Raw genomic sequence first — 51,322 nt, forward strand, 5'->3', positions numbered from 1 at the left:
GCGTGTGGCTGGGGATCCTGTTATAGCAAGAGCAGCGGAGTTACCTCCACTTCTACTTAGTTGTGGGGCTCTGCCTTTTTGACTAAAGTTAACCTTGCCCGTGTCAGTCCTTTTCACAAGCCGCTCTCCTGGTCAGCCACTGCCCATCTGCTCCTTCTCTCCTCTGCTGTCTGCACGTAATTCCTTCGTTCCAAGGTCAGGGGCAGGGACTCGTCTTTGCCCTGTTTGCCATTAACCTTCTGTTCTGCTTTCTGTCACTGCTCTGCGCCTTCGTGGTTATAATCCCCACCTTGCACATCTCTCATGCTGGGTTCCCGGAGCATCTGCAGTGGACCCAAGTGAATCTGGAGAATATTGCTGTTCCTAAGGACTCTTGTGAGTGTTTTGTTTCAGCTGTCTGTGGAATTTCCATCTGCTCCGCTGCTCTGTCTCACTTTTCAGGTTGACGTTCAGAAGAACCCGTAAGAGAAAGGAAAAAAGTCAAAGACTGGACAGCGCAGCAAGTGGCTCCAGAAATGGAGTCTGTACAGAGCAAGGAATAAGTTTATTTTACATGATATTTGGCCCGTTGCATGAAGGGGGCAGTCTGCTTGTAGCCAAAGCCTGAGCTGTTCCGCAACCACATCTGCTGAAATAGTTTGAGTGTCGGCTGGCAATGCCTGCACTTCGTCAAAGAGAACATTTAAGGAAGTTCAGTTGCGGAAGCGCTACGAACCGTGCGCTTCACCAGTACGACTCGGAGGAGCGGGTCCCTCCTGGAGAGACGGTGCGGGCGCATGACTGCCCAGCGGGCATCTCAGCCCAGCGCAGCCTTTCCTCCCGGTGACCTTGGGCTGAGCTGCTGGTGCCTGCTTGGAGAGCTGTTGATTTGCAATGCAGATTCATCGGTCCTCGCCTGCCTGTCCCTGCCCCTCCTAAATTTGGCTGGGATATAAGAGGCTGTTCGCTTGCTGATGCCAACAGTGGCAATGGCAGAGCGCCCTGCCATGTGAGAGGCAGAGATAGAGGAGAGGGGGCCGAGGAGGAGCAAACTGTGTGGCTGCTATTGCTTCTGGTGGCTGAGGAGAACATCTGCGGGACAGAATGTCAATGCTTACCCCTGTCCTGCAGCCCCCGGAGGTGAAGGAGTATCTGTCCAAGGGCGAGCGCTTCATCAAATGGGATGATGTGAGTACCGGGGTTTCTGCTTTGCTAGGTCGTATGTGTGGTGGCAGGGCAGATACCGTGTGTTGGTCAGGGTTTGTGGGGAGGCTGGGAGCACAGGTTCAGTGGGGGAGATGGGACATTGTGTGTCATACCTGAAAGCAGCAATGTCTGGATTGGGAGAGTGAACTGAGAGCTACAGGAGAGCCGAGGGCTAAAAAGAAAGGGCATATTGCTAGGGCATATTGCTAGGGGTTGGTGATGTGACTTCTGCACCTCGTTATTGTGGAGGATGGAGGTAAATGGAGTGTGTCACTGGGTCTGGGTCACAGCTTCTCTGGTGTAGGACCCCAGGCCCCATGGAAGGCAGTCACTGCTGGCAGCCTCCCTGGGGCAAGAGGCACACGCTGCATTGGGACACGTCCAGAGGAGCCTGAGGGATAGGATTTACTCCAGAGCTGAACAGATAGAGATCAGGCTCCAAGTTGCTTCCTCTAACGGCCCTGTTGCTGGAGTGGATGAGAGAGTGAGCCATGTCCCCCCACGCCTGCCTGCTTGTGGGTCTGCGCAGCAGCCGAGCACTGCGGGGCCTGTGCTTTAACAGTGCCAGAGCCCCGCAGGGTGCTGCAAAAACCTGCTGCTCTCCAACTCAGAGTCCTCTTGTATCTTCAAAACCCCTGGTTTGCAGTCTCTGCCTTTCGTTGCAAGGGGAAGAAAGTGTGGAACAGCAGAAGAGGAGAGGTTAATTTGAATGCAGTTGTCCCCCTCTTCAGCTTCTAAAAAGACAAAAGAGTATTTCCCCAAATACCCACATACCTGAGCAGGAGGGCAGCAGCTGCCCATCCATTTTGGCTGGAGTATGAATTGCCTGCTGTTGAGCAGGAATGTTGATAAAAGAGGGGTAGGCCAGGTGGTGCTTATTCCCCAAGATCCGGGGGAAATGTTGGATGTGGTATCGCCAATGAGCCGCACGAGAAGGAGCCTCCAGCAGCAGTGCAGGAGGGATCAGTGCTGGCTTTTGTGGGCGTAAAGCTGGAATGGAGTTTACGTCCCAAGGCAGCGTGTGCGGGGGAGGTAGATCACTGGTGCGCAGCAAAAGCAGGGGAGGTCCAGCGGCACTGAGAAAAGAGAAAGCAATGTGAATTACAGCTGACAGAGAGGATGGATGCTGAGGAAAACAGGTCAGAACATCCCCGGGCAGCTACTCCATTTGCTGTGTGGGAACAGGAGGATGGCACCAGGGCATGGTGGAAAGCGCAGCCTTCCCTTTCTTTCCACTGGGGGCCACTGCTTGCAGAATGCTCCTGTGGCTTCTTTGAATTTGAACAGGGATTTGGTTTCTGAGAATAACAGTAGCCAAACTTGTCTAAAATTGCTGCTGACTTTCTATGCTCAGTCCTTAGGGACCATTTTCTCCCAAAACTTGAAGCTGTTAAGTGCTTCACTGGGAATTCCTGGGATAGTTAGTTCCCTTCAAACCCAAGCTGAGTCAAGCTGGGCTTCCAGACCCACCAAGTGTTTATTTGCTGCTGCAACCATAGGAGTGGGGGAGCTCAAGTCTTGTGTGGATTTTTCGCGGTCCCTAAGGTTTACAGATTTGTAAACATCCCTGAAAGGTTGCCTCTAACTACTAAGTAGTTTACAGACTTGACCTCCAACAGTAATGAAAGCCTTCTCTATAAGTGGGCTGTTCTGGTCACGTTGCCCCATCTCATGGTGCCTTCCCACTCCATGGTTACAGCCGGCTGCAGGGGACCATGGCAAGAGCTCCGGGCTGCAGCATGGCTAGTGGAGGGTCAGGGTAAAGGCCGCTCTTCAGAGGTCATGGTCCTGTGTTTTTTGTCTCACTCTTTGAATTGACCTGGCTGTGCTGTTGGCAATAGTTTTGAACTTCTTCCGCAATTTTTGAGGCAAAGGAATGAAGGTAGAACAGATCGGCTCCTTACATCACTGTGCAGTTTGGGGCTGGACTGCACCCAACAGTTTCTTAAGTAAACCAAACCCACGTTTTTTTCTGTAGTGCCTACACCTTGTCCAGGATCTGTAGTGTATTCTCCGGAGGGGAGTGCAGTGGGGTCTCTGACAGGCTGGACTGTCACGTCTTGGCGCCAGGAGCAACCCTCTGCTGAGCTTTGTGGAGCACGCAGCGAGCTGGGGCTGCCGGCCAGACGAAGGAGGTTAACTCCTACCGCCGGGAGGAGAGTTTATTTCAAGAACTGGCTTGGGAACCCTTTCGAAACCTCCGGCAGGGCCTGATGTAGCAGCTGACCTCGTAAGCCAAGCAGGCGCCTGTGTATTTGGCTTTATGCTGACTCTTAGTCCTCTAAGTACAAGCAAAAATGTTTTCTATCCTTGAAAGATGATGTAGTACAGGATTTTACCAGAGAACACTTGCTTTCTGCCCTGGAGTTGACCTCCACAGTGTGAGCAGCAGCCAGTTTGGCCACCGGACCATCTTTTGTGGAATTCACCATCGCATTTGTTGCAAGGAGCAACAGGAAAGTACCTGCACCCCAGGCCGTCCACGTCCCTGATGAGGAGGCCAGTGTCAGCGGTCCTCATTGCAGCCTGAGCCAGCTTTCAAGAAAGCTGCTTCGGCGGAGATAAAGTTAATCTAGAAACATGGCACAATACTCGGTAGCCGTACTGCAGCGCCTGCTTTGCTCTTCAGGGCTTGTGTTCAGGGAGCCAACCAAGAGCTCTGGGAACACGGGCACGGTGCTGTGCACATCAGCATTGTCCCTAGTGCGGAGTGAGAAAGGCAGTGGTGAGGAACAGGGGAACATCCAATGCACTGTGGCCCGGGCAGCTTGCTGTAATGAAGAATACTGACTCTGGAAGTGGAGGTCCCTGGAAATACAGATACACTCTGGAGTGAAGTATGAGTTCAGCAACAGACCGAAGAACTCAAGTGACAAATAACAACTTCCAGATTCCGGTACTGGTTTCATCTCAGTAGCTGGGTATTTCAACTTCCTGAATTGAATTTGAAGCCTTCCTGGAAATGGCTGATAGGCCTTACGATCCTATCTTCTGTGGCAGCCGAGGTCAAACGCGGCGAGGAGTCAGCTAGGCTGAATGAGCAAATGGGCTGGGGCCCAAGCGGAGGCACCAAGTGCCCTTTATCTCTGGCTCCAAAGAGCTCACGCTAATTCATCTCTTAGTGCAGGCTTGCATGTGAGATGGGAATGGATGTCGTTCTTGAAAATGCCTGTGAAGTTGTCCTTAACAGACAATGCAGAAGCAGAGTAATTACTCGGAGGCAAAGGACACAACCCCCCAGCAGCCTGTGTCTGCTTTGCAGTACGTGCCTTGGCTCTGATCTGGAGGGTCCCTCTGTTGTGTGGAGTTCAGGATTGGCCCCAAATTATTTCATCTAACTGTGCCTGTAGTGCGGGTGTTTAAATAGCTGCTCTGTTTTATAGTCTGTGTAGAGCTAGTCCATGGAATTTAAGAATCACCACCTAAAGCAGACTCATCTGTATTCAATGGATCCCTCCTTGAACTCTTCCTGACTTGGCCTCATTCTCTGTGAAGAGAGCCCAGATAACTGGTGTGGTTATAGACACCTAGACGGTACGTGCCATGGATGAATGCTGCCTATGCTCAGCCTGGGCTCACTCTGCAGCTCGTAGAACAAAGTAGGTGCCTTGGAGGGAAGGCAGTTCAAATGAAACAAACAATTGCATCTACAGGTACTTCCTTCTCTTAATTCATTGTATAGAAGGTCCAATAGAGTTGTTCAGTGTCAGGTGAGAGCCAGGCTCCAGCAGAGATCAGCTTCTGTAGCCTCACACTGTTACTCTGGAGATGTTCTAAAATCATCTGGTTCATTTCCGTAAATCAGAAGATGATTCACCCGTCTGGGTCTATATTTGAACTGGGAACCTTACGTCCCATGATGGATTCTCCAAGTCATGTACGGTGCTGACCTTTCTTCTGTTGGTTTTTTTTGTCAGGAAACAGCAAATGCCTCTCCCGTGATTCTTCGAGTGGATCCAAAGGGCTTTTACTTATACTGGACCTATCAGAATAAGGTAAGTGCTGAGCCTTCACAGCTTGGTCTCCGAATAGCCTGTTCAAGTTTGTGTGAGATTAAAGCACCATAGATGCTGGAGTTCTGCACTCAGGAGCACTACCACACTCATTCCACTCGCCAAGAAACCGCCCAAAAAGGACCTGGGAGTCTCATGCTTATCCAGCGGCAGATTCGTCTCCGAGTTCCAGAAAAAGAGCAGGAAATTAAGCTGCAAACGTGCCAGAGAGATGAGCATGGTCTTTTTGTACTTGTCACGCTGACAGTCTTACACCTGCAAAGTTCCTTAGATGTGCTTCAGAGGGCTTCACAGAGAACAGCAGTGGTGGTAGCCCTGTACCCAGCACGCTAAAGATCAGCCCAGCCAGTGCGATGGTGCAGCTGGAAGGAAACTGGTTGGATGTATGTAATTAAATGTATGCAGCTTCTGCTAACGTGTACCTGATATGCAGCCTGTGTTGTAATTAACTGACCTCTTGGTGTTTTAGAGATTTTAATAATAAAAAAAAACCAAGTAGTGACCATAGTGATGTAGAGACAGCATTGAGTCTGGAGAGTAAGTTGTCCCCTGGAGGTAAACCACAGGCTACGGGGGGAGAGAGAGGGGCAACAAATTTAGGTAAGAGAATTCAGTTCCTCACTGATGAGTAGCAAGAAGGGGTGGAGAGATCTGGCTGAGTGGAGGTGGAAGGCTGGGCTTACTTCTGCTTTCCAGAGCAGAGCTGTGGTTCAGCTCTACTTCCTCCTCATGACCTACATGCCGAAGAGGCATGGCAGATAGAGAGACATACGGTCCTGCACCGCGCCTGGCCAAGAGACCTGAGGGGTTTGGTGAGCTCGGCCTCCTCAGAAGACTGTGCCCCAGTGGAGGAAAGGCACTGCCACACAGCCATATCCTCTGAGAACACAGTGTCATGAGGCTGCGGACTGTCACATTCCTCTAGAAGATGTGCTCCCCTTTCAGCCATCTCCCTCGCTCTCATCCCCCTCTCAAGGTCCGCTCCCGGTGGTAGAATTTTAGGGTTCCAGTCAGGCAGTGGGAAGAAGTGGTAGCAGTGGAGGAGGTGCACAGAACGAGGCAAGGGGAGCTGTTGTCACCCATCAAAAGTGAGATATTTCACTGGGTTAGAGGCATGAGGGGTTTAATGACCTGGGAAAGGGGCTGGGGAAGGGAAGCAGAGCTGACAGAGGAAACCCGGACCGGGGGGATGTCTCATATTCCTGGAAAATGCCATTGATTAGCACCTAAAATAAACTGTATATAAATCTGAGAGCTGCAGTGGAGCAACAGCCTGTTTTACATCCTTGGGGAAGCGCTTGTCTGGCATCTTTCCTATTCTCTGAGGGAAGCTGCAGACAGTGTGAGCTGGCGAGAAGGCTGTTGGGCCAATGCCGGCTGTCAGAGGGAGCCAGGGCAGGCCAGTGAAGGTCACGTGCGGGCTGGCATCAGCCCAGCCACTGGGGACATGAGATGAGCTGATGTGGAGCATGGTGGGGCACGGGCAGTAGTTTGTCTGTTGAATTCGTGCAGTTTATTAATCTTTGGTTGACTCCTCTTAAGATCTGCTTGTCATGAACAGCAAGGAATTAAAACTGCACCACTTTTGCAGTAGGGATTCAGAAAGCAGTGGGATTAGGAGCAAAATTTCCATCCCACTTGACTATAAAATGAGGATACAGCCAGAAGACATGGTATCCACATTGCTCCTTATTGTGGTCTTGGAAAATAATATTATCTGCTGCAACAAATATAATTGGTTCTCCAGATCCATGGTGAGAAGACAAATTAGTAACAGAGGAAGGAAATTCAGGTTGGATATTAAAAGAACAAACAAAATAAACATGACAACAAGGCAGTGGTGAGGAGGTGGAGGGGGCTGCCCGGGGAAGGCTGTGGAATGTCCTCCATGGGAATTGCTTCAGAATAGGTGACATTCTGCTGGGAGTGATCCGGGGAGCGCCGGGCCTGCCCTGCCTTCCCACTCAGCTGCTCCCTGCTGGATGTGTGAGGGCAAAGGCAGGCTGAGAACTGAGCGGGTTCCATTAGCACGTGGGCTGTAACTGGGGAGGTTTCCCCATAGAACCCTGGCGGATCAGCAGCCCGTGTTTCCCTGCCTGCGTCCTTCCTGGTGGGAGAGCTCTGCCCCGGGGAAGGGCACGGCCAGAGCCCTGCTTTGCAGCTTCTGGGGGCTCTGCAGTGGATCATTTTCCTTACTCCTTTGTCTTTCCTTCACCTTCCTTGTCCTTATTCTGTTGTAGGAAATGGAAATTTTGGATATAACCAGCATCCGAGATACCCGAGTGGGGCGATTTGCCAAAATCCCCAAGGTGAGTGCATGGCTTCATTGCTGCCAGTGTTTCTGTGGGAAAGGCAAGGCTGCCCAGGGCTTGGCATAAGCTGAGGCAGTTTACCTTGGCTTTCTCTTACAAGAAGGTGGAGAGGACCCTGTCTCCTTACATCACAACTTCATAAATATAGAAAAGCTGTCTTTACTCTTGTCCCCGAGTTCCCCCAGGGGCCCTCTGTGTGCCCAAAAGACAGGCACGTCCAGACTATGGAATATGAGCTTGTTGGAAAGAATATGCCAGAAATCTAGGAAACAATTCCCCTTCTAGGTGCCCTCCAGAAGGCCCGTTATCCGCTATGCACAGCGGCTGGGTTCCCACCCTGCCATGCATCTCCCTAGCTTTGGTCTTGGCCTGGCCTCTGCGTTCTCTGGGCTACAACGGGAGGTCCTGCAGGAGACTGGTGATGCTTCTGTGTTGAGTCACCAGAGCTTCTCCCTTGTGCAGAGATGTCAAGGCAGCTACAAACCTGTAGTTACAGTGAGATTCCAGCGCAGTAGAGTTTTTTCCCTTTAAAGGGAAGAAAATTTACTTTCAGAAAAACTAGTGTTTCTTTTTCTTTTGTTTTCCCAAATAGTTTAAAATTGTCTCCTTGCAGGGTGGCAGACCAAGGGAAGCATACGATTACGGCTTTGTTCTTGGTTTCGGTTATAACTTAAGCTTCCTGCAGCAAAGTTGTCCTTGTTAGGACTTTTTTCCTGGGTCTGTTTTGTGTTTGTTTTTAACTTTTCCATGTATGGAGAAGGCAAGAAGAAAATTGAAGTAAAGCTAGAATGTGAAACGGAAACAAAGGAATAAAGATAATGGCTCCATGTGGTAACAGGTGATTCTCAGACTAACGCAAAGGGGGAAGGTTTTGCAATATATGCTGAGAGACTGAGCAGCCTCTTTGCGTAAGTAGAACAGCTGTTTTCTTAATACTGCTCTGAAAGCCTCTGTTCAGAGCTCCCCAAGGCTGATGAGTCTCAAAAGAACATGATGAGGTGTGATGATAAAGGCACAGCAGAGCTCAAGGACAGTACCCATCACACACAATTCTTAAAAATCGTAATTACTTCTGAGAAAACTGTGTTTCTTCTTGAAAATTCACTGGAACAAAACATATTTGAGTTTTCAACAAGACTAAAACTTTGTCTGCGACTTTTTTTATGGGAATAATGTTTGGAAAAGAGCTCTCAGAAATTTTTTTTCATTTGAGAGAATGAAGTATTTGGAGGTGGTAGAGCTGGGTGCTACACTCCAACAGACTGCACCAAGGAAAAGGCCAACTTAAAGGAGAGGTGTGAGATACTGTTTTCTAGGGCATTAAACTTCAGGAATAACCTGTTTACAAAATGAATTCAGCTTTCATAGATTATAAATTGATGGTGTAAAGTACTGAGGCCATAGGTGGATGTCCTTCTAGTGGCAGCAGGCAGGAGACAACGTCCTAGATTTTAGCAATTAGTTAAGGAAAATTAATTGGAGACTACCGGGAGAAACATCCCGGCACGAGTGCAGTGTCAGAGTTCCTTCTAGAGGGAAGGAATTTCTACTGAAACAGCATCTTTCTGTAATGAGCCCCTGCTCATGAACCAGGAATTGCTCTGGAAACAAGGCCAACCCTAGTTTTTTGAAGAGTAATTCACAGTACAGTTTTGGGATGACCACATTCAGACAAACTAAAATGGCATTTAAAAAGAGATTTTTAATGAAAGCACAAAGAAGTTTGTGGAAAGAATAAGGAAAATGATGAGTGGTACCAGGGCAGCAAAAAGCAGAAGAGGAGAGGGAACCAGTGGCTCCGTTGCAATAATTAGCTCTAAATCTTTTCAATACAATTGGAAAGCGACCCCTGTGATTCCCGTCATAAGGAAAGGCTCTTAAAGAACAGAATAAGAGAGGACATCTATGCGTGGAAAAATTACTGCTAGAGGACAAGAAAAACGTCTCTTGAGAGAAGAGAGAGAACCAGTGGACTCCCAGAAAGATCAGTGCTTGGGGCTCTGACGAACTGGGTGGTCACTTGTGGTCTGCAGGGGAGGCGCACAGAGACAAGACAAAGTTTGCCAACGGTACCAAGTTATTTGGGGTAATAAAGTGAGGGCTGATTTGTAGAAAAACCTTGAATTGAAAAAAAAAAAAACAAAACAAACCTAACTTTCCGAGTTGACTATTGCTAGTCAGAAACAAGGTCATGAGGATAAAATATCAATGCAGCGATCAGTAGGATTTGCTCCAAAAAGTTAGTTGTGTGTTAGGAATTGTAAGGAAAGAATTAAGAGATCATCCCACTGCGTACACCCTGAATACACCCATATTCCTGGGCATTTCTAGTGTCCTCATCTCCAGTGAGACAAAGAACTGGAAAAGGCAGAGGAGAGAAGCAATATTAATAAAAGAATGAAATGGCTGCTGTGCGAGGAACATCTGAGTGGGCAGGGACTGTAGTCTGGCCAAAAAAAAAAGTTGAGGGGGACGCGGAGGAGTGTTGTGGGGTGCGGTGACACTGGGAGCTGGATGGAGAAGGTGAGCACGAAGCGGTTGCTCAGGGTTTCTTCCAGCATGAGCCCTCCACATGCAGTGGAATTTTCCAAAGGCAGGTTCAGCACAAGCAGAAGGAGGTGCTGCTGGTTTACGTGTCGTGTCGCTGCGCTGGGGGATGCCTTCCCCCATTTGAAAAGTCAGGACAAGAAGGAAATGCCCTTTGAGGGTTATTAAATGCCAGATAAAGCCTCTGGTTTAGGAAGTTGCTGAATCATAAATCACTGGGAGCTGCAGAAATGGGTCAGGGAAGTACCATTGCGTGTGCCCTGTTCTTCTCCCCAGTTATCTGGAGGGATCTCTGCTCTGACCTGGCGTAGCTGCTCTATTCCAGCCATTGTCATGGGACAGAAACAGAATTTTAGTATCCTGGGAATTGGCTACAGCTCATTTTTTACCAACAAAGGAACAAAGGTCAAGCACCAAGTGATTTATTAAGTATTCTCAACAGGCAGATGTGATGCGCCTGATGACAACCTCTGCTGTGCCCTTTGAATTCTGCATTTCACAGAGACCTATTTAATAGAAGTCCCCTTTTTATTTCGGGGAATTTTCTGGCATTTCTATGCCAATATGTACTAAAAAGCACTAGGCTGGCTCCTTGTCCACCTTTCTCTTATGGGATGATGGGAGGTCTTGTGTAGGCACTGAAACGGCCGTTGAACCAAAACAGTGGGAGAGATGTTGTCCAGACCTGGGAATTTCTTATTTACGCATGGCTGTACTATCCCTGATGCTTCTGCAGCGCTCGCTGAAAGCCCTGCGTTGTGTACTCAGTTGGCTTTCCCGAGAACAGAATTTGCTCAAAGGAATGCAGAAAGCAGCGAGAAATTCTTAACACGAATCCCTAAACCCTCCCCACAGGGCAGCTACGTCTGGTGCATCGAAGGTATAAATATGAAAAACTGGTGTGACAAAGCGAAGATCTGTTTGAGGTGAGGGGCAGAAGAATGACAAAGGCGGCTGCCTCCCCTCTTAAAAATCTAACGGCTTGGAATGGTTGAGAGTGGAACTTGCCCTGAGCTGTTCAGAGCGATGCAGGGGAAAGGAGTCTCGCCGCCGGCGGGTGGTTGTGCTGTGGGTATCGGGAGTTACCTGCTCTCGGTAACACTTTCCCTTGGCTGTTAGGCAAGAGGTTTGGGGTTTTTCTTTGTAACCGCTCTACGCACGGCGAGAAGAATAACCCCAAAGTGCCCATGCAGATAAACCGCTTCTGGAAAGCCCTGCTGTCCTACGCACTCCCTCGCCAGTACAGGTCACGGCATTGTCCCTGCAAACTGGGGGGCAGGGGCTGGTGGGACCCCCTTCCTGACACCGCGGGGTGTTTAGGGAGTAGATAGTGAGCCTGTAGTGCCCAGTGCAGTGGGGGTGGCATTGAGAAAGGGACGAGTCACTAAGGGTTCAATAGGAGCCACCTCCAAATGAGAAGGGTGCTATTTGCCCCAGAAGGAGGGGATTCCTGGAGTGAAGCTGGCTGAAGGCGAGGGACGGCCCTGCTCTCTCTGAGAAATACTCTCCTCTCTCTTCTGCCCCGCTCGGAGCCCTGCACGCAGCCCCCGGGTCCTCCCGTGACTGCTCCCATGCGCGTGCAGGTTTCCCCTTCTCTCCCCCCCTTTGCTGTATTTTCTTTGAGAGCTACTCAGTGTTCTGCAGTGGTTTTTTTTCTCGATGGAAATTTTTTTTGAGAGACGGGGCAGAATGAACTTTGGCAGCTGTTCAAGAGTAATAAAGATAAGAATTAGCAGGGACTTTGACCATAAAGGAGACAAGATAAAAAGCTATTGAATGTAGTTGAGCAGCATGCCGAAGCAGATCAAGATGTTATTTACAATGCAATTCTGTATTTTCCTTTGAGTAACAAGGAACAACAACGACTGCTCCATTTTATATTTTTTCTGATGCCCCAGGACCCCAGAACGCCGACAGAGGATGTGATAATTAGGACCAAAATACACGGTGTTTTAGGCCAGACTGCTGGGCTGTTGGCTTCATCTTGCATTTTGTTTAGACATTTCAGCAGACATTGGCTTTGAAACAAGCATCATTTTTCATAAAAACAGAAGTATTTTCTGACTGTTGCGATTATAAAACGGTTTCATCCTCCGTACTCATTTTGGTGTTATTGATCCTGGAGATGCAGACTCTGAACTGAACGTGTGCAAGGGAGAAAACCATACCACGGTATTTCACAGGTCATATTTTGAGCTGATAAAGTGGGAATGAGGACCCGCCAGTGCAGGGAGCACTCGCCCCGCGCTCCGGGCTGAGCAGAGGCTGAGCCAGGGGCTATGAACGCGCTGCGGGGGGTCATCGTTTGCTGCATGGCGGGGGGAGGCAGCTCGGGGGGGTTCAGCATTCTCCTGGTGCTGCGCTGATTTGGGAACGGGCGCCAGCACAGGCTGGGACTCACCGAGGTCTGATGTTCAGGCCTCCAAATAAAAGAGCGCTCACAAGAGGCCGTGTGGAGACAACCTGGGGGTGTGTGTGAGAGGAAAGCGGGTAGAAGTCTGTGGCTTGTGAAGCATTTATAAATAGTGGAGTGGGGGCCAAACAAGGAAACAGTCCCATCTCAATAATGGCTTTTTGCCGTGCTGGGCCCTTTTTCTGCCTCTTCCGTCTTTCTGCAGTGTGAGCTCTTAGGCCACAGGGACAGAAGTTACCGGGGGTGCACAGTCTGCACCTCTCCCTCCTGGTCTGTTCCTGCTCCGTTCCAGAATGCCTCGGGTTATTTTGTGCCACGAGAATCTGTGTGCTGCTGCATGTTCCGCTTCCTTTAGATAAGACAGCAATGAGAGCTGAGAGTGCTTCATCTGCGTATTTTTTTCTGCTTTGTCTCGCTGAGACGCCGGGAGCAGAGACAGGCTGGCCCCGCAGTGCAGCCGGCGACGGGACAGACCTCCCCGCTTCACTGCCACCGCTCTCCTTCCCCATCCCACGCTGGAGCGGTGCTGCCAACGAGGACAGGAGTGAGCCAAAGGCATTTGAATCATCTCTGGTGCTCCCTTTCCCTTCTGACGACCGAACGAGACCGTTCTTCTCCAAGAGAGAAGACTTGCTGTCGAGTCCTGCCTTCTAATACCACAAGCATCACGTTCCGTGTTTCAGGAAGGTCCGGAGTTGTCGGTGTTGAGTGTGTGGAGCTGTGGGGAATCCTGGCTGTCACTGGGCCGTGTCCCGTTCCAAGTGGAGAAGGGACTGTCTCTGTCTCCTGCCTTAGGCCTGGCTCTTTGGTTATATTTGCATGAGAATTTGCTTTTCTCTGGACTATGAATCTGGTTTGCACGGAGGAGGATTTTAGGGAAACGGGAGGGTGGGAAGTGAAATGCAAGTCGAATCTGTATTTCAGCCACTCTGCCAGTGGGTTGTTTTCTGTTTGTTTGGGGTTCTTTAAGTGGATTTCCTAAGCATGTTTCCCTTCTCTGATTTGCATGGCTAACGTGGTTGTCCTGCTTTTCATGTAGCAAGTCCTATTTTTCCTCTATGGCCACCTGGAACGTGGCACTAAGTAATTACGTAGTGAAGCCGCGGCACGAGGTGCTAAAGGAGAACAGGTTAGAAAGGAGCCGTGGCATCGTGTTCTGTGCCCTTGGATGCAGTCTCTGGTCTTCTCTCATCATCTTCATTCAGTGCTGTTGCCAACACCACCGCGTTTATCCTGTGTGGGAGATAATCCCCGTGTACAGGCAGCAGAGAGTAAGCGAGTGACTCACGGCCAGGCAGGAAGTCAGTCGCTGGGAAGTTATGACCCAGTTTAGACCCCTGACAAGATCATCCTTTCCTCTCCCGCTGCAGTTTGCGTCTCATAAAATGAAGTTATCAGCTTCACCGAGGTGTCGGGAGGTGCCGTGAGTTAAGGCAGAGAAAGGGCATGGCACGTAAAGAGCTGCGCAGGGTAAGGCTGACTCTGAACGACTTCTGAGACGAGCAGAGAGCGGGCCATTGCCACCCGCTGCGTGGGCCAGGTTTGCCCCGAGGAGCCCTGCGGGGTGGAGGCAGAAGCTCTGGTGGAGCATGGAGCTTGCTGGGGACACAGCGAGAAGAGAAACAGCTGCTGGAGAGCCAAGAGACACCAGTTTGTAGAGAAGGAAGGGCTGGGAGGAGCCGCTCTGTAACAAATACAGGAAATGAGTTCAGCATAAACCACAAGTTCTCTATTGTCTTAGCTTCATACAATTTACAACACCAGAGGTAAGAAGCTGAACGAACGCCAGTGGGTTTGCAAGATGAAGTTAAATTTGAAGTTAAAATCCTAACACTTTGCCACTTGTAATGAACAGTTAAACTCCATCAAGGAGTCTCTATGAGCAGGGAAAGGAGGTGTGGGTAGGGGGGTGCCGCTCACCTCAGCGGAAGAAAACTGCTCACAAAGCAAAAATGAGGCATTTTAGAAATTCCCTCTTAGAAAATAGGCAAATCTCACGGGTGGCTGACTGCTTTCCCCCTTCTTTCCCTCCAAATGCTCTTGGATTGTACAGGTCCCAGAGCTACCCCTGCAGAGAGTTGCCTTTCTGGAGTGAGAGCCAGCAGTCAGATGATCCTGAGTTATAATCCAGCCCATCCTGTTTTTCCTAAAGGTGCCTGTTTGCTACAGATGAGGTAAAATTAATAATGCTCCAGAAATTTGGAAAAATGCAGTGGGAAAAAGTCTGCAGAGCTCCTTATAAAATCTGTGCACAGCTCGGTGTGCGACGTGGTGCAGGCACACGAGTGCCCGAGCCTGAGCTGCTCCGGAGTTTCTGCTCTTACAGCCCAAATGTAAAGAGACAATTGTGCGGCAGAAATGGAGTTGCTTCCATTTGAATCACGATGGGATGCAAACAGATGGTTGCATGGAGGAGTTTTTAGTTGGTTTGGGCTAAATTGAAGTCCATGGAAGTCTAAGATCAGGGAGTTTGGTTCCCTCAGCAGGTAGTAGGAGCTGAACGAGTCACTAAACATGAGCTGACCCGCAGTGAGTGACTCTCGATGTGCTCCAAGTTTATAGCAAACACAATAACTTAGTTAAAACCTTTTTTGCTAAAGTCAATGTGATTTCTAATGTGTTAAGGTGTTACCCATGTTTTAGCTTGTTGAAACGCAGTAACTGAGCCATGTCTCAAACTGCAGGTTTGTGCCTACAGTGAGAGCTCAGATTCCGGCTCCGGTTAAATTCCGAGTCTGAGCTGCTCCGCTAACGATCCCAGATCATGAATTTTGCCCTTGGTTTCTGAAGGAGCAGGTACTCTGACAGCCTCTCTGTTTGCTTTGGTAGGAATTTATCCTGCGCTTTGGATAATGAATTGCTGCGCTTTATTCTAGGACGTGGGGATTTTATCCTTTCATTATAAATAGCGACCGTCAGTACAACTCCGGGATACCTTGGCTTCGTGACGCCTTACGTGGGAATGCAGAAAATGCTAAATAATTTAAAGAGACTCTATAAATACTTTCATATGGTGATGAAATCCAAGCATGAGTAATCAGATGAGCTTTGTACTTAACAAAACAAATCTCTGGTGAGCCATCGCTGTAGGATACTGCAATTGCTGTGGAAAAAACCACTTCTAGAAACTGACAACTGGCAGAAAATGGGACTTGGATGGAGAGAGCCCATCTCTCCAGTAATGGGGTCTGAACCTGGGAGACCTCCTGGGTCCTAAACGCCTTGTGGAGGAGGCTGGTTACAGCAAAAGGTATCACACTAATCTAAAAGACCTTCTTAGCGTGTGGTTTGACAACTGATGGCTGCAACAACCTGGTCACGCACCTCTGGTATGAGCAGGGCAAATCCTCACCTGCTTGTCTGCAACTTCAGGCTGGAGGTTCAGAAGGAATTTCTTTACAAGCAGTCTCCAACTTTTACTTTTTTAGACCAAACCAGCATGTTTGTGCAGTGACGTTAGTCACAATGTTTTGTTCCATGGAGGATCCAGGTAATGCAGGCTCCAGAATAAAGATGAAAAATAAGGAAAGCCAAGGAAAGGAGGATCACATTAAACGATTTTGGAACCCTTGAAAAGCTTGCTGTGAATTTGGGTCAATGTTTGGATTGGGTTCTGGTTTTTTTCCAGGTGCAATTTGCCTCATTCTCCCTTCATCCCCATCTGTTGTGTTTCTTTTGCAGTGCCAGAAGCTCCGAGAGGTTTTTAACTTGGATTATCCTCACAGCACCTTCCTGCTGAAGACTCTGACAATTGTGTCTGGCCCTGACATGGTGGACCTCACTTTCCATAACTTTGTGTCCTACAAGGAGAATGTTGGCAAGGTACTGAGTCCTGAGGGCACAGTTGTTGGGATTTGGAGACCAGAAGTATTGGGACAGGCCTTTTCACCACGGCCTGTAGTGACAGGACAAGGGGTGACACTTTTAAACTGAAAAGGGGTAGAATTACAGTGGATGTAAGGAAGAAATTCTTTGCTGTGAGGGTGGTGAGAGCCTGGCCCAGGTTGCCCAGAGAAGCTGTGGCTGCCCCGTCCCTGGAGGGGTTCAAGGGCAGGTTGGAGGGGGCTTGGAGCAACCTGCTCTGGTGGGAGGTGTCCCTGCCCAGGGCAGGGGGTGGCACTGGATGGGCTTTAAGGTCCCTTCCAACCCAAACCATTCCATGGTTCTATGCCCTTTCCGTGTCTGTTGCTGTACACTTCTTGGTGCAGTTCCATAAATCCCAACCGCCTCTGCCTTGTGTGTGCATTTGTTCCCAGAGCTGGGCCGAGGATATCATGGCCATCGTTCGGAATCCTCTCACGTACAACGCTTCTCGGTACACCTTCCTAGAGAAAATGTAAGTCATTTCTGACAAAAGTTGTTCTCTGAACCATTCCTGTGCTGCCCTTTCTGTCTATATTACAACAAAAAGGCTTCTTAGCATTCAGGTCCTTTGGCAGCCTCCAAAGAAGTCCTGTGTCAGCTCGGGAGCCCCAGGGCACAGGCAGGGGGTCAGTGGTCAGGCCATATGTTGCGTGACAACCGACTGGCACAGAAGTGCTTGAGCTGGTCAGACACACACGTGGGATTGCACAAACTGAAATTCTGAGCCTCCGCTGTCCCCCCCACTGCGGTCAAAGAACTCACCCCAACAAAGTCCTGCCTCTTTCTCTCTGCTCTGTAATATTGTCTGGTTGGCAGCTTGGGATCGCTCAGGAGCGCTAAATAATAGGAGATAACGTTATCTCATATCTGGATCTTATGTTTCAGTGGAATCTTTCTGATATTTAAGCTCTTATAACTTGCCTGCTTCTTCCAAAGAAACAGGAACAGGTTCTGCCTGAGGTTAAGCTGATGGTCTGTAGGACACTGATTTTCAGTTAACTGTTAGATTGTTTTCCCAATTGCATATTTTTTTCTTTTCCCTTACTTAATAGGACCTCTAAGATTGTACAAGTGCATTTTTATAATCTTGTGTGGTTTTTTTCACAGCCTGGTGAAGCTGAAGATGCAGCTTAACGCAGAGGGAAAGATTCCTGTCAGGAAGTGAGTACGGGGCTTTGGTTTATCGGCTGCTCGGTCAGATAAAGGCAGAGCAGCTGGTAAGAGGATGGTTGCCCAGTGGCTACATCCTGCTCTTTCTGCACCTCAGAGGCAGAGATCATTCCCTCTGGATCCAGGCCATGAGAGGACTCCTGCTGCACATAGTGCCTCCCGAGGAAGGGCTGGGGACATAATTTGTGTCTGGAAAGACCTTTTGTGGCCTTCATCTACATCAAGAAATTGCCTTAAGCAGCCGTGGATTTCATATGGTCACAAAACCAAGCAACTTTGGTAAAATTCTGATCACAGATTGTTTTGCAAACCTGAGTTGAAAGGTGGATGAGGCGTAGGACACCTTTTACCTTTCTTGTAAGGAGCTCTGTATTTGGAGAACTCTTTACTTGACTCCCCAGCCAGACAGAAGGTGGGGTCCATGGCCTTCTCTTGGCTCCTCTCTTCACGTGTGACACTGCAGCCATTCCCCACTGGTGTAATTCTGCTGCCCTCTCTCTTTGCTCTGGATGTGCCTGAGAGGGAAAAGCCCTTGAGAGCCAACCTCTGGGCCAAGGTTAAAGCTGGTTCAACACAGAACGATGGAGACTGGCCCTTCGCTGTCCCCAGGGCTGGCTTTGTGCATTGGGGTAGCGCTGCCACTAGAATAAGCCAAGACGGCTTTCCCGCTCCCCTGCACTGCATGGCATGAATCTAGAATTGATTTTGTGCCACTCAGTGGCTTCCCCAGTAAAATCCCTCCATGGCTGATCCTCTGGCTCCTCCATTCAACTCACAGGGTGCCAAAAGCCTGCACTGCCACGTTGAATTCCCTTTTGGGTGCATAATTTGTGTTGAGGATAAGGACCTGCAGATAGTTCATTTGTGGGTGTTCCCTGGGAGGTTTTGAACTGCTCTGCTTCTGGGTTTGTGCTGTGTTACAGCAGCGCGAGAGGCAAGCGCTAATCACCTGTAATAAATACGCTGCCTACTGCGTGTTATATTGCGTAACGATTCTAGATTAAGTCTGTGCTGGCTAAATGGGCTCCCGGATGGTTGATCATTATTCCACAATAAACATTTTTTGTTGTTTGTTTTCTAAACCACCAACCAGCAGAATTTCATTCTGTTAGAAACCAGTGTATTCATCAAAGGGCTTTTAAAAATGTATAGGTCTTTAATGAATAACTCACGCTAGGAAAGAGTGCTTTAAATTGATCTTTAAAATGCAAGCAAGGTAGCATTAGTGCAGAGACAAAACAGCTTATTCTTCTGAAATAAGCTAGAAAAAATATCTGGTACAGGCTGTACCTCTTCTCAATGCCCTGGCCTGTCTTGTGGAGTGCTAAAAATGCTTTCCTGTGTAAAGCATTACACCATTAAATAGTCCAGATTAAGAGCCAGATTTGTAAAATTATTCATTGTCTCCAGGTGCAGGCATATGTAAGGCTTTAAAAACTCCATGTCTGAATTCTTCTGAAAATTCCACTGAGCATCTGCTCTCTCTTTAGACATTTAAATCCCCTTTGAATCAACCCGAGGGCGCTGCAGTTTTTGCCTTGCAAAGGGCAGCCCGGGAGCCAGCGCGCAGGGAGTTTGCATATAGTGCTGCTGCAGCTCCCCCCCAGCGCTTCCCCACCTGCCAGCCCATCGGGCACTCCTTCCCCTTTCTGGCCGTGAGCACCTGCGGTGCCAGGAGCTCAATAGAGCTGCCATCTAAATTTATGCAGGGAGGAGACCTCGCTGCTGCTGGCTGGGGTGTTCCGAAAGTAGGGGGAATTCTGTTCTCGTTACTATTCCGTAGTGCGGCAAAGAGGCTGGTGTAAGCTGAAGCCTTGACCCAGTGAGTTCTGCCCTGCAGACCAGTACCCAGGTTCCTAAACTGGAGCTTTGGTTTCAGTAGCAGCAGACTTCTGTGCTTCCACCGTGTAGTCTACCAGCTGCTTTGCTGTGTAATGAGTTTGTTCCTTGAATTCGTGGAAAGCCTTTGGTTCCAGAAAACTCTTACAAAGCAGCAAATGTGCACAATGTTTGTTTGCTTTTTTTGAATGTTGTCTTGACTACAAAGTTATTCCTTGCTAATGCCAGCTTCCACAGGGGATAGGGTCCTGGGGGGGTGAGTGTCCTGGGGAATTCGTGGCACGAGGCTGCTACCGCAAGCGGGGCAGGGGAAGGACAGTGAAGAGGAATTTCAAGTTAGGGGCAGGGCTTTTAGAGTCCATAGCAGAAATACAGAAATTCTGTAGTGAGGCAGCAAAACCAGCCGCAAAATCCACTGTAGGTTAGTAAGACTCAGTACATGAGTTATTCCCTTGGAGAAACACTGTCTTTCTTCTCTGGTTCATGTTTACAGTCTTGTCGGGCTCCTTCGCTGTGTGTTTTGAGCCTCCTGCACTCTGGCTGCAGGTCCCAGCCTCCCAAACCCAGGCTGATGGACTTCACTCCTGCTGCATCGTGGTGATTCCTTCTTTCCCTGTCTGCTCAGTATTTTTCAGATGTTTCCTGCGGACAGGAAGAGGGTGGAAGCAGCACTAAGCGCTTGTCATCTTCCAAAGGGCAAGGTAAGGGTTTCGCTACGTAGCCAAAGGTCTCTCTAGTTTGAGAATAATTTTTTTATTGCTGATGCTCTTGGCTATGAAAAGATCATCAGCCCAGTTGCTTCTAGTTGCTGTGGAACCTTTTCCTCACCGCTCACTGCCGTGCCTTAACTGCAGCCTGCTCGGATCAGTTCTTACTGTTTGTGTTGCAAAGGCTTGTGAGTCCATCACTTGCACTGGGTGGCACAGGAAGCAGCACGTTCCCTTCCGCCTGTTTCACTGTCTGCTCCTTGAAACAACAGATCTGATGGTCGATCTTGGTGCTTCTGCCAGCCCAGAGAGTACAATCCAGGCCTCTGACAGGTCCTACCGCTGTGTCAACCTCTAGCTTTATGCCATCATCACAGAAGCAGCACCGAGGGACAGTTTAAATAACTGTCTGGTCTGAAATAGGGAATTGTGGTGCTTCTCCTTCATCTGTTCTTCCCTGAGCGCCTTGCCAGTGCTCCAGTCGCTTTTTAATGGAGAAGTGAAAGCCATCACAGGTTTGTGATACTGACATGTCCTTATTGCATTCTCAGAATGATGCCATCAACCCAGAGGACTTCCCTGAGACCGTGTATAAAACTTTCCTCATGAATCTGTGCCCACGGCCTGAGATCGATGAGATCTTTACCTCACAGTAAGTTCCCCTCAAGCCACAGCACAGAACTTGATCTCTTGTGGCAAAAGACAGGCAAAAAGGAGAGGCAAGGGGCTTTTATGCTGCGGGGCTTGTCTGATCTCAAGCCTTAGACAGGCAAGAACCGAGGTCAGAAAACAGTGCTAGTACACTTAACACTTTCACTCAAGCCTGAATAAAAAGGATGAGGCCTCACTGCGTGGACTCTAACCGTCACCCTCAGGAAGGTGGATTCCAGTTCAACACTAGATCGTGCTAACGTGATACTGCTTGTGGCTAGGCCATGTACCGCGTGAGAACAATCCTTGAGGGCTGAAAAATAAGGTCATCCTCACCAGCAGCCAGTGACCCTTTTTTCAAGTAGCTGAATCTGTGATTTCTCACATGGACTTGATTTCACAGGGCAAGCAATTGTGTGCTCTGAAATTTAGGTCCCTTCAGAGTTCAAGTCAGAGGCTCAAAATACGCATTGTGCTCCCCTCAGCACAACCTCTTCACAGTACTGAATTAGTTAGGAAGAAGAAAGGCCACAGTGGGAGGTGTTGTTTACGGGAAGAAATGTAGAAAAAACAGAAATTTGTGGGCCCAGAGAGGCGGACAGCTGTTGCTAACCTGAGGAAGGACCGATCTCTCTCTTGTGAAAAGGTTTTCTGGGGAATACACAAGGCCTTACCTCTGCTCCTCTGTAATTCTCTCACCTCAGCCATTTAAAAGCAAAGCCCTACATGACCAAGGAGCACTTGGCAAAGTTTATCAACAAGAAGCAGCGAGACTCGCGCCTCAACGACATCCTTTTCCCACCAGCCAAACCTGAGCAGGTGCAGAGCCTGATAGAGAAGTATGAGCCCAGCGGGATTAACATCCAGAGAGGTGAGTCTTGTTCAGCCCCAAAGGCTTGCTGTAGAGGTAGCATGAAAATAGCAGGGGGTCTGGCACCTTCTGCTGCCCTGACCTTCCCAGGGGAGCAATTGTGCAAACAATTCTCACTGTGTTGCAATGCACGGGCAAGGAGGTGCCAGAACATTTTGGTTTCAGTACTATTAACAGCTTTGTTTTCCATGTAGGGCAGTTGTCTCCAGAGGGGATGGTCTGGTTCCTCTGTGGCCCCGAGAACAACGTGATAGCACTGGACAAATTGGTGCTGTACCAGGACATGACCCAGCCGCTCTCACACTACTTCATCAATTCATCACACAACACGTATTTAACAGGTAATGGGCAATTCCAGAGTCTGCCTCCGCTCCAACACGGATGTCCTACCATCGGGGCGGGGATGAGCGAGGCTGGCAATCGGTCGGGTGGATGTATCTGCCCTCACGTTTGGAGGGCTGAGGGCTGCAATGCACTCTGAGGTGCTTGGTGCTTAAATGAGCCAAGAAGAAATGTCACCCTGTAACTGAAAACCTCTTGCCAGTCTGCCACGTACACCTGCTCGAGGGTGGCAGAGAGTTCTGTTGCTCCCATTTGTGCGGAAGCTGTCCCACACGAGTAGCTAACGTGGAGCTTCTGCTCTCCTCCAGCGGGGCAGTTTTCTGGCATCTCCTCTCCTGAAATGTATCGCCAGACGCTGCTGGCCGGCTGCCGCTGTGTGGAGCTGGACTGCTGGAAGGGCCGGCCCCCGGATGAGGAGCCCATCATCACTCATGGCTTCACCATGACAACCGAGATCCTCTTCAAGGTACGGAAAGAGTTTTCTCTGTACACACTTTCCCCTGCTGGTTTTAGACTCATCTCTGGCAGAGGGACCTGTCAAATGGATGGGCCGAGGGCAGAGATGTTTGAGAGGAAAAGATTGATGGCGAGATGACAAGTGAATGAATGTGTAGATAGAATGAAAGATGAGCAAATATCCAATAGGTTGGAGTTTGTGTACATTTGTGGAGTGGGAGGACCAGGAGAGAGGTTGTTAGCTGGGTGAAGATGAATGAATGAGGGAAACGCGGGGGTAGGAGCGATGAGCTGTGTAGCAAGATGGATGTATGGACAGAAGGTTGCACGAGGATGGTGGATTTTGCTGATGACGCAAAACTGAGAGGGGTGGCTGACACACCAGAGGGCTGTGCTGCCATATAGCAAGACCTGGAGAGTTGGGCAGAGAGGAACCTGATGAAATTCAACGAGGGCGAGTGTAGGGTGTTGCACCTGGGGAGGAATAACCCCCTGCACCAGGACAGGTTGGGGCTGACCTGCTGGAGAGCAGCTCTGAGGAGAAAGACCTGGGAGTCCTGGTGGACAACAGGATGACCATGAGCCAGCAATGTGCCCTTGTGGCCAAGAAGGCCAATAGCATCCTGGGGGCATCAAGAAGAGCGTGGCCAGCAGGTTGAGAGAGGTCATCCTCCCCCTCTGCTCTGCCCTGGTGAGGCCCCATCTGGAGCACTGGGTCCAGTTCTGGGCTCCCCAGTTCAAGAAGGACAGGGAACTGCTGGAGAGGGTCCAGCAGAGGGCTACAAAGATGATGAGGGGCCTGGAGCATCTCTCTGATGAGGAAAGGCTGAGGGACTTGGGTCTTTTTAGTCTGGAGAAGAGAAGACTGAGGGGGGGATCTGATCAATGCTTATAAATATTTAAAGGGTGGGTGTCAGGAGGATGGGGCCAGTCTTTTTCCAGTGGTGCCCAGTGACAGGACAAGGAGCAACAAGTACAAACTTGAATATAAGAAGTTCCATCTAAACATGAGGAGGAACTTCTTTCCTGTGAGGGTGGCAGAGCCCTGGAAGAGGCTGCCCAGAGAGGTGGTGGAGTCTCCTTCTCTGGAGACATTCAAACCCCACCTGGACACGTTCCTGTGGGACCTGCTCTGGGTGGACCTGCTCTGGCAGGGGGTTGGACTAGATGATCTCCAGAGGTCCCTTCCAACCCCATATCTTTCTGGGATTCTGTGAATTTATGGGTAGTTGTACATTGTACATCAGGGAAATAAACAAGGTGGGTTTTAGAAAACAAATGGTTAAAATGAGTTTATCTTCTCCCTGGGCTGCGGCAGGTTTCTGTGGCTCTCAGCCTCATGTGGTGGTGCTTTGGAGGAATAGTTTCAATTACTTCCTAATTACAGCTGCCCTCTGGTGTGCTGGGCGGACGGTGTCCCTGAGCAGTCGGCTCCCAGGACTCAGAAGCGCAGCGCAAAGCCTGCTTCTCCCTTGGAAATAGAGGGCATTTAACCACAGCGGCTCCAAAGAGCTTGCAGGTTAAAAAACAAGGCAACACACTTATTTTTTCTGCACTCCTTTGCACAGCTGCTGCCAACAGGCAGAGGCAGTTTAGATTCTTTTTAAAGCTATTTATTCTTATTCCATATATTTTCCCCAGTTCCTGTGCTTCACTACTACTAAAATATTTATGTGGGGGGAAAAAAAAACCCCAATCCTTAAGATCAGAGATATTGTCATACTCAGTGTCAGTAATTTCCCACATTCTGTAGTACCACTGCTGCTTTCTGCACAGCAGTTCCCTAAAACAGGAGAAATAATGACAGCTGTAGCCGCTGTAATTGCAGAGTTCTGCTAAAGCATGAGACTGTACCTCAAGGAAATTATAACCTGTTAACGCATCATGTGCCCGGGTTTTAGTTTTACATAATATGTAGATCTTTCCCTCCACACCTCTCTCCCTCTTCTACCATTGCCTGGGGCCTTTTAGTAGCTTTTTCTGTAGCTTCCCCTCCTCTGACCCTTGCAGTTTTCAGGAAAGTCCACGTGGTCCATGGAGGAGCAGCCGCGGCAGCTTCCCTCCGGGCTAAGATCATGGATGGAACCGTGGATTTTGGGGGGAGTAGGGGACTGTATTTGCAAAGGAGCAAATGACACTTCTTTAACCTGTCAATTAGCAGCACCAGAAAAGAAAATAGTGGAAAGTTTGTGGCAGTTCAACAGGAGCTTGGGGAAAATAGGATTTTATTTTTTTTCTTACATCATTAATGCTGAGAAGATTTCCATGGTATTTGCATTTGAAATGTCAGCACTGCTGGTTACTGAACATTCCAGTTTGCTGCTAGACAGAAGGGATTTATAAGCAGGTGAAATGATAGAAAATCAGACAGGTTCAGAGGGAAGTATAAATAGAGTTTGAAGCAGTTTCATCTGGTGCTGCGTACGGCTTTTTCTACCAATTCAAAGTGTGTGTGGCAGTGCCATGCCTGTGTGGCTAGGTGACTGCCGTCATTTCTGTATACACTAAACTATGTAAGAAAAATAAAAGCTCATACTCTTACATCTTTGGCTTCTTTTTTTATACCAAGCTATTAAGTTTAGCTGCACGTTGTATCCTCTGGAGCTGGAAATCTGGGCGGGTATGAAAAAGAAGACACTTCTCAACTTCTTACTGGGAGAAGATCAGTTACTTCAAAGAGAAGCCCCTGACAACGATCATTTTTGAGACCTGAATCTTGGGGGCCCATCGCTGCACGGCTCCTATTAATGAGTGCTAATCTTTTCTCTGACATCGCTTCTCCTTTAGGATGCCATTGAGGCCATTGCAGAAAGTGCTTTTAAAACATCTCTCTACCCTGTCATCCTGTCCTTTGAGAACCACGTGGACTCGTGAGTATCTGGTGACTGGGGACCAGATGTGGGAGAACTGTGTTCTCTGTTGTCCAGAGCAGAAAGTGTGCAGAAAAGGGCTGCTGGGTTGTCAGTGAGGGCCTGAGCTGAAATGAAACATCAGTTAAGATTTCTGAAGCAACTGAAGGTGGGTCACAGCTGAAAGATGAGCCATAAGAGTGACTGCAGAGTGAGAGTGACCACAATTGTGCAGCCTTTTAGCTGGAGATGGCAGAGTATGAACAAAGGGAGTCAGCATAGATAGGGACTTCAAGTCCGGTACCTGAAGGGGACCTACAGGAGAGATGGGGAGGGGCTCTTGATGAGGGAGGGGAGCCATAGGAGGAGGGGGAAGGGTTTGACACTGGAAGAGGGGAGATGGAGATGAGATGTGGGGAAGCAATTCTTTGCTGTGAGGGTGGTGAGAGCCTGGCCCAGGTTGCCCCGAGAAGCTGTGGCTGCCCCATCCCTGGAGGGGTTCAAGGCCAGGCTGGAGGGGGCTTGGGGCAACCTGCTCTGGTGGGAGGTGTCCCTGCCCAGGGCAGGGGGTGGCACTGGGGGGGTCTTTAAGGTCCCTTCCAACCCAAACCATTCTGTCACCCTATGATTCAAGATGTGCATAGCTGTCTGAGTGAAGGCAAAGGTGGTTTTCTGGGTAGAGTACATGAATCTTGTGATGGTTGTTCATACTTAGCTCTGGATTTGGGCATCTGTTTTCCTGTTCACTCCTGCTTCATCTCTTTGTTCCTTAGGCCCAAGCAGCAGGCGAAGATGGCCGAGTACTGCCGAACCATTTTTGGGGATATGCTGCTGACAGAGCCGCTGGAAAAATACCCAGTAAGTGGAAGCTGGGAAAGGAGACTGGTGGAGAGGTCTTTCTGAAAAAAACCGGTCACTCCTGGTGCCAGGAGATGCCACAACAGATACAAGGGCAGTGAAAGAGAAGGTGATGCCGTGGACAAATGAGCCTGGTTCTAGGAGTGAGCAACACAGTAAGTGGAGGGAAGACCTCTCAGTCTCAGAGGTTTTCCTGAGCACTTCCCTGACTCTGCTCTTATTTACCGCTGTGTGACCTGAGTGACTCTGGAAACTGAGCCCTGGGTAACCAAGCTGGACCAGTGGTACCAAGATGAGTCAGTGTATTTTTGTACACAGAACTGTTTCAAATCTGTCTGCCAGCATTTGTTTGGGAAAAAAACAGGAACGAGGACTTAGTAGCGTTTCAGGCTCTTCTACCAGTGCTTCTCGATTCCTGTTACCAACCTGGAAACACTCCCTTCCAGGTCCGTGACAAGCACAGCTCTGTGCTCGAGAGTAGCTGAGTGAAGCTCCAATCTGCCTGTCCCTAATCAACAGCTGCTTGTTTTGTGGACAGGGTGACATCTTTGGTGATCCCCATGCACACTGCTACTTCAGCTGCCTTGGGAAGGGACACAGATTCACAAATAACGGGCAGTGCCTGTGTTCTGCAAAGCATTGGGCAGTTCCTTGGGATATGTAATGGGGGGGCTGAGACACGTCGCCCAAGCGTCTCTTTTCAAGCACTAAGATGAAAAGAAGACCTGAAAGGAAACAGTGAGCAAGTCAGCAGTTGTCCACTGTCCAGACCTGTGTTGTTGTCCAGGCAATGGGCAGAAATGGGAGGATGTGTATGAGGAGAAACAGTTGGGGGTATTAGCTAAATTATTCATAGGCCTGTTGCTATCTGTACAGGGAGCGTAGGTCGGGAAGCATCTGAGTCACACATCCCTGGCTCGAGCCACCTACTCTGGGATCTTTCTCTCAAATCTGCTGCAGGCAGAGTGTTTAAATACGGCCTGAGTGCTGCTCTAGGACTGAGCCTCTGGGATAACGAGAGAAGTAGGTGGGATGCGAAAGCCAGAGGTGTGTGGATGCCCTCAGGCCATGGAGATGGTTTCTTAGCTGGGTGGCTGGGAACAGCGTGGCATGTGCAGGCAGCAGAATGTAAGAGGGCCAAGAGGTGCAAAATGCTGGTATGAAACCGAAGGTGAAGACTTAGGGAAAAAAATAATCACATAGATATAGTGGGGAACGCTGGCAGATGGAGAAATTAAGGAATACAGTGGGTGAGAGATGTGTCCATGCTCCAGTAAATGGCCGGGGGAATGGTACTGGGAGGGACAGGAGAGACGAGTGTTTGAATTCTTTGTGATGAAAATTCAGTATGAAGTTTATCTGTTGCAGCTGAAGCCAGGAGCTCCTTTACCAAGTCCTAAGGACCTCTTAGGGAAAATCTTGATTAAGAACAAAAAGAAACAATCTGTATCTGGGAAGAGGCAGAACTCTTTGAAGAAAGGGAGGAACGTGGAACCAGAAATCACTGAGCAGCCAATGCCAATGGATGCTGAAGATACTGGTATGTCTGAAGGGAAAACGGGGCTAGTACAGCCAGACGAGCGAGTCTGGCCCACTGGAGACCTTCCAAATCACCCAATACTAGCTTGAGGCAAGCCGATACTAGTCATTAATTCGGTTATCTAAAGGAGCAGCATAAGCTTTGAAGAGAAATTAAATCTTCAGAATATTTTTAAACCCTTCATCCCAACCAAAAGAGACAATCAGCTTATGCCCTGCCCATCAGGCAACTCTTGGGCCTACTCTGAGGCATACGGCTGCACGAGTTGGGAATTCATGGATACGTGCTGGCTACTGGGTTGATGGAAGGATGGATAATTCTTTACTGCTTGTATCTCCTGATAACCACAAATTCACCATGGCCTATTTCTTCACCTTGAGGTTCTTGAAGGTTTGTAGGACCTTCAGCCCCTCTCCCCTCCCCTCCTCCAGTCTCGAGGCTGTCACCTCTTGGGCTCAGAGACCCTGTGGTAGAACAGTGAATTATCAGTCCCTGTGATGGTAGGAGCACATGAAGCCATATGAAGACAAGGTGAACGCCACCACAGAGCACCTAGAAATGGACATTTATTGCCATGAATATGTACAACCTTGGTGGGGAAAACAGCACTGTGATTGTCACTCTTGGGGTGTGAGGGAATTCTGCAGGAGGAATGGTTTGGTCTCCTGAATGTGCTAGTCCAGAGTGGGTTGGTCCGTATTTGGATTTGGCTAATCAAATTGTATGATTCTTCCGCTTCTTGTTCCTGCATGACTTGATTGTGAGGTTTTGCAGAGCTCTCCATTGCTAGGAATCTGCAGTGTCTTGTCTCGGTGTGTTACTGATCCGTGCTGCTGATGTGGGCTCTGTGTCTTAGTCTGGGCAGGTGATGTGGCTGAAGAGGAACCAGAGGAAGAGGATGAACATCTCGGAAACCTGGATGAAGAGGAAATTAAAAAGATGCAGTCAGATGAGGTACTGTCACTGTTGTTTCTGTTCCTTTTCTGGTTTTTTTTCTGGCCTCCAGTTTTTTCTGGGGCCTCACCACATTGAGTCGAGATGAACCCAAAATGCAAAGGGGAATGAAGAGTGCTGTGACCAGTCGGGGCTTTCCTTCTCCTGTGACAACATGACTTCTGCCGGAGAAACTGAGTAAGAGAAATGACATTGCTCACATAGAGAATATGGCAGAAGAGTTCTTACTTCTGACTCTGCCTTTGATATTCTGCATGATTTGGAGATAATTGTTTGCCTCCGGGGTGTTCGGAGACGCTTAGCCTTAGTCTGATAAAAGTTGCTACCGAAACATGAAGTGCTGCTGCTGAAGGGGGAAGGAGGAGATCTGCATTCCCTTGAATAAAAAAAATCCATTTCCTATTTCCCTCTCCCAGTATCGCTCAGAGAGAAGGGAAAACAATGACCCCAGTTTGTCCCAGGCTCCATGCCTTGAGAGATTAACGAGGTCCTGGGCTTCTTACCTACTGATACCTCCCCATATGCCTCAGTTCCAGTTTTTTCCAAGCTGCTTAGAAACTCTGTGCCCCGACCATGCTGCCCACAATGTAACTGTAGGACCAGGAAGCCAAAGAAACTGGTGTGCTCTGGTGGGGGCAGCCACCAGAGTTCTCTGGTTGTGAAGCCCAAGTGTGTTTTGTTCCATCTCTAGGAAAGGTCTCTCCATGTATCTTCTCTTGGATTTTGCTTTCTGCTCAGGGCACTGCTGGTTTGGAAGTGACGGCGTACGAGGAAATGTCCAGCCTAGTTAATTACATACAGCCCATCAAATTTGACTCCTTTGAAGTCTCTGCCCGTAAGTCAAACTCAGTTCTTTCAGAATCCCGAGTATTTCTGTTCAGCCGGGAGAGCAGTGCTTTCAGATGCTGCTGTTTGTGACTCGCTTTCACCCGTTTGCTGTTGTGTTCTCTCGAACGCTTCCCTTCTGTCCTCCTCCCTGCAGTAAGGAATTGGTGAGGAGAAGTCAGGGCTATGTCTGATACTGCTCCCAGTTACACGGATGAGGACGAACAGAAACAGCCCAGAGGGCAGTGCCGTCTCTCTGGATGTGCCTTGCTGCTTCTGAGGGCAGGGATGAGCCCAGCTTTTCTTAACGTCCGCGACTGGCCTTCCTCTTCTGCGGTGACTGGACAGAGAAAGAGCTCAAACACTGAAAATGCATGCAATTTCTTCAGACACAATAGGTTCCTCTAAACGGTTCCCACATTTGGGTCTAGCTTTGAGTGAGCTGGTTTGGTGAAAGAAAGAAAAGAAAAAGAAAAAAAATAGGGGAGCGAAGAAGAGGAAACTTGACAAAATAAAGATCTTTGTGCAAGACTGAATATTTGGATTTACATGGAACTAAAACTCCAGGCAGGAGCTATTCTCTAAATGGCACTGAAATCCAGAAGGAGATGGACAAAGTTATTGCCATTTAAGCTTTGTGAGCCCATCCTGTCTGTACTCTATCGAGTTCCTGTCCTGTAGTGCACAACTATTGTCTCCCTGGTAAAAATAAATCACCTTTTATGGAGTATTATTCTTGAGTCCCTTTTCAAGGGACCAGAGAAAGGTAAATTACCTTGATAGAAACCTGTACCTGGTAGAAGGTGGGAGTAAACAGGCCAAGTGCTTCTTGGGTCCATCAGGCTCCCCCCACGCAGTTGGGGCTGTTCATGCCTTTCTTCTAAATGCTTTCTTACCTTCTGTTTCTAGAGAAGAACCGGAGTTACGTCATCTCTTCCTTCACGGAGCTGAAGGCTTACGATCTACTAACCAAGTTCCCCATGCAGTTTGTGGAGTATCCTTTTGGCAGCCTTGGTCCCGCGCAGTTGGTTGTAGGGAATATCAGAGCTAGCCTGACATCTGGGTAAGGCTGAGGCACAGCCAACTGGCTTCTGATTTCAGGAGCTGGTAAACTCTTTTATCAGAGATATAAAGCCTGCAGGTGGGACACAGGGTCTTCCAGGGTGGCTTTGGGGGCTGTGCCCAGAGATTCACGGGATGTGTCCTGCTGTAGTGAACACTAGATGCTTGTCCTTAAGTGGAAAGGATGTGGGAAAGGAGCCTGTTGTTGCCAAGGCCTTTCTTTCTTCTTGTCTGGAAGGCTCTGAGTGTTCGGAAGCAGAGCTTAAACAACTTTCATAATCAGAGTACGTGAGGTAGCCCCAGGGTACACAAGGAGTGCTCCAGACTTGTTTCCTATAGAGCAACTGTAGATACAACAAGCGACAGATGAGCCGGATTTATCCCAAAGGCACCCGGATGGACTCCTCTAATTACATGCCCCAGATGTTCTGGAACGTCGGCTGTCAGATGGTGGCACTCAACTTCCAGACCATGGGTGAGTGTCATGTTGTCCTCCAGCTTCTGAAGGGGTGAGGCTGTGTGCTCATCTTCATTGTCTCTTCCTCCACTGCTGTTTCCCTGAAACCAGCCTTATTTTATTTTCCGTCTCCCCCAGCCCAAAAGCACTTTTCTAGGCCCAGCACAGACCTGTGTCCAGTCCTACACACTTGTGCATACACACATACATGGGTTTGCCATCACCCAGTGCCTGGTACCATCTCTGGCTGTCTCGTAACATGATGTCAGACTAAATAACGTGGACGATGCATCAGAAGCTCCCGCTTCCCCTGAGCTGCTTCCCCTTTTGCGAGGCAGCGGGCAGAGCTCCATCTGGCTACGGGACTGGTGTCTCTGCTGTTATTTCCAGTATTTTGACCTGAACATAGAAGAAGGGCCTTGCTGCACATCTAGCATGAGAAGGAGACAAAGAAAAGCCTCCAGAGAAAGCTATTCTTTACCCCTCTTCCTCCATGTCTTATGTATAGAGAGTGTAGGAGACCAGCTGTAGGATCAGTAGGAGAAGAAAAGAAGCTACTTAAAAGGGAGAGAGTGAGAGATGGGTTGTGATGAGGATGTCACACCAAAGACAGGTACAGAAACCACGAGACAGTGTTCTCAAGAGAAGTGGCAGAGGAGAAGATGGACTGAGAGGAGACCCAAACTGAAAGAGGGAAGGAGTAGAGGGGTTCAGACAACTATTTACTTCACACCCAAAAATAGCAGATACTTCTTAAAATAGGTTTTAATTTAGTTCTACCCAGGACTTATGGTGCAATCATAAGCAAACCGCTTACCTTTTGTATACCAGCTGCTGTAATATTTTTCCCTGTAGGGTGCTGAGAGGCTTAATTAGTTTTTGAAGTGGCTTTGTGAGCCCTTGACTGGCAGGGGCTGTGAAAGTACAGCACCTTTCAGCTCACCCGTAGCACATGAGCCACCTGATGAGGTCCCACAGAAATTTTTCTCTCCTCTATCTCAGATGTCCCCATGCAGCAGAACATGGCTCTGTTTGAGTTCAACGGCCAGTGTGGCTACCTGCTCAAGCATGAATTCATGCGGCGTCCGGACAAGCAGTTTGACCCCTTCTCTGTGGACCGCATTGATGTGGTGGTGGCAAGCACCCTCTCTGTCACGGCAAGTACACACCACGGTGCTGTTCCTCCCCCGGCAGCCAGTTCCTGGCACCACGTATATAACTGGCATCTACGTCCCTGCTATTTATTACCCAGTAGGGTTCTTAGTGGCACATGAACCCCCAGAGTCCTGTGGGAGAACGTTACCATGGAAACTCCCAGTCTTTTCACTATTTTAAATTAATCATAATCGCATGAAAATGGAAAATTAGCATCTGCCACACAGAAGAAGCCAAGGCTGGGATGATGGGGAGGGAGGAGGTTGAAGTGCTGAAGCGAGAAACATGGGTGGAGGTAAAAGAAGAGCCTGTTGTGGATTGGAAGCTGCAGCAGAGGAGATGTTTTGGGGTGGGAGAGTGACTTTGGGGTGAAGGTATGGGTGGGTTCTCCTCTTTTATTCTTTTCAGCAGTTGCTAATTAAGTTTCTGCTTGTTCATAGATACTCTCTGGGCAGTTCCTCTCAGACCGCAGTGTGAAGACCTATGTGGAAGTGGAGCTGTTTGGGTTACCAAGGGACACAAAACGCAAATACAGAACCAAACTGACCTCCACTGCCAACTCCATTAACCCTGTGTGGAAAGAGGAGGCTTTCGTTTTTGAAAAGGTAATGATATTTGATAGTAATCTAGACAGAGAATCCTTAAAGATCCTGGTGGCCACAAGCACTGTGTCTTGAGAGGTCAGTGACAGAAGGGACTCCCTTCTGGAGATCCCGGTCATGGCTTTAGACACACAAGGCCTGAGGTGTTGCTTTCTCAGCTAAGTTCCAAACCAACTCTCCATCAATATTTCCCTGAACAGACACGGGGTAGCTGGGAATGTTTCTGGAAGTCTCCTGTTTGTGGTGCATTTCAGCCTCAATTGACTCATCAGCTTTGAAAATTTCAAGCGCCAGGAAGCAGAAAGGAGCTGAGTGTCTGTGGTTAAATTGTAAATGAGAAGCAGACAAACTGGAGGAGTAGTGGGACCAGAGGGAGGGTTTCTGTGCCAGAATACGGAAAGCTGCCCTGTTTGTCCACAGGAATTCAGTGGTCACTAATCCAGCTACGGGGTACGAGGAAGTTAAGTCAAAGGTGAAAGTAATGTCTGGCCTTTCAGTAGCAAAAAAATACACGTTACACAATTCACCTCTGTTGAGCACACTGAAAGCGCAGATATTTTCAGCCTACTTGTGATGTGGTAGATAAATATTATCCTCATTTCAGAAAACACTTTTCAGGCTTCAGTTCTGGCAGAATAATTTTTAGTTCATTTTATGGCAGAAGAAAATGGGGGAGGCGGGAGGCAAGAGCCCTTATGGCAAAGTTCCCAAGCTTGTGAAATTATCCTCCCGAGTTCCTTCCCTTCTGTGGTGAATTGCTTCAGGGAAGCTGTGGTTTGGGGGTTTCTTTCCCCATTTTTTCTTTGGGGATCTTCTGTGATCCCTGTCTCTCCTCTGAGAGGCCTGTGGTTTGTGGCATTTCTGTGAATTCATTTATGTCCGTGATAAACTGTAGCCTTAAATTACAAGATGCAGAAGTAGGCAATGACTTCCTTGGCGAGATGGCGTTGTTTTGGTGGAAGGAGGAGAGAGTAAAGCTCTGCTTAGTGGAGCCAGGATGCTGTTAGAGGTGAGGACACTGGTGCCTTACTCTGTTTTTTCCTTAGATCATGATGCCTGAGTTGGCATCTCTCAAAATTGTGGCTTTGGAGGAAGGAGGGAAGTTCATCGGCCATCGTGTCATTCCCATTATTGCAATGCACTCAGGTAAATTTTGTGGAAATTCCTTCAGCTTTTGTGCCCTTGAGACCTGTCCACTGGAAGCTGTAAAGAAGACACAAACATCTGTGTATTTTGCTACTTAATCTCCATTCCTGGAGGCAGTGGAGCCTTCAAATTCATCCTATTACCTTAGCTTAATTCCGTGATATGTTCTCCATGCCCTCCTGTAAGGAGAGACTCTTTTACTGTTGGAACACAGAGAGAAGGGACAGAGATTCTGTCAGCTCAGCTCTTGTGCTTTCTGCTTTCAGGCTATCACCACATTTGTCTCCGCAGTGAGAGCAACATGCCCCTCACCATGCCTTCCCTCTTTGTGTACCTGGAAGTGAAGGATTATGTTCCCGATGCGTGGGCAGGTAGTTACGCCTTAGAATGCGTGTGGGGGGTGCTCAAACTGGGATCCAGAAGCATATTTCCAGCCTGGGGTGTGCTTTCCTCCTGCACCCTTAATTCCTTGTCAGGGTGGGACTTGAGGAGATGCCAACACCCTGTCACAGCCTCGCTCATCAGAAGAGTGGGTGCTTGCACCCTAACTGTGACTGGTTCCCCGTAAGGGCTGAGGGACACGCCAGAGGTGCAGTGCAGGTGGAACTGTCTCTCTGGTTTGCAGTGGGTCAGCCTTTTTACTACTTTTATTCAGAGGCAGGGAGAGGTTTCCTCACGTGAAGAGGTGATAACTATTGGGGGCTTACAAGGGGGAAGGGTTTGACACTGACAGAGGGGAGATTGAGATGAGATGTGGGGAAGAACTTCTCTGCTGTGAGGGTGGTGAGAGCCTGGCCCAGGTTGCCCAGAGAAGCTGTGGCTGCCCCATCCCTGGAGGGGTTCAAGGCCAGGTTGGAGGGGGCTTGGAGCAACCTGGTCTGGTGGGAGGTGTCCCCCCCCCATCATTGAACTTGGGTGATCTTTAAGGTCCCTTCCAACCCAAATCACTCTATGATTCTGTGATTCTATGAATAGGGCTTTAGGGAGCACAGGAGAGTTCCTCTTCCCTGTTGGAAGAGAGAGATGTTCTCGCTGGTACTGAGCTACAGTGATCGGCCTTTAAAAAGGGAATGGTCACACAGGGAGAGATGAATCAGGGAAGAAGCCCCACTGAAGGGATTAACAACAGAACTTTTAATGATCTTGAACAAAACCGTGCAGAATGTGACAGCATCAGCCACAGTTGTTGTTGTGAATACTTCTCATGTTTCCTCTCTCTTCCTCTGTGTTTATACAAATGAATCTTCTTCATGGGGGATATCCTGTCAAATTGATGGTTTTAACACATATTTGTAAAAAAGACCAAGTTTATACAGCATTGGACTGGAGTTGGAGCAGGGAGCTGTCAGGTTAGGAAAGTCTTAACCTGGCTTTGGATTTTGGGAGCAAAATGCTCTTCTCAGAGCTGCCCTCAATATCAGTGGTGAGCCATCACCTCAGACAGGGACTAAGGTGATGACCGTCCCCTCCCTGGGTGGTGTCTGGGAGAAGCTTGTTAGAAGCAGAGAATACAAAATATTCTCCACCATCTCCTGTCCTGGGCCAGAAAGGAAACCAGAAGGGAAGGAAAATCATAGTAGAATGAGTTATTTGATAACGTGAGCAAAGACTTCCTCTTTGTTTCTAGATCTGACTATTGCTCTCTCCAACCCCATTAAGTTCTTCAGTCTGCAAGACAAGAGATCAGATAAGCTGAAAGATGGCTCGGGGGAGGTAAGGTTTTCCAGGTTCTGTCATTGTCTCTAAAACGCGTTGCATGGATTCAGCCTGAAATAACAGAGCTTTGCTGGACCTCTGATCTTTGCTGTAGAGACTTGGCACACAGAGGAACGTCTCATCTGCCGAAACTAACGGGATGCCAGACTCCGCTGGGAAATTCAGCGCTCCTCTTTCCAACGGGCCCACAGGTAACGCTGGCGGGGGGGGGCTGAGCTACAAGTAGAAGGGAAAGCCTGGGCTCAACAGGTTGAAAGAGACAGAGCTGGAGGCTGAAGAACCTTGCTAACGGGGTCAGAACATCTCGGGCCAAGGCACCAACTTAAATTCTGCTCTTTGTCATTAATGGCAAAATTTCACTGAATTTCACTGAATTTTTAGAGTTGGAAGGGACCATAAAGATCATCTAGTCCAACTCCCCTGCCGAAGCAGGATGCTCCCCTGCTGAAGCAGGATAAAAGTTGTAGTTATCCCCTGACTGGGCTGGAGGGAGTGTGATGTGAAAACTTTTTTACTCCTCAATGGAAAAGCCATCTCAGGTATCTACTGAGAATACCCAGAAACATGCTGAAGGCCCAACTGGCGTGAACACTGGCTCTCCCCTCCAGTCGTGCTGCTGCTCCCTGTGTGCAGACGCTGAGGTCTCTGGTAGATGCGCTCGGTTTTCCAGGTTCAGCACAGAGTTCCCTGGGATATAACCACTGTCCTAGCAGGAAGTGGCCTGCGGCAGAGATGCAGTCTCTCATCTGAAGTGTAAAACTGGAGGTTGGATATTGATTTTGAGCAAAGACTTGGTAATTCTGGATATTTGTGAGACAAAGGTGTTAAGATCTGGCTTGGTTTCATCCCATAATACCTCACTGCTCTTCACCTCTGTTGTTCTTTTCAAGGGCCTCTTTCTGTAGATCACTGTTGATTTCTGACATTTTTAAGTACGTTTAGATCCCCCTGAAAACTCTGTACCTTGTGAAGCTGTGCTTGCACCTGTGTCCAGTTGTATAACAGCTGGGAGCTCAGCTGAACCCCGAACTCTATAAGATCCAGTCCAAGCTCTGAGTGAGCAGATCCCACAGCTGGCATTCTGCAAGGGTGGGAATGGGGCACAGGCCTGTGGTTTGACCACTAGAGTAAATGGGAACCCGTTAACATAACAAGGGCAAAAACTACTTCACTCTGACCAAATGAGTTGAAAAAAAGTTATGGATTTGCTTTAGTAGAAATCAAAAGACAAAGCATTTATTGCTAGGTTTAAAGAAGCTCTAGCAGAGAAAGATCTTCCTAACAGTATGTTTGTTCCTTTCACACTGGCACCTTCTTGGCCTTACAAAACAAGATACAAAACAGATGTTAAAGGTGTAGTATTGGGGAAGGTGACAGAAGGAATGTTCCTCAAACACACTTCTAATCCAAACTAACTGATAGAATAATTTCAGGTTAGGTAAGAGCACATCCCCTACCATTCACTTAATTACCTCATTGTCTTCTGTTGTGCTTTAGAGTAATAGACAGCTGATCAGTGTTTCTTCCATATAAACTGTATCAGTGTCATTAGTGTCCTTTCAAACATGTTGGTATCAAAACAATGGGTTTTCTCAAATTTCAGCCCAGAACATCTTTCCCACCCAATCAAACCAAGTTTACATGTGCCAAATCCTCCCCAGCAATATCCAGCTAATACAAAGCCAATGCCCTTTTTCTCTGGCAAAGCAGAGAGTCCTGTTCCCCTTCTGATGACCCTGCTAACAAAGTTCCCAAGCACTTAAGCATCTCAGCAGCTGAATTAATTCCTTTGTAGTCACACCAACATCCTTCATGTGGCCCGTGTTCTTGAGGAGCTCTCCGCCATCCGTTTTCAACCCGAAGAGCCGAGATAGAACGTAATCAGGAACCTCTTTTGTGATTTCAGGAGCCGCAGCTTTTGCCAAGGATGAAAATGTGATCGAAGTGATGCAGATTGCAGGTAATTAACTCCTCTCATGCTGCTCACGTGGGCTGCGGCCCCGTCAGTCAATCCTACATTCCCTCTCTGCCCAATTTCTGACGGGGATAGAGATGAACCCTGTTTTGCAAATTAAAAAAAAAACCTGACCCAACCCTGCCTGTTGTAGCCAGCACTAAAGACAAACCGTTTGCCCATTTTGACAAGTGCCATGGTGTGCGGCAAGCTCTTCAGCTGGGATGGAGCTCTCTGGCTGGGATGGAGCTCACAGCCAGTCTCGAGGAGAAAAGAGGCTTGAAGTTGCCACGGTCCCTGCCTTGCTGGTCATCTGCACGGGTAGGGCAGAAGAGCTTCGGACTGCTCCAGCTTTACCCCTCCGAGGCCAGTGGTTGCAGCAGTTTAAAAGTTATCCCTGAAATAAAACGTTGCCCTGGACAGAGCTATAATGACTTTAAATATGTTCTCTGGTAAAAAGCATCACATTGTGTGGAAGCACCGTGGGCTCTGGTTTGAGAGTCTATAGTCTTGTGTTTAAGCCGTACCCTGGCATTTCCTCAGTACAAGCCTTTTCGAAGGAGCTGACCCTGCGCAGCATCATGTTGCAGACACACCCACAAGTTCTGTGAATTTTTACACATTCCAAGCCAAAAAAAAAAAAAGTGACTTCCCCTGAGAAGGTAACTCCCTGTGGCCTTTGTGCCACAGATAACCACATCTGACTGACTTGCTGCTGCCAGATAACAAGTTCTCCAGCAGTTCACAGGCATCCTTCCCCACTTTGCCATTTGCCTCAAAAAATCTCTCATTTATTCCTCACAAATGAAGAAATTCCAGACACTAAAACTGGAAGGGATGAAAGCACCTCTCTTTGTAACTCAGTTTTGCGAAATAATAAGTAATGAAATAACAAAGCTTTTCCCTTATAATTAGAGCCCCCAAGTCGCCTACAATTGTGCTATCCTTGGGATACTTAGAATTGTGGAAAAGGGTGCAAGGCACACGACAGACAGCCTGGCACAGCACCACCAGTGTGTTCCTCTGGCCAGAACACCACAAGGCAGCAATTCTTCTGGCCATCCCATGCCAGGCATCCACCAGGTGGTGACCTGAGCTGCGTGGGATGCTGAGAAGAGGGAGAAAAAGCTGAATGAAGGCAGTGCTGAAAAAACTGTCTGACCCCCAAAGGCATCGCAGCAGGTTGAGAAATGCTGGGTGAGAGAAACAGCCTCTCTTTATTTTCTATTTCAGAGCCCCAGACAGCCAGCCTCGCGGAGCTGCAGCAGATTAAGGTCTTTCTGAGGCTCCTGAAGAAGCAGGAGAAGGAACTGAGGGAGCTGGAGCGGAAAGGAAGTAAACGCAGGGAGGAGCTGCTGCAGAAATATTCTGTGCTCTTTTCGGAGTCTGCCTGCTATGGAGGCAAGAAAAGGAACACCAGGAAAACCCAGAAGAAGAGGTAAATACAGCACATGGTCTCCAGCAGGGCCTGGCCTGTGGGTCTCATCCCCAGCCCAAAGCAGAGGGATCCCCAAGAGAAACACGGGCTCCCCTTGTCCAAAGGAAGCGCGGCGTGGTGGGGGCAGCCACAGCTCCCTGGGGGGTGGGTGGGAAGGTCAGGGTGGTATCAGCATCTCTAGAAGCAGCACAGCCACTGTGTCTGTTCTGCAGGAGTCTGACAACGGGTGACGTTGGTACATGTGCAAATCCTGTAGACGTGGCAGAAAGCATTGACAGCCGAGTTTTGGAACTGAGGGAGAGGCTGGAGATGGACCTTATCCAACTGGGGGAGGAACACCACGATGGGATTCGAAGGAAGAAGGAGCAGCACGCCACCGAGGTAAGGACTGCGAGTGTCAACAGAAGCTGTAGCCTAGGAGAGCCCCTGCAAGGACAGCCTGAAAAACCAAGTTCTTCACTAAACTGTGAGATTGGAAAAGTGGCCACAGGGCAGAAAACACCCCTCTGAGCATTGTCTGGTCCAGGAAGGTAACTGAGAATGTAGGCAGTGATGTTTATTTGTTAGAAGCTATAACAATCCAGCAGAAACTTTTTTTAAAGGCCTGCAATTTGAAAAAAAAAAAAAAAAAAAGAGAAGCCGCGTGTTGGAGCACATGAGGCTCCATCTGCTCAAACCCCAACAGCTTAGCTTGGGGTTAACGTGGCATTTATTGGCTTCACACGCTGCCAGGTGCCAGCGTGGGTACGTGAGGCTGTACCACGCTTCTCACCACTCCCTGCTCCATGCCGCACCATCAGAGGCAGGGTGACACACAGGCACGGGGAAGCCCTGCAGGGTCACCAGTGGCAGCCATCATTAAAGACATGCCGTGGGGACAGCCACACTCACTGCTGTCATCCCATGAGGACAGATAACGTGGGAACAGAGCAGCCGTTGCCACATCCAGGCTAATAAAATGAAAGCCTTGCAGGAGACAGTGCTCCTGGGACCACCCTTTTAGCACTGGATCTCACTCCTCTTGAAATCTGGGAAGCGTTTTGCTGTTTGACTTGGTAGAAGTCAGAGTAAGCGTCCACGTAGGGTGTCACCAGCGAGTCCTGACAGTGCACCGGTGTTTCCCGCTCCCTCAGACCCCCCACCTTAAGCACAAACCAGCCAGAGACACAGTAACACCTGGAGACAAAGGGCATTCCACAAGAAGGTGATAATAAATATGGCGTATGCCATCTGTTCCAATGAAAGGGGGATGATTCCGGGGTTTGGAAACCTTTTCCTATCCGTACTTTCCGAAGGAGTTTGCATCATGTCTTAAATCTTAGGTTCCCTGGTGCACTTCAGCTTGACGAGCACCTTGCAAGCTGTCTACAAGACTGGCTGGTCTGGCCTATACCAACCCCCAGGGGAAAAAACCTGCCCCTTGAGAACTAGCTCACCTGGAAATCGTGCTTAGCCCCAGAGAGAAGCCAAAGCAATAAAACATCCTTGTCTCACAACTCTGTCAAAGACTGTGAGATTCAGTGGGCAAGGCTACAAAAAGGCAATAAAACCCCTTGAGGTGTTACTGCCGAGCACGTAGCCCAGCAGCCAGGGCTCTTCCTTCCAGGCTTCTCGCAGCAGGGCGGGCAGGTCTCGCTGCGCTGACGCTCTGCCAGGAGTTTCCACAGAGCTTTGTTTCCACGAGACAGAGGCCCATCCTCTCTCTGGCCTCTCTTGGTTCGAAGGTAAGATTTACTGCTGTTTCCCACCTGCCCACAAGTACAGGGACTCTGGTGCTGCCTCCAGCACAGAGGGAGGAAGCTGTCGGTAAAGATAACCCGGAGGCGTGTGGTGGCTCACGGGGTGCCTTTCGGAGCCTTGGAGGAGTCAGTCCAGGAGCGTGGCCCAATCTGTGTGCACAGCTGAGCTCACTGCTGTGGTGCACAGCTTTGCACAAAGCCTGGAGGATGAGCTGGCCCCTGGAATTCAGTGAGGGAGGGAGAAAGCTGAATCCGGCGGTAATTTACGGATGGTGTGCTGTGTCCCGTCTCGGTTTGTTTGGTTTTGATCCTGTTTTCATCCCTTGAACAGCAAGTTCTGAAGATAACAGAGCTCGCCAGAGCGAAGCAGGCAGCTGAGCTGAAGGCGCTGAAGGAGTCATCAGAAAGGTAAACTTAGTATTTGCATAACAAAGTAATAATGCACAGCTCTCCTCTGGGGTGGCATTCTCTGCTAGATGTCAAAGCGCTGTACTGCAGACACGAGGCACCACACAGGGTAGGAGTGTTCAGGCTGCAGTGAGGAGCCTTGACTGACTGATTTAGAAAGACAGGAAATAAGACTGCTGGTCACTGGGTGTCATCTCTATCTGCTGGGGTCAGTACATCCCATAATCCCTTCCAGGGACCAGCTCAGTCTAAGTGAATTGGGCATCTTGGTGCCAGTACTTAAATAAACCGGCAGAATCAATTCACCAGTTTCTGGTCAGGCGCTTATCCATTTGTTCTTGCAATAACACTGTCCTGGAGCTAAAATCCTCGCTCGTTCCTCCTTCCCATTAAATCCTCCCTCAGCCGTAGTTGCTAAATCAGGCAAAACTTCCTCTTTTTGTGTGCTCTATTGAGACAGTCTCTGGTTCTCTCTGCTCTGCAGCACAGACAAGACTAAGAAAAACAGGTCGAGTAGCTGGGTAATGTTTTTCTAACAATCCAGTGTCGTTTAGTACAGTCACATCTCACATCTCCGGCTGGCTGTGAGGAGCTCCAGGAAGATTTAAGCATCTTGAGCAACGGGCAGTAAAATGGCGGTTAAATTTGGTATGAATAAATACAAAATAATGTGAACGGAAGAAACCAGCCATAGCTCAACTGTGCACAGGGATGAGCTGCTGTCACTCAGGAGAGAGACCTCCAGCTGCTGTGGGTACTCCCAGAGCCAGCTCAGCAGTCACAGCTCTTCAGTGCCTGAAGTGGCAAACAGAATTTTTGGAATTATACGGAAAGAAAGAGATTCAAAGTCAGAATTACGCCGCTGGCTCCATCTCCATAGTGCAGTCACCTTTTCCGTGTGCCAGCTCCAACAAAGAGCTCTGAAAGAGCAAGGAGGGGGTGGCAAGGACAGGCAGCAGCCAGGAGACATTTCTGCACAAAAAGAAATGAAATAGGACTCAGCTCGGAGAACAGATGATTGAGGGGGATGTGACAGAAGTGTGTAAATTCACGAATGGGGTGCAGAAGAAGAATAGGGAAGTGACTACTGTTTCTCCCAGGAGAAGAAATGTGGGGCAGCCAGTGATGTTCCAGGGAGTACTGTCCCACAGCACAGCAATGAAGTTCTTTTCCTCTCAGGGCAAGGACCTGTGAAGTCCAAAAGTAGAGCTAAACTCCATTGATGGGAGAGGAACGTAGAGAAGCTGGAGGATAGACTGGAAACTGGGAAGGCGGAGGAGGGAAAGGTTACCCTACGCTAGTTCTCTTACACTGCTCTTAACCAGCTGCTCTGTCCTGATGGGCCACAAGGCGATGGCCAGTCTTACGGCCACCTTAGCAGCTGTCCTGCTGTGATCATCGTGTACGTGCAGGGCCAGGGTGAAGAACTCATGGTGCACCAGCAGCCTTTAATGCTCTGGCATTAACACCTTCCTCTGCCGGGCTTCTCACGCTCTCTGGGCTGCCGTCGGCAGATTTGGTGGCTGCACAGGCCTCAGTCGGGGCACAGGGCTGAGGCTTCCTGGGCTTTGGGCTCTTCATCTTTTCTACTGGTTGATCAAATGCCTTTAAGTGTTTATGCTTTCTGCTTTGCACGTCACAGCCCATAGTTATGTGCCTTTCTGCTTCCTTCAGGGCTTCTTCTTAGCTCTCCTATGCAGCCGTGTAGCTCTCTCTTTCTTTCTGTCTTTCTTTTTCATTTAGCAGCGTAGGTAGTTTCAGCAAGTCTCCTGCTGCTCCAGAGGAACCCAATGTAGGTCTACAAAACAACTGAATAATACAACATGTACATCTATTTTTCTCTTGTCCTTTTGTTATGAGTCACTTTAAAAATAAAAAAAAAAGAAAAAGTTACAAGACAAGAATATTTTAAGACGTAGGGCTTTCTGCTGCACAGTCACTCAGACTTTGCTTTTCTGGACAGCAGAGCACTCCAGAGAGTGACCGTGGAGGGGCTGCTTCAGCCCCTGGTTTGTACCCAGTCCCACCCCTCACAGTGCTCTTCTCTCCACAGCAATATTAAAGACATCAAGAAGAAGCTGGAGGCAAAGAGAGTGGACCGAATCCAGACCATGATGAGGAACACGAGTGACAAGGCTGCTCAGGAGAGGTACGGGGTAGATGTCATGGGCTTTGGCTGTGCAGTCCTGCTGGGGCAGGGAACAGCGCTCCACACCAGCCTCTCACCATCAGGGAAACCTTTTAACCCAACCAGGCCGGCAGTGGCAGCGCTGGGGGGTGAGGGACAGGGTGCTGCCTGCCCTCACGCCTGGGTTAGCAGGTTTTCTCCATAGGCTGAATTTTTGTAAGACAGTCTGCAAGGTTGGTTCCACTTACTGGACTCCGGAATAGCCTGAGCAGAGAGCAGTGCCTTAAAAATGCCTCCTGCCCCGCTGCACGGAATAGCAGCTTGTATGGAATTACAGGGGGAGGGCATTACAAATGGAGAAATTGCACCTTGAAGACAAACCTCCCCTGCACCCGTCTCTCTGGTTCTCTTAAATGGGATATAAACTAATTGCTGAGGTGACAGCACACATTCCAGTCACTTCAGCTGAAGCCTAAGAGAACATCCCAACACCTCCTGCCTCCCCTCGTGCCTTGGTGGGTATTCCTCTGCCCCCAGAGTCAAAGGCAGGCCTTCCCCAGCCTCTCTAGACTCTGTAATCAGTTCAGCCCCCTCTCAGTGAAGAGGCTGTGTCTGGGCACAGGATGGCTGGAGCCTTCCTGCCCCTTCCCGCTGTTCTAAAAGGTGCAGTCAAGTACTGTGTGCCACCAATCGGCTGTAGCAGCTCCGCGTGTCCCAGGGTACAGGAGAGGGTGCACTACCTCCTTTGCTTCCGGCTCACAGCAAGGTCCCTCTGCTGTCTGTTAAGCTGAAAAAAATAGAATCTTGCATCCAATTATTTGGCTTATGTCTCAGTCAAATTTGAATAGTGTTTTATTTGCCTTTCCTAAAATGACAGCAGCCTCTCAGTGTGGGAGGACGCTGAGAATGTAACACACCCGTGTTCCCATGTGGGCACCAGCATCCTGTCCTGTCCCACTGCCGGCACTTACCGGTACTGATAAACTTACATAGAGATAACAGATGGATCGTAAGGTTTTATACATTTCCTTTCTTTAAAGGTTGAAGAAAGAAATTAATAACTCCCACATTCAGGAAGCGGTGCAAACAATCAAACTGGTGAGTTCTCCTGTGACCATCTGCCCCAGCGTCTCTGCTTTCTGTCCCCTGCACACCCTCAGCATCTCGGACAGAGCGAGTTCTCCCGGGCATTTAAATCCCGTAACGGCTGCTGCACCGAGGCCCCCGAGTGTCTGTGTGACAGCCAAAGCGCAGCTGGAGACAGCGACTGCCCTTCCTAAAATACTGCAGGTCCCTAAGGGTCGTGTCTGTCCTCCCACCCGCTCAGAGATGTGGCACAAACAGAGCCGTCCGGGATATTTTGCACTTTTAATTCAGTGAATTTTTATGAGCAGTGTAACCCCCCACCTGTTTAATGATGTGCAAAATTTTGCAGAAGGGGAGGATCCCTAAGGATCTCATCTCTGCCCTTCAGAGACCCAGCCCCTTGTTGACCAGACCGTGTGTGTCTCTGTGTGTGTGCATACACTTGTGCACACACTTGTGATGCTTCCCGAGTGTTGGAGCTCAACGTCCCGCGTGCCACACGAATAACTTGGAGGCAGCAGAAATTGTTCAGAATTGGGAATGAGGGGGACACTGTGACGTGTGCTCTCTAACCCTGCCTCTTGCTGTTATAAGCTGGGGTGGCTAAAGCATTTCTTTATAAAAACTTAAATATGAGTGTGTTTGTTTTACTTTGTTCTTTTTAAAGGTGACAGAGAAGACGGCCAGGTACCAGCAGAAGCTGGAAGAGAAGCAGGCAGATAATCTGAGAACAATCAAGGAGAAGGAAAGTCAGGTAAATTCTCAGGTTCATTCTCTAAGCAATCCTGCTTCAGCAGGGGAGTTGGACTAGATGATCTATATGGTCCCTTCCAACTCTAAAAAAATTCAGTGAAATTCAGTGAAATTCAGTAAAGGCGAAGCTGAAGCTCAGGGTCAATGTTGTGTCTCAGGGAACCCAAAACAGTACAGGGGATCAGTCTGCCTCATGTGTTCTGTAATGAATGCTACACTCATCCTCCCCACACACACACCCACTGTGTGCTGAGAGAATGAATGACTTAGAAGGTGGTTCTACAGGAGCCCACACAGCTCTAAGTCAGAGGCGCTGCACTCCCACGGTCCCTGGGCCAGCACTAACCCCCCTAAATCTAAAGTGTGATGAAAATGTGTCTTGAGAGGAGCTGAGTCTCATCCCTGAGCTCCTCAGACGCTCAGAACACACAGGACACACTCATGCTCCTTCAAGGCTGATGTGCAGAGAACCTGCAGGCTGAATGCAGCAAACTGTGGTGCAAATGAGAGTAATGTAAATCAGCAAATACTCTCCGCTTCCACCTTCAGGGCAGCCAGAGATGGCCTGAGGGGTGCAGAGAAGTCATTCAATATAGGGCTGAGACCAAAATTATAAGTGCTAACATCTCATCATACTGGTCTGTCTCAGAGCAGGTTTTATACCCTTCTCGGCCTGAGATTTGCTCGGCTTCGGTGCTTAGAGTGATCTGAGGTCTCTGTTTGCAGCTCCAGCAGGAGGCACTGGCAGAGTACGAGGAGAAATTGAGAAGTCTGAGTATGGAGGTGCAGGAGATGGTGAAGAACTACGCAAAAGCAGGATTTCCTGGAAAGCCAGAGACTCAGAAGGAAGCAGAGCAGAGCGTTCCTGAGGGAGAACAAGGCTCCAGAGAACACCTGGAAGAAAAGATCCCAGTGGCAGAGGTGTCAAGGCCTACAGCAGCCATGCCTGAGCCCCCAGGAGCTCAAACAGATGTTGAGATTGAAGAAAGCATATTATGAGATGCTTTCCTTTCTTACTGTTCCATTTCAAGAAGGTTTAGGGAGGTACATAGTGAAGTTAAAGACCAGCTTGACAAACTACTACTATCCCTTTCCACTCTGGGGAGCTCCTGGAATCCCTCAGGAATTTACTGCTCTGTTATCCTAGATATTGGAAGGAGCCTGAGGAGATCACCCTTCCGAGAGTGCTTCACGCTCTTTGTTTCCCTCAGCACCGAGGGATTGAAGCAGCACGAAAGGGTGAAGACAAGCGATGTGCTGGCATTCACGGCAGCATCTACTTTCATATTTTAGTCTGGATTCAGACTTGAGTTTTTAGAGTGAGTTCCCTCATCATTCATCACATGCATCTCTTCACACCACCATGGTCCCAGAGCTAGATCCCTTTGAGCGAAGTTTTAACGGCGAGACCCTCTCCAGCAGCCCCCCCAGTTTGCTCCTACCAGCTGAGAGCCCAGAGTGAAGCCTACACAGCCCCCGTTCATGGGAGGAAAGGTCAGTCTGATAGAAGCTTACACCATTTTCTGTCAGCATGTCACTTCCTTACACAACCAGTGCTGTTTTTTCATTGCTTCTCCACCCAGTGACAGTAAACTGGTATCCACCCAACATAAACCAGCATTTCCTTCTGTGGAAATGGGCATTACCAGCATTGGAGCTTTAGTTCTTTCTAATCTCCCCTTGTTCCCAGGGGCTGATTCTCAGTCCAGATTCTAGCTTTGACTCTCACAGGACTTCAGGCAAGTTCTCAGCTCAGGATCCATATCTCCTGAAGACCCTGCCAGCCTTGAGCAGGCTCCTTGGGCAATTACAATCCATATTATGAGGATTTCTTCCCGCTACCACAAAAGCACTTGCAGAGTTCTCATCTGCAGCAATTTGACATTTTTAGAGCTTCACTGAAACTTTTTCTCATGAAGCTGCATTAGTTCCATATTATGGGCTTAGAATAACAACAGTTAACACAATTTCTAAACTGTTTCATAATAATTTTGTTGCTGAAACAAAGAGCCAGGCAGTTTTATTGCCCGTAAGGTTCCCTTACACTGAAAGCTGAGTCTGGCTCTCGAGAAAACCCATTGAGTTACCCAGTCAAGTAGCAGAAAGTGGTTCTCTGGAGCTGCTTTTACAAGCTGCCATCCCCGATAGTGACAACAGAGGGCTCAGCAGTGATCTGCAGGATCCGATCCTCGCTGCTGGGAAACCCAAACTGCCCAAATGTCTGTGTTCTTTAGACCCCTGGGGGGACACGACACACTGCTCCTGCCATTTGCTCTCCCCTTAGGAGTGCATCATACCTTGGCCCTCAAAGCTTTATCCCTTCTCATTTTAGATGAAGTACGTCCTCCTGTGACTCACAGCAGTGCCCCCCTGCTTTGGGGACACAACAAATAAGTCTCATTCCACTACCAAAGTCTAATGAAAGTTGCCCAAAGGGCAAGTGGTCCTCGGCCTCCTCCAGCCCCGACACTGCTCCTCTGCTTCACCATCACAAAACCTTCCAGCCAAACACAGGGACAGGTTCCCAATGGCTTGGTCTTGTCTTGCAAGCAAGGAGGAGTAGGTTCCTCTTTGCCATTGTCACACCAGCACTTTCTGGGACAGCAGAGCCTTATTTTGTGAATGCAGAACTAGCACCAGTGCCCCCGTCCCCACCTCCACACAGACTTTCCCTCACCTGCTTCATGACCTTGGGCACCGAGCAGCTTTGAACACAGCAAGTTCTCACTCCTCCAGAAGGAAGGAACTGGAAACATATGGTCCAACTCTTTTCCTAGCACCATTTAAGACAGACTTTGCTTAAGGCTCTAAAAAAATAGCAGGAAATGGCAATAATTCAGTACAGTGCAGCCACATCCCGGCCTTCCTCACACCACTCCTGAAACACCATTAGCCCAGGAAGCAGAGTTTGTCCTGCCAGAGTTTCCTCGCACCAGGTCCCCAGAACCCTGTAAAATTCAGCACTGGTGGTCACCAGATTTCCCCAGCAGAGGAGGGGGGACAGACCTGATCCCCCACAAACGAGTCAGCCCTCACCAGTCCTACACTTATAAACAGCAAGATTTAATTAAGAGGTGAAATAAGATATAATTAGGGCTACACAAGGAAATGGAAACTGCAACTATTTTATTACAAGCTGTTATCCTAAAGATATGGTACCATAGATCAAATTTTCCAAATTTTTCAGCGAAACAAAAACGAAAACAACAACAAACCCCCCGAACACTGCTGAAGAGAAATGGGGGGGAATGGGCCCCCCCAATCCTCACCCTGCAATTGAGCAGATCCGAGACTACTGCAGCCTTAGCCCCCGCCGCCGGGAGACCCTCGTGCTGCTGAACCCTCAGTGTATTGATCTGGCCATTCAGCCAAAATAGCGCCGCCTCCCAGAGCTGCAGAGGGGACAGTGGCTTTAAACCCTGCCATGGCAGAGAAACAGGTGACACCGTGGTCTGAAAGAGGAGCTTCTTCCATCCTTGTTATTGAAATTTTGCCCTTAATTTGAGATAATACTAGAAGAGCCATGTTCTCGACCGGAGCAACAGTCTCCCCAACATTTCACCTCACGAAGTCCCCCCTCACCTTGTTCTTCAGGCTTCTCTCTTTTCCCGAAAGCTGAGCTCAGTCTCAGCAAACCTACAGCCTGCAGTGGTTGTTACCTGCCAACAGTTACACCTAGAAACTGCATTGATAAACGCATTATGAAGTGCTGCTAGGAAAAAAACAAACAAGAAAAAACCCAAACCCCCAGAACCCAAACGCTCAAGGAGGTGTGAGAGAGAAGCTGTTCCAAGCCTGGTCCGACATCCCCGAAGAGACCATACCTCCCCCACGGTGTTAACACAACACTGGAATTGTAAATTTATGACTTATTTATTTTTAAAAAATAAATAAAACATTGCATTTCTTAAAAAATGGGATCACCTTCTTTTTTAACTGCAGTTAAAATGTGGATACGGGAGCAAGTCCCGGCCCTTGGCCAACGTAGCACACGTCGACAGAGACACCGTGTGCCCGGCCCTTTCTGCCATCTCTGCCCACGGTTCTCAGACTGAACTCCAGCTGCTCAACACGCACCCGGGGGGGTTTAAGCCTCACACCCTTCTCGCACGCATTGCCCTCCCCCCTGGATCATTCCATTCCTTATTGTGTTCAATGACCAAATCCTTTTTTGACTCAAGTCAAAACCCTGCTCCTGGTCCCCTCCCTTGCAGGCCACCTTGTCCCGCTGACAGTGGCCACCACCCCCTCCTCGGCCCAGGTCGGAGCGGGAGCCGTGGTGGTGGGCAGACAGACAGACACCCGTTTGAGGAGGACAGACAGACAGCGGTGTATACACAGGTGCAATGGGGAGATGACAGCAGTCACAGACTCCCCGTTTGATTCAGCAAATTGTTCACATCAGCTCCAGCTGCCGCCTTCAAAGCCCTGCTCCGTGCCGAGTGCCAGGGCTGCGGCGCGGAACAGACTCCGTACTCGCGAGGCTGACGGGGAGGAAAAAGAAAAGGGAAGGATTGGGGTGAAACACGACACAAAACAAAGAGAAAACCCTGAGACGTAAGTGTAACCTTGTTGAGAGCGTACACGAGACGATGTTCAGAGAAAACAACATCTCAAAGCGTAATTACCCGCTGAGCTCTTCCGAGAAGAGGCTGCGTTCGCTGTGTGCGTGGGTATCACCGCGCGTACGAGAAACCTCCCTCCTGGATCCTCCTGCGACGCAAATCACAAACCTGCTCCGCTCATCAGAGCTCTCCCGCCTGCTTCCCGGGGAAGGAGCTGCCGGCCCTGGAGACAAGAGCTTCAATCTTTTCACTAATCTGGGTTTATTTTAGGATTTCTGTGTTTGATTCCACACTCATCTAAGTAATGGAGCAGTTAATTGGTGACACGCCACGCACCAGCTGTAAAGAGAGAAAGACAAGGATCAGATATTTAATTCTATATTGCAGAGGAAGACAGACACTTTCTGCACTCTTCACAAATACGGTAATGGCTTTTGGACGGTTTATAAGACACTTGAACGCAATCTTTCAAGGGCCTTCCCTCACTGCGTTTAGTCAGACTTGAGCCACAGTAGAAAATGCTGTTAAATATTAAACCCCTCATCCCTGTGCCCGGGAAATGTTTGCTTCAGGATCCAGGCTTCTGCCGTAGTCTCTTCTTGGCGACGAGGTAAGTTAGGCCAGACTTCCAGGTTCGCGCTTCCCTTACATCTCCGAACCATAGACACATCTTAAAGCATCTCAGCACCGCAACAGGCTTATGAATAAATCAAGATCTACTTTAATTTAAAACACAAGTGCAAAGGATTCACAACTACAGATGAGCAGGATCTTTTGTTTCAATTTATAAATCTTTTCAAAGCCCCGCTCTTTTGCATAAAAAAAAAAAAAAGCAGTATATCTGGAATACACAAACATTTTACATCAAAAATTTTCCAGTGCAGTTAAGGAGGAGCTAAATGAATTCATTTCGACCAACTCCATCAGCCCCAAACTTCGACATCCAGTCCAGGCCAACCACCACCCACCCCTTCCCTCCGCTGGCCACAGGCAGGGTGGCATCGAGAGACAGCCACTTCACCCCTCAGCAGGTACCGGGATAACGGAGACCGTGCTCCTGGATGCCACCTGGATGGCTGCCATCGCTGCAGGTGAACTCCATCCCAAATTACTTCAAGTAATCAACTGTGGCTTCAATTTTGAAGCAGGATCTGTACCTGGAGTTAATAGCAGAGGATAGGGATTATCAACATCTTCTGCAGAAAATGCAATTATGAATTATGAGGTTGGTTTCTGAGACAGCAGGACTGTCCCAAGAATAACTTAAATTCCAACAGGTTTGTATCTGGACTTTCAACACAGGATCCCAGTTCCACACGTAAGATTATATTCTTGAGACCTCACAAGGACACACACCATTTCTGTACAACGTCACACCCTGACCCAGAGTCCAATGACCTCGACAATCGCACTGCTCAGAGTGTATCATACAAAATATCTAGATCTATTTTAAAATAACGGAGAGAGCTGCTTAGACAACCAGTAACCTTCTGAACAAAGGGGTGACGGGGAAGGTCACACCAATAACGAAACACACATCGGAAGTTCCTCTCCTCCCCGTGTCCTGCGGTAGCGACCAGGGGAGATGGAGGCTCAGAAACCGCCTCAGGTGAACACGAAAATCTCTCCTTGGATACGTGGAACAGCTGAAACCCTTCCATTCCATCTCCTCCAGCATCCCCAAAGTGCAGCAACAGGCTCGGGGCAGCGTTTCTCA

The 51,322-nt window shown here is 48.9% G+C and overlaps 1 protein-coding gene across 2 annotated transcripts; it reads left to right on the plus strand.

Moving 5' to 3' along the window:
* The first annotated feature begins 958 nt into the window (after nt 1-958).
* On the plus strand, nt 959-48,949 carry PLCB2 (phospholipase C beta 2). 2 transcript variants are annotated; one of them, XM_074148469.1, is made up of 32 exons: nt 959-1,167; nt 5,103-5,180; nt 7,439-7,507; nt 16,152-16,292; nt 16,727-16,806; nt 17,442-17,495; nt 19,969-20,044; nt 20,602-20,702; nt 21,406-21,572; nt 21,767-21,913; nt 22,223-22,380; nt 25,158-25,240; nt 25,993-26,077; nt 27,446-27,617; nt 28,474-28,571; nt 29,310-29,406; nt 30,306-30,390; nt 30,809-30,933; nt 31,918-32,072; nt 32,511-32,675; nt 33,719-33,818; nt 34,085-34,189; nt 35,446-35,536; nt 35,631-35,725; nt 37,441-37,494; nt 38,722-38,926; nt 39,139-39,307; nt 40,997-41,073; nt 43,127-43,222; nt 44,242-44,299; nt 44,955-45,041; nt 45,767-48,949. In XM_074148469.1, the coding sequence occupies exons 1-32, from the start codon at nt 1,084-1,086 to the stop codon at nt 46,037-46,039; spliced, it is 3,630 nt and encodes a 1,209-aa protein (XP_074004570.1). In that variant the 5' UTR covers nt 959-1,083; the 3' UTR covers nt 46,040-48,949. The 2 variants fall into 2 exon arrangements, with proteins under 2 accessions (XP_074004570.1, XP_074004571.1); XM_074148470.1 differs by having other exon boundaries at nt 35,446-35,531; nt 35,629-35,725.
* Nucleotides 48,950-51,322: the final 2,373 nt, after the last annotated feature.

This window comes from Numenius arquata, chromosome 6 (assembly GCF_964106895.1).
Source record: "Numenius arquata chromosome 6, bNumArq3.hap1.1, whole genome shotgun sequence".
Classification (NCBI taxonomy): domain Eukaryota; kingdom Metazoa; phylum Chordata; class Aves; order Charadriiformes; family Scolopacidae; genus Numenius; species Numenius arquata.

What these genes read in the sequence shown, in the direction of transcription:
- PLCB2 (XM_074148469.1), top strand. Translation starts at nt 1,084, where the DNA reads ATGTCAATGCTTACCCCTGTCCTGCAGCCCCCGGAGGTGAAGGAGTAT. An exon ending in ACAAGGAGAATGTTGGCAAG is followed by an intron (nt 16,293 to 16,726) that starts GTACTGAGTCCT and finishes ATTTGTTCCCAG; the next exon opens with AGCTGGGCCGAGGATATCAT. An exon ending in ACACAACACGTATTTAACAG is followed by an intron (nt 21,914 to 22,222) that starts GTAATGGGCAAT and finishes GCTCTCCTCCAG; the next exon opens with CGGGGCAGTTTTCTGGCATC.